The sequence below is a fragment of the Harpia harpyja genome, chromosome 18 (assembly GCF_026419915.1).
Source record: "Harpia harpyja isolate bHarHar1 chromosome 18, bHarHar1 primary haplotype, whole genome shotgun sequence".
NCBI classification, from domain to species: Eukaryota; Metazoa; Chordata; class Aves; order Accipitriformes; family Accipitridae; genus Harpia; species Harpia harpyja.
Genome location: NC_068957.1, coordinates 12813763 through 12882934, shown reverse-complemented (window position 1 = coordinate 12882934; position 69172 = coordinate 12813763). Strand labels below are relative to the sequence as shown.

General features: G+C 52.3%; 3 protein-coding genes across 5 annotated transcripts; all 3 read right to left on the bottom strand.

The window, feature by feature from the left end:
• Positions 1–1868: 1868 nt before the first annotated feature.
• LOC128153946 (thymosin beta-15A homolog) lies at positions 1869–3471 on the bottom strand. Its single transcript, XM_052813928.1, has 3 exons — positions 3392–3471; positions 2852–2956; positions 1869–2362 (listed from the first exon to the last, which is right to left on the bottom strand). Exons 2-3 carry the CDS (start codon positions 2949–2951, stop codon positions 2325–2327), a joined length of 138 nt encoding a protein of 45 aa, XP_052669888.1. The 5' UTR covers positions 2952–2956; positions 3392–3471; the 3' UTR covers positions 1869–2324.
• Positions 3472–9194: 5723 nt separating this feature from the next.
• PRPS1 (phosphoribosyl pyrophosphate synthetase 1) lies at positions 9195–22635 on the bottom strand. Of its 2 annotated transcripts, none has more exons than XM_052813912.1 (8): positions 22458–22631; positions 21593–21793; positions 18518–18701; positions 18079–18177; positions 16130–16254; positions 14203–14376; positions 13365–13524; positions 9195–11266 (listed from the first exon to the last, which is right to left on the bottom strand). In XM_052813912.1, exons 1-8 carry the CDS (start codon positions 22463–22465, stop codon positions 11174–11176), a joined length of 1044 nt encoding a protein of 347 aa, XP_052669872.1. In that variant the 5' UTR covers positions 22466–22631; the 3' UTR covers positions 9195–11173. The 2 variants fall into 2 exon arrangements, with proteins under 2 accessions (XP_052669872.1, XP_052669873.1); XM_052813913.1 differs by lacking the exon at positions 9195–11266 and adding an exon at positions 11273–11898 and having other exon boundaries at positions 22458–22635.
• Positions 22636–33549: 10914 nt separating this feature from the next.
• On the bottom strand, positions 33550–68262 carry FRMPD3 (FERM and PDZ domain containing 3). Of its 2 annotated transcripts, XM_052813895.1 has the most exons (14): positions 68102–68262; positions 67752–67854; positions 67324–67369; positions 65933–66037; positions 64775–64882; positions 64094–64225; positions 63419–63538; positions 63138–63274; positions 62180–62303; positions 61383–61472; positions 59674–59853; positions 48326–48470; positions 40651–41472; positions 33550–39835 (listed from the first exon to the last, which is right to left on the bottom strand). In XM_052813895.1, the coding sequence occupies exons 1-14, from the start codon at positions 68250–68252 to the stop codon at positions 36963–36965; spliced, it is 5136 nt and encodes a 1711-aa protein (XP_052669855.1). In that variant the 5' UTR covers positions 68253–68262; the 3' UTR covers positions 33550–36962. The 2 variants fall into 2 exon arrangements, with proteins under 2 accessions (XP_052669855.1, XP_052669856.1); XM_052813896.1 differs by lacking the exons at positions 63138–63274; positions 63419–63538; positions 64094–64225; ... (3 more) ...; positions 67752–67854; positions 68102–68262 and adding an exon at positions 60736–60844 and having other exon boundaries at positions 62180–62295.
• Between the last annotated feature and the right edge of the window lie 910 nt (positions 68263–69172).

Here is a 69172-nt window from a genome sequence, read left to right as displayed (position 1 = left end):
ATAACCTTGCAGAGATCTGAGTGACTCAGGGCGAGATAAGTCGACTGGTGGTTTTCCATGCCTGCAGAATGGCCCATTGAAGCACGACTAAAAGCACACAGGAGGGAGTGGCACTGGGTGCAGCCAGGGTGCTATGGGCAGCCACCAAGACCTCTCCGTCCCTAAAAGCCTGGCTGAAGAGAGGGGATCAGCTCTGCCACTTTGTGTTTCTATCGCAAAAGCTTCGTTTGATTCAGCTCACACTCTGGCTTTCAGGGTTGGGGAAAGGGCTCAGGCTGGCTTTACGTCTGGGTTTGACCCGACTCCCAGCCTGGGCACATGAAGTGGCCAAGGGATTGCAAAGCCTCTCTGCAGGAGGGAGAAATGCTGAAGCAGCGAGAAGGTGCTTAACCTTTAGTGGTCTGCAAGCCCTGCCTGCTGCTCCCGAGCCCAGCTCTTGTTGGCGTGACCTCTTCTACCTTCCGCTTTCACAGAAGGGTCCGAAGAGGCCCCCTGCCCCCTCCCCAGCACAGGGCTGAGCCTGCCTCTGCCCAGTGAGAGAAACCACCCCCAAGAAGGGATAAGCCCTGCCAGAGCAATGAGCGGCTGCTGCCACCCTGGCACCCCGGCAGCCCGCCCTGGCAGTTGGCACTGGGAAAAGGATTCCCATGTTCAGGATACGGTGCTGTCCTGGGGACATCAGGGTGCTGAGGGGCCACAGCCATGCTGGCATGTGCTGAGCTTCCCAGTGCTCAGCCTGGTGCAAGCAGCAGCCCTAGCTGGGCCTCAGCATTTCTCCCCACGGAAAACCCCACACGCTGCTCTGACAGCACACAAACACCAACCTCTTAACCTTCAGCTCTTTCAATTCTGCTTTTTAAGGGGCAAAGGCAGTCGCAGCCACACAAGCAGTGTTATTTGCAGTGTGGGTGGAGGTACTAGGCAGATAGGCACCACGTCCAGACAGGTGCAACAGCCCCATGTTTGTCTCCAGCTGACCAGGCTCACTAGGGACACTGGCCAAAACTGTTAGGTGGCAAGTCTGCCTCCACCTCCTCCATAAGCAGCCCATTCAGTGACCCTGCAGGCCAGGTGGAGGTGAGGAAATCCTAGCAGCATCCAGGAAGCCTCAGCATAGACCTGGAAGCACTATCAGACCCCAGCTCCCTCTCGCCCACGCTGTGCTGGAGGCTGACAGCAAGACACACATATCTCCACTCCTGCAAGGCAGGGCTGGGACCAGCCTAGAGGGTACCCAAGGGGTCTACTGCATTAATTCATCCTCACAAGGCTGCAAAAACCTCCTTCAACCAAGGGCAGGGGTGGAGGTTGGCTCAAGGTGAAGAGAAGGGCTCTGCCAGGCAAGGGGCAAGCTCCACTCTTGAGAACCGGGTGGACAGAGCCAGCCTGACCACAGCACCAGCGGGACCCAGGCCAGCATCCACATTGCCAGCACAGGCACCTCCAGCCATGCAGGTGAAGAGCCAGCCCAGCTCCACAAGTGATGTTTTAGGCAGGGGACACTAACCTCTTTGAAGCAGGAGGCTCAGCCTTCAGGTGGGCAGGAAGGCTCAGGTCAGCCTCTGCTTGAAGATGCACCAAGAAACTGCTATGGCGGTGGGACTGCTGGTGGAACACAGTGGCCTCAGCCAGCTGAGCCCGCAGCACCACAGCAGCAATGCTCCCAGCTCTGGTCTCCCCCAGGCCACCAGGAACTGAGCCCTACACAAACACCAAGCTGGACTTGCCCTGCAAGGAACCATCCCATATAGCCCTCTGAGCAACACCAAACCACCAGCGCTGCTGCACCAGGCAGAGACCTTCCCATCCCCTGGGCAAGCCAGGCTGCAGCCTGAACCTTTGCCAAGGAAGAAGCCGCAAGCCATAGGTAGGTCATTACATTTTTTATTTTATAATAAACTTCTCATTTTTCCCCCAAGGAAGACAAAAAACTGTGAGGCTACAGAACACTGTCAGTGAAGAGTATGCGAGACAGACCCAGGCCACAGGCCAGGCCAGAAAGGATCCCCACTCCCCCAGGCAGAAGGGGTCTGTCCCCAGGAGCCTCCATAGCCCTTGCTCACCTCCCCACTGCATTAGAGCAACATCAGAGCTGTCAACAGGAGTTGGCTGAGCAGCAGAGATGGGGCTGGGTCAGGCTATTGATGGACTGAGAGGGCCACACTTTTTCCCCCCACCTGCCAAAGCTGCCAGCAAGGTGGGACAGTGGGTTAGGTGATGCAGCTGTTTTCTATACATGTACATGATGTAAATTTAAAAAAAACACATGATTTAATTCAAAGCAAAAAAATCGAGTGGTCGCTCTTCCTGCAGGCCATCTCACTCTAGGAGGACTTCACACATTCCTTCTCCTGCTCAATAGCTGCAAGAGAAGAGAGGTCCATTAGTCTCTGGCACTTTTTTGTGGAAACACCCACTGGAGAAGGTTGTGGAGCAATCACTCGGGCCCTGGCACCCAGTTTTACAGTCTGACCCCAAGTGAGGTAGGCAAGCACTTCAAGTCAGAGGGTGATGAGACACACACAGGGGTGACAGCAAGTTGGGCACCTGCCTTCAGCTCTCCTCAGGGAAGTCATGCGCCGAGGCAACAGCTTGGAGCAACAGCCCTCTGCGCAGGATCGTGCCCGTTGCCCCAGAGGGCCGTACCCTGACCCCTCACCTCGCATTCGGTGGTCTTCTCTGGGTCAGAGCCTAACTGCCCCAAAGCCTCTCTCCACCGGACACCCCGGTGGTGAGACCAGCACCCGAGGGCACCCACTCCACCGGCTGTGGCCAACGCGTGCCTCCTGCGCAGCCCAACGCTGGGGCTCCACCCTGGTCCCAGCCAGCCCCCCCGCCCCGCTGCACTCACTCTCCTTGGAGGGCAGCGTGTTCTTCTCCTCCGTGTTGGTTTTCTTCAGCTTCTTCTTGTCGAATTTCTCCACCTCCGAGAGGTCTGGCTTGTCGCACATTTTGCCTGCGAGACCGCCCCGCGGTCAGCCGAGGTTCCCGGAGACGGGGAGCCGCAGAACAAAGGCGGCCCGGCCCGCCCCGGCCCCCCCGCCCGGCCCCCGCCGCGGACAATAGCGCAGGGCGGGGCGCGCCGCCGCCCCGGGCACAGCGCCGCTCCCCGGCTCCGGGCAGCCGCGGACCGGCTGGGCGGCCACCTGGGGCGGCCCCCAACCCCCGCCCACCCCCCCCCCCCCCGGTGCTCGCGTCCGCTGGGGGAGACCTCCCCGCCCGCCCTCGCCCGCCGCGCTCCCCGCAGCACGCAGCCCGTCCCGCCCGGGACCCCCCCCCCCCCAGGCGTGCCCGCAGCCCCCCGCCCGGGGGCGCCCCCCCCCTTGCGCGCAGCCCCCGCCCCGCCCCCGCCGGCGCAGGCAGCCCCTCGGCGAGAGAGCTGCCGCCGTACCGGTGCCGCGCTGCGCCGCCCGTCCCGTCCCGCCCCGCTCCGCTTCCAGGTGAGGCTGGCGCGCGCGGCGTGGGGCGGCGCCTTATATAGGCCGGCCGCCGCCCAGCCCGCGCGCCCATTGGCCGCCCGCCGCCCGCTGAGCCTGCCGGGAAGCGTAGTCCGCGCGCCGGCCGCCGCGGCCGCGCCGCCCCCCGCCGGGAGAACTGCCGCTCCCGAGGCGCCCCGCGGCGGGGGGGGGGGGAGGGAGGGGGGAGCGGGGGGCGGGGCGGGGCGCGCTGGGGGCCGCGCCCCCGTGGGAGCGGCGGCGGGGGAGCGCGTCACCCGCCCTCGGCAGTCGCGGACGCGGCTGGCGCTGCCGCCCGCCCCCGCCCCCGCCCGGGGCAGCCCCGCGCGCTCACGGGTGCGCGCCCCGTGCCTGCAGGCTCAGCACGGGCTCGGCACGCCGGCCGCGGCGTGTGTGCGCACGTGCACGCGCCCCCGGCCGGATCCCACCCAGCCCTGCCGCCACCCCCCGCTCCCCGCACCTGGGTGCCACCCCACGGGAGCGGGTGTCCCCAGGGCCACCGTCCCAGCCCCAAACCCTCTCCCCCGAAGCGGGTGCCCCGCAGCCGCGGGGGCAGCTGCGCCCTGCGCGCGTGGCCGGGGATGCACCCGCCGCTGGCCACCCCCCACCCTGCCGAAGCAGAACTTGTTTAAGCAAGCAGGCCCCGGGGATAAAAACAGCACCGTGTTTTCGCAGCTGTGGGAGATGCCTCACCGGCTCGCTCGACCCGCGGCTGCGCTGGCTCCAGCCACGGCGCTTCCCGGGGAGAGCCGGTCACTAGAGCAGCAGCAGCAGCGCGGGCCGGCAAGGAGCAGACCGCGCTCGCGGGCAGAGGCTCTCGCTGGGCCGTAGCAAGGCAATAGGGTGCTGGAAGCCCGGGGGGAAGCCAGCGCAGGCCAGGTGGGCTGGGGCGCATGTGGAAAAAACACCTCTGGGGGGGGAAAAAGCTGAGCGTAAGTGCAGGCAGCCTATCTGTTGCTGGCTGGAGTGGGGAGCAGGAAGGATAGTGGCGGTCTGGGGGGCACCTGCGCTTGGGCCACCAGGATGGGGAGCGGTTGAAGGGCCAGGATGCCTGGAAGGCCTTCCAGTAGGGTCCTGTAGGTGCTGAAGGGAATGAGGAGAAAAAGCAGCATCCTGACCCCCACGGCAGGCTTGCCAAAAGCCTTCTGCAGAGATCCGGGTGTTCACGGTGAGCGGGAACCCGCCGTAGAGCACCAGGGGTAGCAGCCGTGCTGCAGCAACTCTCACAACCACCTCCACCTCCTCCCAGCCTGCTGGCCTCTGGGTTTCTCTCTAGGCTTATCGGAGATTTTGCAGAGAAAATCCCCAGCAAGCATAAGGAAACACTTGCTTTGTGTTTTTTAGCTAGAAGGCTGCCATCTTGGGAGGGGGGCTTGGTGCTCTCCAGTGACAGCAGGTCTTGGCCGGAGGTGGCCCTTTGCAGCAAGCCCCGAGAACACAGGCACCTTGCCCCTCCAGCCAGCAAGTGTGCTCCAAATTAAAGAAATGCCAATGGTTGGTGTACGCAGAAAAGGCAAAGGCTGAGATCTAAGGCTGGTTGCTACTCTGAGAGAAGTCTGGATGGCAAACAGCCTCCGGTCCCTGTCCCCCAGCGGGGTGGGGGAAGAGGCTGCAGGCAAAGCCCCAGGCCAGGCTGCTCCGGGAGCAGCTTTGATTTGGCGTTGTGGCCGCTCCCCTCCCCCGGCAGGGCCAGGTTTGGAGGGTGTCACATAGCCAGGAGCAGCAAGTCCAAGCAGGGCTGCCTTCACAAGCATCCTTCAAAACCACCCTGCAGAGCCTGCATCACAAAGCCCACCCTGAGCTGAGAAAGGGCTCATTTTTCCTGCACAGCCAAAAGGAAACAGAAAACCCACCCAGTTTCAAAATGAAAGCAGGAAATCCTTTTTGCTTTTATGCAAATAGTCAGACAAGTGTTTTACCGCGCGTTTACTCTCCAGCTGTGTCTGCCTTCGCCCCAGCTTCCCCCTCTTTCCCTGCCTGTTCTCCACACGCTTCTCTTTTGTGGACGCTGCATGGTCCGCTGTAGCTTCTGTCCCCGTCAGGCAGCGAGTGCGAAAGGACCTGGTCCCCGTCCTCCCCGTGCACAGCCCCTCACCAGCATCAACTGCACCCACCCCAGCCAAGGCGCAGCCCCTGTGTGACATGTTGCATCTCCTTGATGCCGCAGCGTTTTGCAAACCCGGGGTCTTTGTCTGGGCACAAAGCCGCCACGGCAGACACGCAGGCAGGGGAAGGGGAGCTCCCGCTTCCCCGAGCCAGCCACAGCCACGCAGGCACCGCCACGCTCCTACAAACCACAGCTGGCCCAGCTTTAAAGCCAACCCTCTGCATTTCCAGCAGGCAAGGTGTGGGGCTGCTGCTGGGGAGCTTTTAAAATCCATCTGGCACAAAGAGCAAGAAAGGAGCTTATATTCCAGCAAGAGCTTTTTCCCCTGACAAATTTGCAAAGCCTCCCGTAACCACACAACCCGCTTCTTTCTCCAGCGTTTTGGTATTTCTGCTTTCAATAATTTATAACAAAAGAACCAAGACATCAACAGATAGGGGGAAAGCAAAAAGAGCCCCGGCCTGAAATGGGAAAGAGCAACTGCCAGCCATTTTAGATGAATTTTAAATCTCCCACAGAACAAGGCTGTCAGGGCTGAGATACAGCCTTGCTGATGGCCATTTCCAGGAATGCTTTACATTCTCTTGTACAGGAAGGAGACAGCAGGAGGTTTTCTCTATCTGATCAGAGAGGTTTTTTTCAGCCTACTGCCCCTCTTGCCCGCAGGGACAGGCAGGGCACCACCACAGCCAGCCGGGACCTGAGCTCCCTTCAGCCACCGCTGCCCGGCTGTGAGCCAGTCCCCTTACCCCGCAGGGCCACAGTTTACCGTATTTTCCTGCTCCTTGTGAACCCCAGCCTCCTGCCACGACCCTTTCCTTCCACCAGGGCAGGAGCAGAGAGCCCCAGGAAGGCAGCCAGCCTTCACCAACACTCGGGCTGTTGTGTCTTACACCAGTGCTCATTCCTCCAGTGGATTTTGCTGCCCCTTGCAGTTTAAAGAAGGGCTTTCCGTTAACCCTTACTACTTGTCCACCACCGAACAGCAGCAAGGCAAGCTGCTGCTTTCTCTAGATCACAGAAACACCCACGCCAAGAGATGAGAAATCATCTGTACACTAGTAAGGCTCGGGGAAAAGCAGCACGAAAGAGCTGCTGGTGAGAGCAGAGCAATTTGAGATGTGTCTCATCTTGCTCCAAGCAGCAGACGAGTCCTGCTGCCTGCAAGGCACAAAGGGTAAGTCCAGCTTTCACAGTGGCTTAAGGCATCCCCACCCTGCATATTAGCTTCAGCTACCCAGGCAGGTGAGCTGGGCTAACGTACAGGACTTCTGACTGATGTGTTCCATTCCGCTCCTGCTTTTACCGGGGGCAGCGGACAGACAGACATTAGACAGCTACTGGCACCAGTACCAGCATCTGCACACCTGCAGCCATGCTCCAGCAGTGTCTGTGGCACAGCAAGCTGCTGTAGCTCGGTCCTGCTCTTCCAGCTCTCCAACTACTAAAAAAGCACAGCAAATTACTCACTTGGTATTTTCTCCTGGGGAAGTAACGACTTGCTTTCTATAGTATTTCTTCAGCAGCTGAGAAGAAAGCCTGAGAAGACACCACACAATTCATCTCCAGAGCACCCTGCATGCTCTGTACTCACTCCAGCAGCTCTCCAGGACAGGCTGGAGAATCACCTCCACTACAGCAGGTAGCTCAAGATAGCACAAGCACTTCACATCATGGCTGATGCTGCTGGAGCTGAACTTCCCTGGGCTAAGGGATGAGCATCCCTGCATCACTCCCAGACTCGGACATTGGAGGAACTTGGCTCTCTGCCATTCACACCTCCGGGGCTAGTTTCCTCCCAGCCCACACTGCAGTGAAGGGACGCCCTTCCCACAGCTGCCTGGTACTACATCCATGAGTGTCCTGGATAAGAAGAGTGCATTCTACTACATGCATGTGTTAAAAGGCAGCCATACATGCTCTAAGAGCACAACAGTTACTTCTAGTCAGTCAGTCACAACCTGCCTACAAATAGGTTCAGTAATTAGAAATTTTGGGGTTTTTTTTTCAGTTTAGGGAAGGAACTTTGGTAAAGTGTCCAGCCCTCCTGATCTGAAGATTTCCAGAGCACAAGCGCTTTATCTCCTTGGGGCAGTTCTCATACCCCGTGTATCACCCATCCTTTTCAGAGCTACAGTGCTGTCATACAGCGTTTTAAGTCTGTGCCCTCCCTCACTCCAACCCCCAGATTTTATTAAAGTAACTAAGAAAGCAGTATATACACACACCAATAGCAATGGTCACCTTTGTACAAATTTTTGGCTGTAAAGCTCATGTTCTGTTTCTTCTCTAAGGAAGGTGAAGCCTGTGTCCTGGTTTCAGCTGGGACAGAGTTAACTGTCTTCCTAGTAGCTGGTACAGTGCTATGTTTTGAGTTCAGTATGAGAAGAATGTTGGTAACACACTGATGTTTTCAGTTGTTGCCAAGTAATGTTTAGTCTCCAGTCAAGGATTTTTCAGCTTCTCATGCCCAGCCAGCGAGAAAGCTGGAGGGGCACAAGAAGTTGGCACAGGACACAGCCAGGGCACCTGACCCAAACTGGCCAACGGGGTATTCCATACCATGTGACATCACATCTAGTATAGGAACTGGGGGGAGTGGGGGTGGGGGATCACTGCTCAGGGACTAACTGGGTGTCAATCTGCAGGTGGTGAGCAATTGCACTGTGCATCATTTGTACATTCCAATCCTTTTATTATTACTGTTGTAATTTTATTAGTGTTATCATTATTAGTTTCTTCTTTTCTGTTCTATTAAACCATTCTTATCTCAACCCACAAGTTTTACTTCTTTTCCTGATTTTCCTCCCCCATCCCACTGCAGGGCAGGGGGAGTGAGTGAGCAGCTGTGTGGTGCTTAGTTGCCGGCTGGGGTTAAACCATGACAGCCTGCTACATCACCCTGACAAGACCCACATCACACCCCTGCTATTTGAGGAAAAAAAAATACACAGTTCACTTATTCATTGACCAGTACTGAAATATGTTTTAACAGATGAATGACAGTAGTGATCCTCAAGAGTCTACCTGAGGCCATGGTCTGTTTTCTGAGGCAATGTTCCATCTAGGCCTGGAAGTCTGTAGTAAGGCCAAAGACCTTTCTCTAGACCATGTCATCCTTCTGACTTCATTTATACTTTCCCAGTCTACAATATACAATGAGAAAGGATGATGGTTTAGTTAGAACAAGCACTTCTCAGGACATAACCCTGCTGCCTCTGATCATTAGCTTTGTGCAAGATACTTAGCAATTCTTCACTCGTACTTGCTAAACTATTCAGGTCTTCCCCTACCTGAACATTATGTGAACAGATCTGCTCAGATACATAATTGAACAGTACAAGAGAAACTGCACTACCAGCTCTAACAATTAAGTCTAAGAAATCAGAAACAGACAAAAGCCACTACTTGCTAAGAGAAGCAGCTTGGTCCCAAGCTTTTTCTTCCATGCCATGTGAGTACAGCCAAGCTGAACCTCAGAGTCAGCCCTGCTGCAAGAGGGCTAAACCAGATGACCTTCCAAGGTCCCCTTCCAAATAACATTACTCCATGATCTACCTTGCAATTGATCCAACTCAGAAGATGCACATCACCTTTGTAAGGTTTTTAAAAGCATTTATAGGCAGAGGCCATGGTTTTTAAATAAAAGTTTAATTCCTTCATCAGGTCTTAAATTTAAACACAAATGCTGCTGAAAATCCTCACACCGCTGCTCCGATGTCCTGGCTCTTGGGTCTTAGGGCATTTGCAGTGCGGCAGCAGGGGCTCCAATACAGGAGGCAGGAATCAGACTCTCAGTAGAGCTCAGTGCAGGATGCAAAGCAAACAAGCAAGACACACACATTTTCCAGACAAACACCAATTCTTATACAAAAAGAAAAACGCTACACTGTAATAGAAGTGTTAACATTGCCACAGGACAGGAGTTCTAGGAAGGGAGAGAACTCTTCAGTAAAAGGCACAACTAAAGAAGTACTCCCCTAGATCGTGACCAAGTCTTTCAGTTAGTTCCACTTATACCCCAGCCCCTAGCCTCTCAAAGCCATGCTGGTTACTCTAGCAAGTAGTTTCAAGTTCCTTCTTTTCCCTTTTTCCCTTCCTCCAGCTCAAAAACAAATAAAAGAGGAGTGCTTATAAAAACCAGAGCATAAAACAGCTTCATCTATAACCCCACAAGAGTCCAGGAGAGACTTAACAGTTTACCTTACGATTGTCTGGTACAGTTACTAAGTATTCAAGTTTCAGATGATACTTATTACATCTGGGAGCCTCAGTCAGCTCTAGTTTTGGTATTTTTCTTCCAGGCACTTTGCTGCCTGTCAGGTTGGTGTTAGATCTACAGTTTTCCCAGTACTATGTATCACCAGCCTCTTCAACCCATTGCTGTAAGAACTCATTAGCAGCATCAGACCCACTCCAAGGGCTTCTTCAGGTTTTGTAGTCCTGCAACCTCCTATGCTCCTTGGTTTAAGATCTTTTGCAAGGAGCAACAATTTCAAGGCAAGGCAGACAGTGACCAGGACAAGCAACCAGAATGTGTCAGTAACTTACAGGACAATAGGACTGCAGGCAATGAGAGGCTAAGACAGCTGGACACAAAGCTGTTGTGCATTAGGTCACCCCAGCGTCTGAGCAGGCACTTGCTAGATGCAACAACCAAGCTACTATGGGATAAAGAGGCTCAGTTTACTAGTGTACTGGTAAAAAAAAAAAGGATCAAGGATTTGCACAGCAAGTCAAGGTGCAGCTATAGTACATGACAGCAGTCCTCTAGTCACTAGCAAGGCTAACAGTAAGCTGTGAAATTGAGGAACTGGTCTTAGCCTACACTAGAAACTAAAGCACACAACCACCATGAGTCCTCTACATAAGAGGGAGAGGAAGGCTTGTCCAGGATGCACCTTCACCACTAAGTTAACACAGTGAGGCAGTACTGCACAGACTATGCTCTCACCTTCACTTTGCTGTGTAGCATGCTATAGGACATTTAATTTCATCAGTAATTAAGATGAATTCAAGTTTGCAAGCTAAACTGATCTCCTTTCACGGGAGGAAGCTGTAGCGGAACCACCTCCCAAGTGTCCCCCAGGGCTTCACCTAGGGTCAAGCTTGGCCAAGATACAAGCCTTCCCCATCGCTCTTCCCCATATACTGTCAGGCATAGAGTGGTAAGACAGCCAGCAGTCACTCAGGCTCTTGCTGTAGAATCCAGATCACCACGTCCTAGGGAGCTCTACTTCCCAAACAATTTAGGGTGCGCATGCCAGATCATCTAACACTGCCCACAGACAAACCCTCTCCCTCCCCCACCCCAAAGTAACTGTGGCAATTAGCCATGTGTCAGTCCCGCTCTCCACAGATCTGCAGAATAGAGTCAATACTACTGATGAGCCCCAATGCACAGGGTTGCTGGTGGAGTTGGAGTGTTACAGAGATGAGCTTCTCCCCCCAGCCTCCCAGCGTTGGGATCAGAGCCAGTAAGCCTGACTTAAGCAGGAGGAGCTGTGGAGAACTGCACTGGAACAAGCAGAGTCTTCTACTGAACTTTACAACAAGCTGAACAACTTTTGGTTTTAAAAAAAGCCATACAAGCAGCAGCTGGCATCTGTTGTTATAAAGGGACATGGCTGAATAGGTAGGAGACAGATTCCCCATTATGAGTCCTCCTGATGGCCTCTGCAAGGATCATTGAGATGTCAATCACCTGGAGGGGAAGAAAGATGCATCAGTGTCACTGAGAAAAGACATCAAGCCTGGAAGAACGGCTGGTAAGTTAGGAAGAACTTAAGGAGTAAACTCATCACCCAAATCTATAACATGCCAGACAAATGACTTCTACACAGGATTGGGATTTACTTACATATCATTCTGAAGATATCCTACATATAGCACTACAAGAATTATTTCACTGTTGATCTTTGTCAGGATGACAGTCTACTGTCACCTTTCTTTGCTGAGACTCCCTAAGCTCAGTCTGTTTACCCTAGGACTATCTTATTCACTTTGTGTAGGTTGCAGAGAAGTTAAGGGAGTCTAAATCAAGATCAGATCGCTTCCCTTGAGTCACGAGGCTTTACCATCACTGCCAGCAGCCTAAGAAAGATGAAGCGACTGTGCTGCAGCTCAGCTCCCATCACTGTGCTGGCTCCACCTGGCGGGGTAATCCAGTTAAAAGGAGGGAAAAATCAAGTCTCAGTAAAACTCTAGCTCTGAACCCCAGCAGCTAAAGTACTTCAATATATGTAGTCTCAGTAAGAAGCACCGTGTTCACGGTGCATTAAGGAAACTAAGCGGAATCCGTATTTTACATTTTCTTTCTTCCAGATAGTTTGCCTCCTAAGGAAGGAAAGAAAAAAAAAAAAAACCCAAACTTAAGAGCTGCAGAGCAGACAGAGCATGAGACTTATGACAAATCCTTTAGTTCTATATTTCTCAGCACTGAACATCAGATGTTAGTTTAAAAGAGTGAGGTGTTAAGTGAGAGTCTGAAAAAATACTCCACTGCAATCTTTGGCTACAGCTATTTACATACTGATTACCAGTTTAACATTTTGCCTACATTAACTATAGTGTGGAGCTTGGAAAGATGTTGAAGCATCAGACATCTTTTAGATGTGCTCAGCTGCAGGAATATCATCCAGAAGTTAGTGTTGAAAACAATGCAACCCAACAGCAGTTTGGAATCAGCTTACAACTTACTTCCAAAAGCAGCTTAAGCTTCAATGCAGCTTCAACCAGCTGAGCTTGCTTTTCACCAGAATCCCAGTACGGGGGCATCTGCTACACTTACAACACAGTACTAGCTGAGTCTTGGCAGTGCCATTGACTTTCCAGAACTTCTCCAAATGCCTGTGTCCTATATATCTGTGCTGTGAAGCTAGCATTTAGGATGTCCTTGGCTGTGTATGCACTATAGCAGTACCTGAAGCTTCTGATGGACCTATTATGCCTGAATGCTCAGGTAAAGCTGCAACTTCCAGCTGTCCATTAACACAGGAAATCCTCAAGTTCTGCCTAGCTCAAGTTGTGCAGCCAATTTTTTTTTCCAGGAAAGTCAGCCTCAGCTTGGGAAACAAAATGCCACAGTACTCTTCCTAAATGGAAAACCCAAGACACAGAGAGAACATCAAGAGACCAGCTTTTAGCTTTCACGTGGATGGCAAAGTGTTTTTGTTTATCTTTGGCAAGTATCTGAACATTGTACTGTGGAGCTGTGTCAACTGCTCTTAGTCAAACCAGCAAGACATGTCCATGGGACAAGACTACACTCCCTCTCCAGCTCACCTGCACTGCTGTTATGACCAGACATGAAGCATCCACCTTCCCCAGACCAGGCCTACTTTGCTTTACAAAAGGAAGGGACACTCTGCTTAAAGGGCTGGGCATTACATGATAGATAGACAACTGAAGCTGGCATTACCAACTTTAGAAGTTCCTGTCAACTTCTGCTTCAGTATTACATGTCATCAGCATATTACTCCTCCAAAGTGTACAGATACAACTGCTTGCTTACATCATGGCCCCATTAGATCACTGATCAGATCTAGGTAAAACAAGCCCTGAAAAAAATTTACTTAAATGCACTGTTTAAGATGAGCTGGATTAGAAGTGCATTTTATCAATGTAACAGGTCTGTTATCCTACAGCAATAGGAACATGAGAACTAGCCAACTCTGCCACTGATTCCAGTACCAATGAAACTGCTGTAAACACTAAACAGTATTATGGGTTTTCGCACCAACAGGAGGACAGACAAGTGCTACCACCCCCCAGGAGTGACAGAAGAGAAAGTAGATGCTCACCTGGATTTTAGGGCACTGCTTCATCTTGTCCTCCTGCGGTATTGTGTTTGTGACTACAACTGCCTCAAAACAGGCGTTGTTGATCCGAGAAATTGCTGGCCCAGAAAAGATCCCATGAGTTAAGATGGCATAAACTTTGGTGGCTCCAGCTGACACAAGCCTACAAGGGGGGAAAAGGAGAAGGATGAGAAATTCTTAGCAAGTATTAAACTGACATTAGTGCAGGGCACATGGTAAGCATGAAAGGAGACAGTCCAATATGCTTAGGGGACAGGCTATCTTTGATTCCCCCCTCCAGCCCACTATTGATTTGGGGGAAGAAAACAGTTTAACAATTACCATAAAATACACCACAGGCAAAGTATACATTGAAAAAATATTGTTCTTAGCCCTGAGACATTTGGACTAGATCATACAAATCCCCTTCTGGTGATTTTTGCCAACACAAGGTAGCAGATACTTAATACTGAGTGTTGCATATGCTAGCATTTCTAGTGTAGAAGGCTTGAAAGATATCAAAGCTTGAAAAGCTTACTTCTAATAGAAATACAGATGTATGATCTTAAGTTGACAGACCTGACAGCACTTAGCTCCGCCTAGCATAGTCAGTGACTATAGTGGAAGACATACTTTCACCACAAGCATTTTTCAAATAAAAAAAGACACTACGGTCTTCTGTGAGAACTTTAGGCTTTTTACTTATTTTGTATGACATGAGATAATCAAGAAACCATATATTACTTTGTGAAACTTGATATGCAAATAATCCGATTAACTCATTACATAGCATTCACTAATAGGTTTCTGATTTAGGAAAGAATCAGTCAGCCCTACTCACTTGTCCGCAGCATGACAGATGGTACCACACGTGTCTGCCATATCATCTACCAGAATGGCCACTCTGTCTTTCACATCACCCACCAGCACCATGCGATCCACTTCATTGGCCTTCTTGCGCTCCTTGTGAATGAGGGCAAAGTCTACATTCAATCGATCTGCAATGGAGGTCACTCTGAAGAGAGAACAGTTTCCAAACAACACTTAACTCCACACACCAGCTTCAATCAAATCTCTTTTAAAACTATTAAGCACAGACTGCCACTGCAGTAAGAGAAGCTGTCACCACATCTGTTACTGCTCCCAAGCAATTAATAGAAGACACTCTGCCACCTTAGTTTTCCTTCAAGCAGTTGAACTGCAATGTCTGATCCAATCTCTCCCAATGAAAGCAACTAGGTTAAGATAAAACAGTCTTTCATCCTGACCACTGTAAATTAATATGCACTTAAACCTCAAAACAATCCTTAACCAGCAAGTTTGGCAAACTTGAAGCGATCAGAATGCTTGGGAAGTTATCATCTTTAATGCTACATTGGAAAGGCTTACGTTTTGCTACAAGAGGGGTTTACTTACACTCATATAAGCATTCAACTGTCATGCATACAAGTGCTGGCACAAGGACAGTGGCAGGAGTACACATCCAAGAACTGCAAGTCCACCACCTCACATTTACTTTAGTTAAAGTGACCACAGAACAACCTTAATAGAGGGACCTAAACTTTATATATTGATATTGATGAATAGTAAAGAACTTAAAAGTATTAAGAGTGAGAAGGAACAAAATACACATGCCCCTAAGAAATTCTACACTTGAGATGAGTAGAATCCTAGCCTCTGTAGATCAGACTCATCAGCCTGGGAGTCCTACTCAAGATGGTTAAACTAAACTGTTTTACTGAAGTATTTAGTTCTCCAGTACCGCCATAAAATACTGCACCAGCTAAGATCAACACATTTCAGTTTAAGTGGCTTTTGAAGAGTTTTTTTTCAGGAGTCAGATTATAGCTGGCTGACTTGGCATTTCATATACTGCATTATGCAACAAGCTACAGAAGTAGCTGAATATACAAAAGGTCTTGTCCAATACACGGGCCATAACAAAGCTACAGGAAGACATACAATGACCTACAGCAGTAGTATCTCTTGGCTGTTTACAATAGATAGCTTAAAACACTCTAAAGTATGTGAATCAGGTCAGCATGCACCAACATTTTGGTGTTACAGTCCTGGATTAAAGAATACATCTGCATGCCTTTGATGTTCACATGTAGCCCTTATACAGAAGCATCAAGAACAGCCTAGTTTCTCCTAATAAGCACCTGAGAACATTCTGAACTGCCCACAAACTGGCATGTTTATCTGCAGAAAGATGGGAGATTGTCAAACTATCAAAGTAGAAATGTGCTGTAACATATGCTGCTGCTTTTTGGAAAGAAACCATCTATCTTCCTTGCTCTCAGGGAAGAGGAAGAGTAGCAGCAGGCTTAAGTCCTAGCTAGATATTCAAATCAAGAGTAATAAAGTAAGAAAACATCTCAAGAGACTAAGCTGAATACTGCAAAGAAAACAGCCTGGATGAAAATGTATCATTAAGCAGCAGCAGTAACCTTGTCTTGATTCCTTCCTTCAACCTGCATAAATTACCCTTCCACAAAAAACTGTTTTAGTCCAAGGGATGTAGTAATTGCGCAATTCCTACCTATGCAGCTGTGATTCTAGAAGCTATTTAATTCTCCATGTAGCCTAATAAACCTTCCAAACATTCCCTAGGAAGAACATCTGACCACTCTTCACTAGCTGCCACAGACTGTCTTAAAGAAGATAGGCTGGCAGCGGGAACATGTGTCTTAAGAATAAGGTCACAAGCACTCCCAGGAATTCAAGTAGATACAGAAGCACCTCAAGCTAGCTGTCTGACAGCTTACCTCTTGGCTCCACCTGCATCTGGTGAAACAATGGTGCAGTTCTTCCACTCTGCAATATTCTCTTTGATCCACTTCAGTACAGCAGGCTCAGCATATAAGTTATCAACAGGGATATCAAAAAAACCCTGCAAGGAAGACAACAGGAACAGATGTAGCTGAAGGTCACATTCCAAAAACAGTTGGAAGAAGCCTTCTATATCATCAGGCATGCAGCCACCACCTCTCCACAGCTTTCAGCTTTCCTTTCTACTTCCCTTAATGCAAGGACAGTAGCCTTTGGGATACACAGAATAGTAATGCAAGAAGTCTTCAGAGCCAGAAATACTTTAGCAGCATAAATAACACTTCACATTTGACACCCTCACAACATGGAACTAGTTCTATCCCTAAGGGGGTGCAGAAAACGAGCATCAAACACACTCATTTTCAGAGCAGCTAGCTGCCTGTTTACAAAGTCAATCTTTAAAGCTCATTACCTACACTGTTTGCACCTACAGGAAACCTATGAAAAAGGCTTGAGTAAATTTGTTTTTAAACTAATACAGCTGGTTCCACAACTTTACACTGACCCAGCAGACTCCTCCAGGTAAACCTCAAAGGTCACTAAAAGCCAGAAGTTAATCCTGGACAGGGAGTAATAGGCAGGAGTGGGGGCAGCTACTCTAAAGGAATGCTTCAAGGAACAGGGGTAACAGATCCTTCCTACCATCATTCTTTCTGCACTCAGCAACACAGCAACTACAAGAACCAGGCTGAAACCAGCCAGATGCTGGAAGCTTATATACACAAACCCAATTATTCAATCAAATCTCACCACTGCTGCTGGTGAGTCAACCCTATGGCACACATCACAACTCCAAGCCTCTTAGGGAAGAGGCATACCCCCTTGGGCTCTGTTCTTTTATTCCATGATCTTTCAGGAAGTCTTCTCAGCTGTGCCCCCACAGATTTTTCCCATCTGAGCCAAAGTATTTCTGGGCAAATTATACTGGAAGAAATTACACTGAAGTGTGAATGGCTGCATTTTCAACTGTTAAAAAAACAGCCAGCCCACCTACTTCACCAGGCAGGAGATATTTTAGCCTTCTGGATTCAAAGTGTTTGCAGCAATAGAATAGATATCATCCCCTCTGCCACACCCCTTTCAGTTGCACTGAGGTGGTTTCTTGGTCTCAGAGCACTTGCTCAAGGTAGAAAGAAACAAGACTGATAATTTAACAGCTTGCTCTCCCTCCTCTCCCTGGTATACACTCTTGCCACTTCTCTTACACAGCTCTGGTCAAGATTTCACTTGCTCTGTGAGACTATTCTGTTCACTAAGCCAGCAAAACCCATGAATAATTTTCAGTTCACCAACAGCTTGGGAGAGAACCAAAGCCAACTGATGTGGAAGGATGGCACTGAATGGATACAAGTGGGATTGCCCACCTTGTCAGCAGCAAGCTGTCAGATCGCTGTCCTGGTCAACTGAACCCTCAGAAGCAGCTGTGCCAGTACATCTGGAGGCAGAGCTAACCTCAGGGCAGCAGTATTATCAGCCACTGTGTCAAACAGAGGACTGCTCACTTCTCCCTGACAACTCGGTAAATATCAGAAAGCTCTACTCAATATTTAAAAACACTCTTGATAAAGCCTTTCTCCATCTCAAATTCCTCAAAGGACCAGTTAAGAATACACAGTGTCACTATGTGGCAATAAAGTTGCACGGATCATTTACTAGCCCAACATTCATTTACAGAGGACTCAATATGCTTAGTCTGATCAAGAACATCCATAATGTTACCCATCCCCCATCCTCTTCTAACTGATTCTACAAGTCCCTTCCAGTCTCATGTTCCCAAGTCCTGATCACTGCTGTGTCTAAAAAGAGCAGACTACTGGGAAGCCTGCAAGGCAGTAAAGAGGCTCAGATTGGAGCAGATAAGTACTTCCCCGATTTTAGCTCCTACCTGAATCTGAGATGCATGCAGGTCCATGGTGATTATATGATCTGCACCTGCCACAGACAGCATGTTTGCAACCAGCTTGGCAGATATTGGAGCTCGGCTCTGGTACAGGAAAAAACAGTATTTAAGACAAATTCAATTCCTTCATCAAGACGTCAGTCTTCCACTTCTAGGCAATGATTCACAAGCAGTTACTAAAAGGAGTACTCATTAACATTGCATCTTTTCATCAACAGGTGATTACAGCTTCATGTACTTTCAAGAAGAACTAGATCTTTATGAAAAGATGCATTTGCAGTCCAATGCCCTGAGGTTTAAAGAAATTAAAATAAGTTTTATCTCCTTCTCTACATATTCAGCTTCATCTAATCCCTATCCAGCAGTCAGGACTTTCAAGGTGTGCATTCATCTTCCCAGCAGAAACCTTTACCCCATCCCTTACCTTGTCCTTTTTGTCCTGCCGAGCGTAAGGGAAGCAGGGTATGACAGCTGTGACTCTGCTGGCTGAGGCAATCTTACAAGCATTTATCATGATAAGGAGCTCCATCAGATTGTCATTGATTTCACCACAGCCACTCTGCACAATGTAGACATCCTCCCCGCGTACACTCTCGCCTATTTCCACACTGGGAACAGATGAGGAAAGGAGAGTTGTATCCAAGTAGAAATTAAAACACAGCCATTACGTATGCCTGCAGAGCAACCAAGTGATTGCATTCCCAAGGGTCTGTGGGTGACAGTATCATATAATCAAGGGTGTTGAGCAGGAACACTGTTGCTTATTTGCTCAGTAACTATTTTACATCGCTCACTGATCAAATTTAATGGTTCAGTCAGTAAGGCTAAAAGCACTCAGCGTGTAGTCTCAATCTCAACACAAGCTGAGCATGTAAACACCCCAGCACAGGCCTCGTTCTCCCTGAATCAGAAAGAAGTACAACCACCTCAGCTAAAAGCAGCAGTGTACAAAGGAAGCAAGGATGATAGCCAGTCAGCAGAGAAAGCAAAGCCAAACTTCTACCAGAAGCTACACTGCAGCCTCTTATTAGATTTAGAGTCATAACAGCTATTCACTGGCTTGAACAGAGAAGACCTCCAGCACTTTGGAAAGGCTTTTGGGGTTAATTTCCTCCTGGATGTAATGTACACTAATCCCTGCTGATGAAGGGACTGAATACAAGCCAAAGGTCCTGTTTGCCAGCAGCAAACTGCCAGCTTCAGCACGTGTATCAAGACACCTGCACCAGAGGCTGAGTTGGAAAGCAAGCAGTAGTCTTAGTTTTGAGGTTTCATACATGGCAATCCTGCATAAGGCCTTTCATAGGAACAGATTAACTACTAAGTACTTCCAGTACTTCAGATTAAAGAAGCCTGCCACACATCTGGAAGTAACCAGAAGTCAGTCTACTGAGGACAGAGCTTTTCCACAGTTCGCTGCTTATTGTGCTAGAGATGCTCACCCACTCTGCAGACTGCTGCCACATCAAACTCTAGAAACAAGTAGACAATGACCCAACCCACTCCTAATGGCTTCATTTATAGAGGACCTTAGGGTAGATTTCTAATTTCAATATTTCATTCTCTGATCTTCCTCCCCTCTTCTTCAAAATGTTCTTGATAACTGCTAGGTATTTATAGTCTTACTGCTCAATATCCATCAGCAAACTGCTGTCATCTTTATTGCATCTTACAACATACACCAAGATGCTGCTTCTTGTGAAAAATTTCAGCCAGCATGAGAACTTTCTGCTAGATAAGTGTGTAAATGAACAGTAGCTAGCATACAAGTGTCATCTCCAACTGTGCTTATTAACAGCCTAATATTAAGCTGATTCAGGACATTTATTGTACAAAAGTATCAATCAACTACTCTGTTAAAACAATATTACTTTATCTGGGAAGCATCTGCTATCAGTTTATTGGGGTAAATAAGATGTATATTAGATCTTAAAGTCACATTACCTGCTGACATAAGAACCTGCTGGCTAGCTAACTGGATGGATAAAAGCAATTGATAAAGGGCAATGAGAACAGTGAAGTCACAATGGCTGTAAATCAAACAGACTCTTTTTTACAACTCTCCTCAAACTCTTTGTACTACCTCTGAAGTTTTCAGTTACAATCAATACCCATGCAATAGAAATGTAATATTCTATGTCATGTGTACATCCTGGATTCTCCTGGAAAAAATTACTGTCTCCAGAAGAAAGGAGTGGGTTGGACCAGTCATTCAAGGTTCTTTGTATTACACTGTGTGGTGTATACGTGATTAGTGTACCTCTCTAAACCAAGGTTTAAGGGCTCCAAATAATTTTATCCTCTCCTTTCCTCTAGCTTCTTCAGGCAGGATGGCGGCAAGACTTATAAAGCATAGAGACAGAAAACTAGACGAATCTTAGGTTTCAGAGCTTGGGGGGCAACACAGACTGCATGACTGCAACTGCATCACGGGCTGCAAGGTGGTGTCAGCCGCTTGTCTTCCCTGAATAATTTTATGAATACCTTTAACATTCTGATGCTCTTCAGAGTAGTTTAAAGGCACCAGCTACACACTAAGCGCAAAGCTGTCACGCCTCAAGTCGTCAGTGTCTAGCCTCAGCACGCAAGAGGCTCTTCAGCGCGGCTGGAACCCCGGGCGGTGCGCTCCCACCAGCTCCTAGCTTTTGGGGTGGAGGGGGCAAGGTCCGGCTGCTGAATTCTGCCGCTCCGACCCCCGCCGTAGCGGCCGGGTGACACAGACCCTCTCCTCCGCGCGCAGCACCGCCGCGGCCCCCAGTGCAGCCAGACCACCAAACCCGCGGGCGGCAGCCCAGCACCCGGCGGCACGGCCCGCCGGGCAGGCCGGCGCTTTTCCGCGGAGGCCGCTAGAGGCACGGCCGGGCCGGGCCGGGGCCCTGCAGCCGCCTGGCACATGGCTCGCCGCTGCCGGGAGCTCTCCCGGAGCGCCGCGGCCCCGGCCTCTCCCCCCGCCCCCACGAGAGCCCGCCTGCCCGGGGCTCCGCCGCTGCCCGGGGTGTCACGCGTTACCGCGCCGGTTGCTCCCGCTCGCTCTCACTCAGCGCTCCGCGAGCCCCGGCCCGGCGGCACGATCACCGTGCCGCCCCAGCGCTGCCGCCCAGGACGGGGCTCCGGGCGGGGAGCGGGCTCGAGCGGAGCCAGCGGCGCTGCACGGCGGCCCCTTGGCTGGAGGGCGCCCAAGGGAGACCCGGCCCCGGCCCCGGCCGCGGCCCTGCCCGCGCGGGCTGCGCAGCTGCTGCGCGCAGGAGAAGGGCGGGATGCGCTGCGGGCCCTCCGCCCCAGCGGGGCCCAGGCAGGAGTGCTCCGCGCTCAGCGGACGTCTCCGAACGCGGCCCCCGTCGAGCCGCCGCTCCCCCGGGGCCGGGCCCCGGCCGCAGGGCCCACCCCGCGTCCCGCACTACAAATCCCAGCACCCCCAGCGCGGCGGCTGCGCGGACCCCAGCGCGGCAGCGCCCCGCGGCCCGCCGGGAGCTGTAGTGCGGCCCCGCCCCCGCCTCACCACGTCTCCTGGTTGCTGAACTTCTTGGTGACCACCTTGCCCAGCTCCAGGCCGAGGCGGTCGGCGATCTTCTGGGACAGGTCCTGGTGCGAGCTCCCGCTGAAGATCTTGATGTTGGGCATGGTGGCGGCCCTCTCCTTCTCCTCCTCCCCGCTCCGCCTCGCACCGCAACCGGCTGCCGCACGGGGACCCACCCGCCTCCTGCGCGGGGACGCGGCACGGTGAGCGCAGGCCACGCCGACGCGCGCCTACTCCGCCATCTTACCCCTTCCCGCCAGCCGCGCGGGCTCTGCAGCGGCTCCTCGCCCCCACGGACACGCCCCGGCGCGCTTCCCATTGGCTCCGTGGCGGCCGGGGGCGGGGCCCTGCCCGCCCCCGCACTGGCGCGGACGGGCGCTGGGCGTGGCTCGCAGGTCTCCCTGCGGTCCCGCCCACCGCCTCGACCACGGCCCCTGGCGGGGGGTGGGGGCGGGAGGCGTGCGCGGCTGCTCGGCCGCGCCTCCGGGGGGTGGGGCGGAGGGCAGGAGGAGGCCTGCGATTGGCCGTCGCTTGACCGCCTGGCCTACGATTGGTCAGGGCGGCCGCGGCCGGAGCTGGCCGGCGGCCCTGCCCCACGTGGCTCGGGGCGGGGGAGGTGGTGGTGGAGGGTGGGGGGACGACGGGGATGGAGTTCGTTGGTCGCATGATTGACAGTCGACCCCCACCCCCACCCCGGCGGCCATGATGGCTCCCCTCCCTCAGGGGCGGCCCCGGGGAGCGGCAGAGAAAATGGCCCCGCTCCTGTCGCAGGGCGCCGTGCCCGCGTCCCCCGCCGGCCTGCGACCGCGGCGGGTGAGGGGCCCCGCGGCGGCGGGGCGGGGGTTACCTCAGCATGCCGGTGTGCCTGCGCCCGCTGCCTCCTGCCTCCGCTGCCGCGGGCTGCCGGGGCCTGCCCTGCGCTAAGCAGGCGTCACCTCGCCGGGCTGCAGTACCGCGGCGTAATGCAGCACCCCAGTGGCATGCTGTACGGGCGTCACCTTGCCCGGCTGCTCTACAGCCGTGTCACACTGTACCGCCGTCACCTCGCCAGGCACCGTACGCCCCCCCCCCCCCCCCCCCGACACAGGCTGTGCAGGCGCCGCCTCGCCGGGCTGCCGCACCCTCCCCAGCGCTGCGCGGGGGGTCAGTCACCCCGCTGCGTCTCGGGCAGCGCCGCAGGGCCGCCCCCCCCCCCCCCCGGCCGCCGCACCGCCGCGAGCGACTCGGGGTGCTGCGGCACGGCAGCCACGCGCCGCGCGGGTCCCCTCGCTCGCCCTGCGCTGTAGCTGCCCCCAAGCAAAGCCCCCCCCCCCCCCCCCCCCCCCCCCGAGCCGTGAGGCGACGGCCTGCGGAGCCCCAGGCACAGCAATGCCCGCTGGGCCGCACCATGTCGTGTTCCTCCGTGGTTTTCACAGGGAACAGGTTCTCGTTAAGAGAAAAGGTGGCTTTTCCAGCACAAAGGGAAGGCCGGGTGCCTCAGCCGCAGGCCGCGCAGAGCCGAGCACAGCAGGGAAACGGAGCTCTGCTGCCCGACCAGCTGTGCCCAGACCGGCCGCGCTCAGCCCAGCGGTTGGGACCGGTCCCCAGCTGTTGGCTTCAGAGGTTGGGTGGGACTATGTGTCCCCGTTCTCAAGCTGGAGCAAGTTCTTAATTTTGGAAGGACAGTGCTTACCTTCTTCGCCAGAAGATAAACCTCTCGCTCTTTTGTCTTGCAAACTTCTACTCTACAAAAATACTAATAATTGATTTTCTTTGCCCTTTCTTTCAAGTATGATGTCCTCAGTCTCTTTTCCTTTGGCTGAATCGTGAGTTGATCCCATTTCAAAAGTGAAATGATGGTAGCAGGCTTTATGTGCGAAGAAGCATTGACTTCTCGCACGTACAGCCAGTCCGACCGGTCTCACTGCAAACTCAGAAAAAAATATCATGATAGCCATAATCAACATTTTCTGCACTTGTCCTCAGAATTTGCAGCAATACTTTCTGCTCTTTATTTGTCTGTTGGAAATAGCCTTTGGCCATGTTTTGAGATTAAAAAAAATCATAATTGTGGTGGATACTCTGAATTGCAAATACAGAGGTGCTTTTTTCTGTCTTCTGAATCACTGTTAAAACCCATATGGGTACTATTTTAACAGACTGTTTAATTTAATTTCTGAGGGTTTTTTTACATTTATAATCAGGGGTTTGTACCTAATTCTGTAATTAGTCTCCTGTGAACTTTCAGCCTGTACATGATTACATTATGCAGATTAATTTAGCTTTTGCAAAAATAAACATTGTGTTTAAAGGTCTTTAAATAATAAGCCACAAACAGCTTATTCAAAATTTGCATGCAGTTGTGCAATTCCTACTCATTTTACTTGACCGTCTCATAGACAACAAACTTCTGCAATGAATTTGGCATTGATAAGTTACTGCTTTGAGTCCTTAAGAATTCAACCAGAAGAAATAGTCCGCAATTTGGAGGCTGGCCTCATTCTCTTTATTTCGTCTTGCAACTATCCTGGACCAAAATGCTGCTGTCACTATCCCCAAGGGCCAGTAAACTAATGATTACAAAATCATACTTTGAGGAGGTTTTCTATAACCCTTTGGAGGGTGTCATTAAACTGGGAATTCATCTGGATTAAAATATATTAATTCCCATACTTAGCATTGATGGGAACTGGAATATCGATATATGGTAATTCCGATTTTTTTGGTGTAACTATAGCAGCTTGTGAAATGCTGTGACATACAGCGAATCCAAGCAATGGGAAAGGAAGAATACAGCCCTTTGCTTCTAATTTGTTGCTAAACATCGCTCATCTTAATAACACAGAAGAAAACTTCACCGTCAGATGGCTACCTGGTGGTTCAAGTGACGGGTTTTGTGGATACCTCCCAAATTTCTAGCAGCCATATTCTTGCACAAAATCCACATCACTGTAACCACTCCCTACTAATGACTCCTGTATTTTTGTCTGGAAGACACCTAAAAAAATCCAGCAATTTTGTTGGCATTCTTACATGGGCCTTTCACAGTTCACAACTTTTTTTTCAAATGATAGTTTGGGATAATTGGAAGTTTGCAATGGCTGTTCTGTGCATACTTTCCAGTGATAAAGCTTCGTAGCCTAAAAATAACTTCAAGGCCTCTCCTTCCCGCAAACCAGACTACAGAAGGTTTATTGCTGCTATTGCAGCTTGAAGAATTTGGAAGATGGATAACTTCTTTCCAGTCCCCAAAATACTTGTTTCTGGTTTTGAACCATTTGCTTCAGTCTTGGTTTAAATTCCATTTTTCCCTCCCCTGCTCTTGCATGCAGAATGAGTGTCTTCTGTGCCTCAACATCCCTGTCCCCTCCCTGTTTATTCATGAAACAGGCACTGGGAACCTGAGGCTGAAGGGAGCAGAAGGCATATTAAAACATGCAAGTTATGCCTCTCATTGATGAACTCTGTCTGAGTTTCCCCTACACAGGACTTCTGAAGTAGCATGTCTGTCAGTTTCCTCCTGGGATCACGGAGATGGGATTTGCAGGAGTGAAAAATCTGACAAAAGATGAAATTAGATCCTTAATCCTGTAAACCAGGGACTGGCAACCTTTCATGTGTAAAATCAAAGACTTCTTTTTTTTGCCTTTCTGAGCTAGAGGCCAAGCATGCTCTCAGGAACTCCAGTGAGCTGGTGGAAGCTGCCCCCCCAGGAGGGGAGATTTTGCGGAACTGCTGGTGGGTGACACCTTCTTTTTTTCCCCAAAGGCTGACAGCCAGGGGCTGGGTGCTGTGGCCGCTTATAGTCTCTCCAGCTCTGCATCGTCTTGCTGCATTGCACTGCTCACAGCAGCGTTAAATGGCCACGAGTGCCATCTAAGAAAAGTCCCTGCTACCCTTCAGTGTTTCAGCTACCACAATGTCTTTGTAGGTTAGACAGCACTTTGGTTATGAGGACAAAAGTCCATCGGCCTTAACGATTTATCACTATCGCTAGCAAAGCTCTTGGAACAGGATAATCTCAGAGATTTGACTGAGAAGAAGCTCTTAATCCACCAAAGTCTTAGTCAAACAAAGCCAAAAAGCTTGCTCCTGAGGTTCCTCAGCCATAGCTTGTCTATTAGCAACTTGCATTGCCATTAACTGAAGAAGGGACAAGGAGAACCAGCTTTGAAGAGGGAGATGTTTATCTGGTTCTTGGCCTAAATGGGATGAAGGGAGGGACTATGTAGTTGAAAACCACTGACCTGTAAGTCAGGTTGTCTGTCAAAGGATGCTCAGGAAAATGACCACAGCCTAAGTGAAGTTTGGGTGTTAAACTGGATTGGAGTATCTCAACTCTTGTGTGGGCACCCCCTCTCAAAATTAAAGCACCTAATTCCAGTTGGCTCGCTTTGTTCTGAAAGCAAAATATAATAAATTGAATTATCTACTTCCAATCTAAAGTATTTAATTTTCCTGTGGTGGTTTACAATGCGGACACGTACCAGTTGGTTTTGGTAGCAGAAAGAACAAGCTCATAGCCTGAGCTGCTGTGTTCCTTCATGTTTTGAAAATTGTGAAGTAAATCACTGTCCAACTAAGGAGAACCTGAAAGCCCACAAACGGCAAAACCCCCTTTTTATTTACCTGATTCTATAGAGATGCATTTAATCAGAAATACATTTGTGTTTCATGCCCTGAGAATACATTTTCCAGGAAGTTTTAAGCAGCGCATTAATGCCATCAACTTTCATGGTGACGTCAGTCAAGACAAGTAGCTCTTATCCCTCTGTTAGCACATTCCTGCATACAATTGCCACTTAATTACCACCCGCCACTTAATCAAGGACACATTTTCATATAGAAAACCTGTGGCTGAGGGTTATTTTTTTTTCTATTGCTTTATGACTGCACTGCCTCACAGCCGGTTCTGTTAGGAATAACACAAGGCTCTGCCTCTTGCCTTGGTGGCTGAAAGAAAAGTAGAAGCTGGAAAAAAAAAGTGAATGCCAAAAAGGGGTGGGAGGCAGAAAGAAAAGCAGAGGCAGAGAACAGGTGGGAGGATGAATAGGAAAGCAGAGGCTGAGAAAAAGTTAAGGCTGAAAAGGGCTGGGAAGCTGAAAAGGGGAGGGAGGCCAAAAGAAAAGTGGATGCCAAAAAGGGCTGGGAAGTCTCAAAGTTGTGTGAGAACAAAAGGGAGTGGAAGGCCAAAAAGAGGTGGGAGGCTGAAAAGGAAGTAGTGGCCAAAAAGTGGTGGGAGGCCAAAAAGGGATGTAGAGGTTGAGAAAAATTTAGGACTGAAAAGGGGTGGGAGGCCACACTGGGACTCTGAGTGCATGATGTACACCAGCCTCACAAACGTCTCGATGAGGCTGCTTAGCACCTGGAAGCTGCTCGTGATGGCAGAGAGCATGTGGGTAGGACTCTTGTCGACGGCTGCCACGCGGCGGCAGGATGCCCGAAACTCCTTGAACTTGAGGGCGAGCTCTTGCTTGTACTCAGCCAGCTGGGATATGTAGGGTTTGCAGTCCCGGACGTCAGGGCTCACCACACATTGCCTCAGGATAGTCAGGAGCTCATTGGTATCCAGCTGCACTTGCAGAAACCCATTGGGAAAGCTGTAGGCATGGCCTCGAAGGGTGTTGATCTTTGCCAAGCTCCCCTCAAAACTGGAGGTCCTTAAATCTATTTCCTGGGTCTGACTGTCACTGGGACTGCTGCAGGCTGTTGCGCAGGAGCTGCAGTGCGGCCCCGCCCCCGCCTCACCACGTCTCCTGGTTGCTGAACTTCTTGGTGACCACCTTGCCCAGCTCCAGGCCGAGGCGGTCGGCGATCTTCTGGGACAGGTCCTGGTGCGAGCTCCCGCTGAAGATCTTGATGTTGGGCATGGTGGCGGCCTTCTCCTTCTCCTCCTCCCCGCTCCGCCTCGCACCGCAACCGGCTGCCGCACGGGGACCCACCCGCCTCCTGCGCGGGGACGCGGCACGGTGAGCGCAGGCCACGCCGACGCGCGCCTACTCCGCCATCTTACCCCTTCCCGCCAGCCGCGCGGGCTCTGCAGCGGCTCCTCGCCCCCACGGACACGCCCCGGCGCGCTTCCCATTGGCTCCGTGGCGGCCGGGGGCGGGGCCCTGCCCGCCCCCGCACTGGCGCGGACGGGCGCTGGGCGTGGCTCGCAGGTCTCCCTGCGGTCCCGCCCACCGCCTCGACCACGGCCCCTGGCGGGGGGTGGGGGCGGGAGGCGTGCGCGGCTGCTCGGCCGCGCCTCCGGGGGGTGGGGCGGAGGGCAGGAGGAGGCCTGCGATTGGCCGTCGCTTGACCGCCTGGCCTGCGATTGGTCAGGGCGGCCGCGGAAGCCAGAGGAAAAGTAGAGGCCAAAATGGGGCGGGCGGCTGAGAGAAAGGTAGAGGCTGAGAAAAATAGGAGGTGTAAGAGGGGTGGGAGGCCGAGCAAGGAGTGGGAGGCCGAGAAGGGCTGCACCTCCAGCAGCCCCCCTTGGAACATCTGCGTTCCACTCCCCTCTGTGTGGGAGCAGAAAACCCAACCTCTGCGTCTGGGAGCAGTTCTATTGGCTGTTTGCCTTCTGCCTGCTTCTCTGCCTGTATCATTTGTTTCACAGGGATTATTTTTAGATAAATCCTCTCTCTGCTACTCAAAGCCACTCGGTTGCAGGAAGAACCATCTGGGTTCAGATTTCTACTGACTCTACAAGACCCCCCCCATTCTTTCCTTTGTAGAGATGATCACTTCATCGCAGGTATGGGTCTGAAGAGTTGTATTTCAGAATGAAGCTCACCTGCAGTACTGTAAACGCTACCAGAGTTACACAGCACGTAGCTGAACCAGAGCACATCCACTAGGAAAAAGCACACCATTTGTCAGGAAAAGGAGAATACTTTGGGAAATAAATGGTATTTTCAAGTCTCCAGTAGAAACAATAAAGACTTAGGGATGAAAAGCTCTTTAAAGTATTCTGTCCAGTCCGTTTGTGTTCCTGATCCTTTTACTCAGCTTTTTTACTGTGCCTTTCTAAGGAGCCCAGTTAAAAGTATGAGGATGGAGTCCTGTTGCTCTAGCAAGAGGTGAATATTCATTAGATGCAGGAGTATTTCCAAGGTGCTTTTCAAAAGTGGGATTTAGTAGAGTGTTATAAAGTGTCCTGGACCGTGTGTGTAGACCTGGTGCGTGTCCCCAGCCCTTTCATCTCTTTTTCCAGTCCTTGGCATGTGCAATAAACCTCACAGAGGCAGCACTGGGATTTCTGCCAGTTTGAACACAGCATGTTTGCTTTTTAATGACTTTATAGTCCAGCTGCAGAAAACACCCTTCCCTGTTCACTCTGTGTCTGGGGGGCAGGTGACAGCAAGGGGCACCATCTCAGCTGGGTTGGAAGGTTGTGCAGTGGCTGCAGTGGGATGAGGCACGGGCAGGTTTCTTTTCTGCTCATGCCCCGACATAGAATTACATAGCCTGACACAAAAACCTTTGGAAAAGTTTCCTATCATGTGTATGGACTGTTTTCATATGTACTAAATAAGGTTGGGTGATATAAATAAGCTGAGGTACCTGTCTTCCCTGGCAGTCTTCTCCCATGTCCAATTAAAGCCATGGGTGTCCTAGCCAGCTCCACCGTGTCTGCCTATGTGAGGAATTTGTTAGGATCTTCTACACAGGAATCCAGACACTGTGCTTTAAATGAGGATAAAATTTAGACATTACGCATTTCTATTTGACTGTCAGCTCCCCTGGGTGTGATGAAAGCAGCAGTGGGTCCCAGCTATTCAGCTCGCCCTGCTGTTGTATCTGGGGCTGCTGTGATTCCTGTGTAGTGTTGCCAGGACCTCGGAGAGGATGGAAATCCTGACAGGAGAATGCAGCCACTACGCCGCGGGGATTAGAGTTCAAAGTGCTTTAAACCATGGTGCCCAGTTGTTGTCTCCAGCTGACAATGACCAGCAAAGTCCACAGAGACACAAGCAGTTTTATCCGAACCTATCTTGGGACTACTGCTTGAGGTCTGCTAATTTTCCAGCTCCTGCTTTTGACATGTTAACCCCTGAAAGCCAGGTCTTCTGTTTTTCTCATGTGTATTAGAGGGACCAGTGACGGCCCAGTTTTTGTTCCTTTTCTGTCCATTGTCACTGATAGAGCCCTGGTGAGGACTCCTTGGGAGTGGACATAATTTAGAGAAGATTAACGGAGGGAGCAGACTATGGGAGTGCAATGACATCAGATGGTCACGAATACATGTTGTGGCTGAGCAATGCTCGTGGGAGGTGTGAAGGCCCTGGAGGAAATCTGCGCCAGCTGTCACGCTACAGCAAAAAACTCAGAGCGAAGGCAGTATGAGAAGGGCAGTTACCACTGACACTGCTCTGAGAAGGTGCTAAAGGGCAGGTGAACACAACCTGCCATGTCCAGGCAGATTGCTCTGGTGGGAGGGGATGGAGAAAAATTGATTTATCTCCTGATTTAGCTTCTATAGGTATGTCGGTGATAAAAGGAAGACTAGGAAAAATGTGAGCCTTCTCCAGAAGGAGACGGGAGACCTGGTTACCTGGGACATGGAGAAGGCTGAAGTACTCAACGACTTTTTTGCCTCAGTCTTCACTGGCCACTACTCCAGCCACACTGCCCAAATCACAGAAAACAAAGGCAGGGACTGGGAGAATGAAGAACCGCCCACTGTAGGAGAAGATCAGGTTTGAGACCATCTAAGGAAACTGAAGGTGCAGAAGTTCCATGGGACCTGATGAGATGTATCTGTGGGTCCTGAGGGGACTGGTGGATGAAGTGGCTAAGTCACTATCCATCATATTTGAGAAGTTGTGGCAGTCCGGGGAAGTTCCAGTGACTGGAAAAGGGGAAACATAACCCCCATTTTTAAAAAGGGAAAAAAAAGGAAGACCCAGGGAATTACAGGCCAGTCAGTCTCACCCCTATGCTCAGCAAGATCATGGAGTAGATCCTCCTGGAAACTATGCTAGGGCACACAGAAAATAAGGAGGTGATTGGTGACAGCCAACATGGCTTCACTAAGGGCAAATCGTGCCTGACAAATTGGGTGTCCTTCTACGATGGGATTACAGCATTGGTGGATAAGGGAAGAGCAACAGACATCATCTACCTGGACTTGTGCAAAGCATTTGACACTGTCCCACACAACATTCTTGTCTCTAAATTGGAGAGATGTGGATTTGATGGATGGACCACTCAGTGGATAAAGAATTGGCTGGATGGTCACACTCAAAGAGTTGCGGCCAACAGCTCGATGTCCAGGTGGAGAGCAGTGACAAGTGGCATTCCTCAAGGGTCGGTATTGGGACTGGCACTGTTTAACATCTTTGCCGGTGACATGGACGGTGGGATTGAGCACACCCTCAGCAACTTTGCCAATGACACCAAGTTACGTGGTGCGGTCGACATGCTGGAGGGAAGGGATGCCATCCAGAGGGACCTTGACAGGCTTGAGAGGTGGGTCTGTGCAAACCTCATGAAGTTCAACAAGGCCAAGTGCAAGGTCCTGCACATGGGTCAGGTCAATCCCAAACACAAATACAGGCTTGGCAGTGAGTGGTTTGAGAGCAGCCCTGTGGAGAAGGACTTGGAGGTATTAGTGGATGAAAAACTGAATATGAGCCAGCAATGTGTGCTCACAGTCCAGAAAGCCAATCGCATTCTGGGCTGCATCAAAAGAAGCGTGGCCAGCAGGTCAAGGGAGGCGATTCTGCCCCTCTACTCCACTCTGGTGAGACCCCACCTGGAGTACTGTGTTCAGCTCTGGGGCCCCCAACATAAGAAGGACATGGACTTGCTTGAGTGGGTCCAGAGGAGAGCCATGAAGATGATCAGGGGGCTGGAGCACCTCCCCTATGGAGACAGGCTGAGAGAGTTGGGGTTGTTCAGCCTGGAGAAGAGAAGGCTCTGGGAAGACCTTATAGTGGCCTTCCAGTACCTAAAGGGGGCCTACAGGAAGGATGGGGAGGGACTCTTAACAGGGAGTGTAGTGATAGGATGATGGGTAATGGTTTTAAACTGAAAGAGGGTAGGTTTAGATTAGGTATAAGGAAGAAGTTGTTTACTATCAGGGTGGTGAGGCACTGGAACAGGTTGCCCAGAGAAGTTGTGGATGCCCCATCCCTGGAAGTGTTCAAGGCCAGGTTGGATGGGGCTTTGAGCAACCTGGTCTGGTGGAAGGTGTCCGTCCCCATGGCAGGGGGGTTGGAACTAGATGATCTTTAAGGTGTTTTCCAACCCAAACCATTCTATGATTCTATGATTATGCACACACACCTGCAAAACAATATTGTCCTTTTCCGAGAACCGTGTACTTTGCTTTAACTTGCTGGGGTACAGTGGCTTTGATCTGAAGAGATGCTGATGCTAAATGAGAACAAGGCAGTCTGCAGGTAGATAAACTAGATGGACAGTGAAATGGGAACGAGATTTGGAAAAATATTTACTTTTAATTCTCTGTACTTTGTAACTGAGATGCAGTTTTTTGAAAAATCTGTGATTCAAAAAACATTAAGAAGAATATTTTACCTGGATCATTTCCTTTAAGAGTATTTACAAGTGCCCAACCGAGTGAAGCCGCAGGGACAGCACCTAAAAGATGAATACAGCAATAATAAAGGCACGGCTTCATGATCCTTCTCGGGTACGTATCGATATAGCTCCTCCCTTCACACAGGGACATTTGACTGATCCTGGAGCACCTATCACCACTGCTGTACAAATAATAACAGTGTGCTGTGAAGAAATAATTCCTTTCTGATGGGGTGCCGATATGCCCACTAGATGGTACTAAGCATCGACTCTGAAATTGCCGATCAAACTTCCTGCTGTCAATAATATTTTCAGGCTCTGGGGGTTGTTAGAAAACCTCTTGGCTTTTCCATTTTTTTGATCCATAGCCAGCCTTATAAATAGGTGGGGTTTGTCCCATTCAGTGTCATCGTTAGTTAGTTCAGCATGGGAAATGGAGTGATGCAGATTAAAATAACGAGCCTGGAGGCACAGAGAACGTGTGTGAGTCTCAACTGCTGCTGCCTTTGCTTTAGACAACACATTCAACCCTCATACAGAGAATGACCCAGTTCCTAAGGTTTTTTTTTGTGTTGGATCTTTATCAGACTTGGCTTTTATAGTTCCTGGAGGCTTTGGGGCACATAGAGGGCACACATCAATGACTTCTTCCCTGATAAATAGAGAGCAGTTCATTGTGCGAGGCAAAACATGTCCTCAGAGGGAACGGGATGTTGGAAACATCATCAGTAGCTAGCAAACTGTGTGCCTTGCTCAGATTTCTCCCCAGGCCTGGCATTATACTTGTGCTGGGCTTTCCCCTGCAGACACACCAGAGCAGTCCCACAGGGCAGCAGAACCATCAGGCCACTGATGGCAGGTCGCACGCTGTCGCCTCTTCCCAGGCAGAAGAGCAGATGCCAGGCAGAGGCTGCGACTTGGCTGAAAACACGCACTGGAGCTGGTCAGTGGGTGCTCAGCTTGGCTCATCTGAAAGGGATCAGGCAGGAGTTTGCTAACAGAGGGGGGTTAAAGCATGTCCCGGCTCTCCCCTGCTTTAGGGCAGGAGGTTGTCCTGCAGGCACCAGGAGGACCACACGTTCCCCAGCATGGCTGCAGTGCCCAGGACCAGCGGTGAAGGGGTGAGTGCCACTGGAGGCGTTCCCCTCCCGGAGGGGAATTAAGCCAAAACGTTCATTAATGACACAAAACCATGCCAAGTCAAACAGTTCATTTCAAACCTGCATTTTTGCTGCTTCATGGCTTCCTTCATAGCCTGGTACTTAACTGCTGTGGAGTCCAGTGACGTTGTGGAGTCCTTAAGCTGTGCCCTTCCACTATGGCGATACGTGCATTTCTATAGCAACAAAAATAGGGGGTTTTGCTTATGAACAGTGTTTTGTACAGCTAAGAATTTCCACAAAGTTCTTAAAAAAAGACACAAATGCTAGTTTGGATATTAAGATTAATATATTTAATCTTTCTTGTTTGTAAAACAAGACATAAATTTGTGTATATATATAATTTATATATTTTTTATTTATATATACTATATACAGACAATAAAAAAATTTTCCTCTGTATTAGACTGAGAGACTTATGGAGGAATGATATAGACATAACGGGGAGCTCAAAGAAACTCAGAGTTTCACAATAGATAGTTCACGGGTAAAAGAAAAACACGGCTCCCTGTCGGCCTTCAGCATTATAACAGGCTTTGCCCACCATGGACTGAAATCTGAATTGGCTCTTCCACTGTATATTTGCTACATGGTTCTTGAAAGCAGGAGGCTGTCCCTACAGCAGGATCCTCTCTGCCTTGCTGACAGCAATGGCCAAAGTCCGGGACAGCCATGGGCCAGGGGACGTTATTGCACTCGGTAGAGGATGCGCATGTTAAAAGCACATTGTGCATTTCCATAACTTCTATGGAAGAACGAGAGATTTTGAATGTGCATATTTATAAAAAATAATAGAGATGGGAAGCGATTGATCATACGGAGATCCCTGATCATCCCCAAGCGCTGGGGCAAGCTGGCTGGGTTTGACAACCGATCTCACTCCTGGTGCCATGAGGCTGATGCTACGATCTCCCTTTCCAGCCAGAGGTGGGTGCAACGGGGAGAGGCGCAGGGATCCCGGCAGGACCCGCTCTCCCTGTGCATGCGTGAAGTGCAGTGGGTGGCAGGGTAAGGGCAATGCAATGTGTAACCTTGCATTTTTCTCCTTGCTCTGTTTTGGAGGGTGGGTGACTGCAGTGAAGCACCAATTAAGGTGGTCTGATTGATTAGGTCTAGAAGCTAGACTGGGAGGCGGAGGGGAACCTCGGGGTGAGAAGGGAAGCAATTAGGAATCATTTTACCATTCACATGGAAGTGAAAAAAACCAATCCAAAAACCCCAACTCCAAATAAATAACCATTACACAGTACTAAATAATGCTTCTTATGGCAGTCAGTTTGGTGGAAGCAGGAAAAGGACCCCAATGCTCTGGCAAGGAGGGCAACTCCTTTGGCTGATGGCAGTAGCACTGCCTGGCTCAGGGGCAAGCCATGGCTCACAGACAAAGCTGATCTGAGGTTCCTCTCTAATGGGCATGGTGAAAGGAAATAGGTGAGGGTTTGGGCTGAGCCTTGGAGGCATGGACCTGACCTCTGGAGAATGGTGTGAAAGAGGTTTCCTCTCAGCTGCTAGCCCAGCTTCTGGCTTGCAATGGTCAAAGATCAGTCTGGGTTCCTTGCAGGCTCTCTAGCATGGACACAGCCATCCAGCAGAGGAAGGGGAACACAGAATCATAGAATCAAAGAATCACTTAGGTTGGAAAAGACCTTTAAGATCATTGAGTCAACTGTTAACCTCGCACTGCCAAGTCCACCACTAAACCATGTCCCAAAGTGCCACATCTACATGTCTTTTACATACCTCCAGGAATGGTGACTCAACCACTTCCCTGGGCAGCCTGTTCCAATGCTTGATAACCCTTCTGGTGAAGAAATTTTTCTTAATATCCAATATAAACCTCCCCTGGTGCAACTTGAGGCCATTTCCTCTCGTCCTATCACTTGTTACTTAGGGGAAGAGACTGACACCCACCTTGCTACAACCTCCTTTCAGGTAGTTGTAGAGAGTGATAAGGTTTCCCCTGAGCCTCCTTTTCTTCAGGCTAAAGAACCCCAGTTCCCTCAGCCGCTCCTCATAAGACTTGTGCTCTAGACCCTTCACCAGCTTCGTTGCTCTTCTTTGGACATGCTCCAGTACCTCAATGTCTTGTAGTGAGGGGCCCAAAACTGAACAGAGCATCGAGGTGCAGCCTCAACCAGTGCTGAGTACAGGGGTACGATTGCTTCCCTAGTTCTGCTGGCCACACTATTTCTGGTACAAGCCAGGATGCTATTGGCCTTCTTGGCCACCTGGGCACACTGCCAGCTCATATTCAGCCAACTGTTGACCAACACTTCCAGGTCCTTTTCCTCCAGGCAGTTTCCAGCCACTCTTCCCCAAGCCTGTATTGTTGCATGGGGTTGTTGTGACCCAAGTGCAGGACCCGGCACTTGGCCTTGTTGAACCTTATACAACTGGCCTTGGCCCATTGATCCAGCCTGTCCAGATCCCTCTGTAGAGCCTTCCTACCCTCAAGCCGATCAACACTCCTGCCCAGCTTGGCACCATCTGCAAACTTGCTGAGGGAGCACTTGATCCCCTCACCTAGATCATTGGTAAGGATACTAACCAGAACTGGCCCCAATACTGAGTCCTGGGGAACACCACTTGTGACTGGTCACCAACTGGATTTAACTCCATTCACCACAACTCTTTGGGCCTGGCCATCCAGCCAGTTTTTTACCCAGTGAAGAGTACACCCATCCAAGCCGTGAGCAGCCAATTTCTCCAGCAGAATGCTGTGGGAAATGGTGTCAAAGGCTTTGTTAAAGTGTAGGTAGACAACATCCACAGCCTTTTTCCTGATCCACTAAGTGGGTCACCTTGTAGAAGGAGATCAGGTTAGTCAAGCAGGACCTGCCTTTCATAAACCCATGTTGACTGGGCCTGATCACCTGGTTGTCCTGCATGTGCCATGTCATGGAACTCAAAACGACCTGCTCCATGACCTTCCCTGGCACTGAGGCCAGACTGACAGGCCTGTAGTTCCCTGGATCCTCCCTACTTGCAGGCATTAAGCCCTTGCCTTTTGCACAGGCAGTACCTGTGCTCAGGACTAGGGCACTGCTGCCTAAGCTGTGAGAGTAGAGCCTGCTAGGGTGACCTAGCTCTGCCCCAGGGTTATGGCATCCTGCCCGTGCTAGGACTACTTCTGAGGCTCTAGCATAGCAGCAGGGACTTGCACCCCAGAGATCCATTCTGCTGCTAATTACGTTGCATTTGTGGGCCAGGAACACCCTGGAGGCAGAAGAGCTGTTTACATGGCAAGACACTGGTTTGGGTCCAGACTGCCTAAGTGAAGCCAGATCTTGGCTCAGTTACTGCTAACTCACTGGCCTACCACATACTGTGACAAAGGTCTTTGCACAAGTGAGGCCCAGAACCACATGAAACCAAACTAGCGGGGAGATGGGGTGACTGTGCCCCGCAAGTACCGTCACCAACAAGCCAGCATGGGAAAGCAAGCAGAGGAGCTGCTTGAGACCCCTGACAAGCTGGTTGCACAGCTTGCGACAGGGCATGAATTCACCCTTCAAAAATACCACCAACACAACCATCCATTCTGCAGAGATAAAACAGCATCTTGGCTACTGCAAACCACAGTAGATGTGGGCCTGTAGACACGCATCCTCACCAGACCTATGTGATTTGAGAATCACTAGCACATGGCCCAACACACTGGCTTGTTGGTTTTCATAGCTGGCTTACTTATTGATCAACGTCTTTAGGGAGCGTGTGAGCGTGCTCATGACAGTCGCAACTGTGGCTGACTGGCGGGCGAGCTGCTCCACGGTCTGCTGGTGGCTCAGCGTTCTGGCCGTGGACTCCTCCGCAGCCTTCAGGAGGAAGGTGTAGTTTCTCACCACTTCCTCCACCTTCGTCAGCAGCTCTTGGCGCTGGGACTCCGAGCGCACGATGTACACCAGCCTCACAAACGTCTCGATGAGGCTGCTTAGCACCTGGAAGCTGCTCGTGATGGCAGAGAGCATGTGGGTAGGACTCTTGTCGACGGCTGCCACGCGGCGGCAGGATGCCCGAAACTCCTTGAACTTGAGGGCGAGCTCTTGCTTGTACTCAGCCAGCTGGGATATGTAGGGTTTGCAGTCCCGGACGTCAGGGCTCACCACACATTGCCTCAGGATAGTCAGGAGCTCATTGGTATCCAGCTGCACTTGCAGAAACCCATTGGGAAAGCTGTAGGCATGGCCTCGAAGGGTGTTGATCTTTGCCAAGCTCCCCTCAAAACTGGAGGTCCTTAAATCTATTTCCTGGGTCTGACTGTCACTGGGACTGCTGCAGGCTGTTGCATCTAGGACCTGAAGAGTCCTGCTCATGACTGGGACCATCTGGTTGTCCAGCTTCATTCCTGGGAGTATCTGCATGGGGATGGAATAGGACAGCTCATCCTTCTCACTCCCATCATCTGCAACATCGCATTTCCTGTAGTAGAAGCAGTACCGGATGGAGCAGCACTTCTCATCCTCCATGTCTTCATCCCGCAGCTCAGCAGGACTTGGATACATTTCCTCCTGGACAGAGAACACTGCTGAACTCTTCTGGTTCTTCTTCTCCTGTGCTATCTGGACATAGGAGGGGTCAGCCACTCCAGAGGCTTCCTGGATTTTGCTCTTCAGAACAGGACAAAGGATGCTGGGCTCAGGCTCTTTCTGGGGGCCTTTCTGCTTGGTCGTATAGATGTTCTGGTAGATGTCAGAGGACAGGGATGTCCTATCAGTCTTATCTATTTCACTGACACTGTAGCGACGCAAGAGCTTCCTGTAGTGGGGAGCACCCATGCACTCCGCCTGGGAAGTGCACGTTGTCAAACAGGACACACTGTTTTCTGGATCTGACCGGTAGTCTCTGGACTCTAAACTTGTGGATCGTATCCGCTTGCCTTTGGAAGGGCTGCTCACACTTGTCAACATAATGGCTTCTGCCTGCTTCTGGTCATCAGTAACTTTATCCCTTCCTCGCCTCTCCAGTTCTGGCATCACCAGCTGGTTAGGGGGTGGCCTCACCCCCCTGCAAATCCGCTTGCAGTCGCAGCTGCGCCTTTGCTCCCTGGACATCCCTGGGACTTTTTGCACGGGACTGCTCCTTAGCTGGCAGCTGCAGCGCCCAGGGGCAGGAGGGTGCAGATACTCCTGTGGTGGGAGGTCACCTTTGTTCTTTGGCTTGAGCAGCTCTTCAAGGAATTCTAGCTCATACTGCTTCACCTTCTGCAGCTGGGCCTGCCGCTCATCTGTCTCCTTCTTCAGCCGAGTTGGAAATGTTGCAGAGAACAGGTTCCTCAACCTGAAGGGAGCTTTTGGAGCTTTGGGTTTAGCTGGGACATCAGCATCTTGTTGGGTTACCTCCAGGACTTTTTCTTCTTTTTTGGAAGGCACAGTGCTGATCTGCAGGCTCTCAGATCTGGGCACCAGCTGGACTGGCCCTTTGGGTTCCTCACTGGTGCTCCTGAAAGTGCTACCAGGTGATGGAGAGTGCAGATTGCTACTCTCAGCTTTTAAGCTTTTGGCTGAACTTTCCTGTTGCATTTTCTGTCCTTGGTTTGAAGGAGCTGTGTGTTTCTGAAAGACGAGGCTTGTGGCTTCCCCACCTGCCTTCTGACCTGGCTCTCCGCTTGTGGCTTTTCCTGAAGCATCTCTACTCACTTTTTGCTGGTAGCTTTTAGAGGCAAAAGTCTTACCAGGCATCATTTCCTCACCTGCTGAGGTGAGGTGGAAGGCTTCAGCCTTACTGCCATGAGTTTCTTTAGCACTTGGAGAAACTTCACAGTGCTGCTGTGGAGAGAGTTGCTGCTGCTGCTGCTGCTGCTGACAGTTGCATAATATCTCTGCAGTTTGTGGACCCCCTTTAAGTTTCAAAGGCTTGCTGCTGGCTGATGCACAGCTGCTGGTACCATTCATGTTCTTGTCTTCTTTTGAGGCTGCTACCACCTGGGGAGCTGAGCCTTTTGCATTTGCCACTTGCTGCAGAGCAGCTGAAATGATGGTTGGAGTTACACCACTTTTTTGATCCAGGAGGAGCTTGGAGCTCGGCTGGACCTCTTTGAGCATCTTCTCTTGTAGATCCTGTGCCTGCTCCCTGCTCGGGGCTGCTGTGGCATGCAGCGATATCTCAAAGGCAGCTTTTGTGTGGCCTGCACCCCTGCACTCAGAGCCTGGCACTGGAGCCCCCCTGTTCTGCTCATTAAGCTGGGGGGTCAGCATCGGCTGGACAGCCAAGGTGTAGCTCTGATCAGCATGCTGCTGCTCCTGTTTGCTCTTGGAATTGCTAAGGCTGGGGCTTTGGTGAGGGAAAGCTGGCTTCAATGAAGGGCTTGGCTCTTGGTGGCTGAGGGAGTAGGGTGAGGTGAGAACAGCCTGGGCAGCACAGCTCTGTATTCGGAAAGGCAGGTCTTTTCTGGCCAGGAGGTTTTCTTTGTTGATGTGTTGAGCGAGGAAGTAGGCTGCGTTCTGATGCTGTTTCATAGCAGAGACCATCTCTGAGACATCAGTTAGCTCTGAAGAGTTGGTTTCATGGCCAGAATCCAAGGATGACTCAGGAGTGATGGCAGCCAGGACAATAAGACCTGAGGAGGGACACAAAGAAAACTCCACGACAACATCCACACACACCGCTACGCAGAGAAGAGGGGAACTCCAAGCGGCAGGAGGGTCCCCGGAATGCAAGACACAGCATCCCATCGGAGAAACTTTAGTGACTTCCCGCAACCAAGAGTTAATGCTTTTAGGAGAGATCACTTGTCAGCACTGAGCTGGCTTGCTAGCTCAATTCAGCAAGAGCTCTTGGCCCAGAAAAAGGTCCTGGGAAGCCTTCCAGTGTTAGCAATAGCAGAGCTACCGGGACTTGTCTGGAGTGAGAAGGAAAATCGGGCAACAGCTACTCTGCCATAGTGAGTAGGGCAACCAAGATGGGGAGAGGGACAAAGGACTGTGCTGCCAGAAGGCTGGTTCCAGGGACACCCATCTGACAGCAGGTTTGCCCTGTGAAGGTCTTACACACTTCAAAACCTGGGTGGGAACCTGCGAAGACAGAGGACCAAAGGTACCAGCTGAGTGGAGTCACAGCAGGGAGGAACTCATGCTCACAGTACTGGTTTGTTAGCGCCTCACCCCAGCATCGTGGCACGTGGACCATGGCAGATACGGGATAACCAAGAGACTCCTTCAGCCACTGTCAGGGAGAGGAGTCCCACCTCAGCTTCTTAGAAATCGTCTGAGCAGCAGCTTGGCTGCTCCTGCTAGAGCCTGTTGCTACAACTTAGTTTTTACTAGAAGCTGCTCCACAATCACATATAGGATGGGAGAAGGAGACTAAAGGGAAGGATGTACCATAGGAAAGAAAGGCTATAGGGAAAAAAGAAAGTCACAGCCACCGAAATACCTGCTGTCTGCTGTGGTGGGGGATGCGGACAATCCTCTGAAGCAGCCAGGGCTTCCAGTGCCTGCAGGGTGGACACCAGGGCATCGTCCAGCTCTTGGGCATGGTCTCGGACCGTCCGTGGTTGCACGTTGTCTATCAGCGTGACAGGGATCTCGTCGTAGAGAATGCCACAGAGGTGCCGGCCCTGCTCCTGGCTCTGGGCAGCTGCCCGGCGCTTGGGGTCGTCCTCATCTGAGCTGTTGTCTCGGAAGCCGGGAGGGGGGGCAGCGATGGCGGGGAGCAGGGACGTTGTCTCGTCTTCTTCCTCATCGCTCCCGGGAGGGGGAAGTGACATCAAGTCCACCATATTGTCCCGGGTGCTGCCAGGCTTGCCCCCCTTGCATGAGGCCAGCCGGCTCTTGATTTTGGCTTGGCAGGACTCACAGTAGAAGTGTGAGGCATCACTCCGCAGGTGGGTGTCTATGGTATGTGCCCTGGCCCTGCTTGCGTGCCTGTCTTGGTCAAGGCCATCTGGGTCATACTGGTTAGCTGCCCCATTGTAGCCTTGGCCAGAGCTTTTGGAAGTGGGGTCGGATTTGGTCCTGGGACGAGTTTCCTCAAAAAAAATCAGGTTTTCATTGATATCTGTCCTGCTCTCTCTTTCCTTCCTCTGCTCTCGCATGTGCAGGTAGCAAAAGCTGATGAGCTCCGAGTCCGAAGCCCTGGCAGCTGGAACCCCAGCTGCTCCGGTGCCGGCGGCAGAGCCACCCACCAACCCGCTCTCTTTCTTTCCTGTGTGCCCCGCCGCAGCAGGCCGGTGGAGGTTGTGTGTGTTGATGTAATCTAAACAAAAACCACAACAGGCACATTAGCAGCAGCATCTGGGAGAAAGGAAAACAGCACAGGGAAGCTCTTGCTTACCCTGGAGAAGCATCCACGTGTTGTCTGCCCTCCAGCCCTTGGCATGCCAGACTGCAGTGGAACATGTGTGTTCCCTGTGGCACAGCCAGGCCACCTGGCTTGTCTTTTGAAAAACCATCTTCTGCAACCTGCTGGGCCTACCTGCCAGTAATGAGTGCAGGAAGAAATGTCCTGCACATGCAGATCATAGAATCATAGGATGGTTTGGGTTGGAAGGCATCTAGTCCAACCCTCCTGCAATAAGCAGAGACATCTTCAACTAGATCAGGTTGCTCAGAGCCCCGTCCAACCAGACCTTGCATGTTTCCAGGGATGGGGCATCTACAACTTCTCTGGGCAACCTGTTCTGATGTTTCACCACCCTCATCATAAAAAATGTCTTCCTTATATCTAGTCTGAATCTACCCTCTTCTAGTTTAAAGCCATTACCCCTTGTCCTATCGCTATAGGCCCTATTAAAAAGTCCATCCCCATCTTTCTTATAAGTATTGAAAGGCCACAATAAGGTCTCCCCGGAGCCTTCTCTTCTCCAGGCTGAACAACCCCAACTCTCTCAGCCTGTCTTCATAGGGGAGGTGCTCCAGCCCCCTGATCATCTTCATGGGCCTCCTCTGGACCCACTCAAGCAAGTCCATGTCTTTCTTATGTTGGGGGCCCCAGAGCTGAACACAGTACTCCAGGTGGGGTCTCACCAGAGTGGAGTAGAGGGGCAGAATCGCCTCCCTTGACCTGCTGGCCACGCTTCTTTTGATGCAGCCCAGGATATGGTTGGCTTTCTCAGCTGTGAGCGCACATTGCCAGTTCATGTCCAGCTTTTAATCCAGCAGCACCCCCAAGTCCCTCTCCGCAGGGCTTCTCTCAATCCCTTCATCCCCCAGCCTGTATCGATACTGGGGGTTGCCCTGACCCACGTGCAGGACCTTGCACTTGGCCTTGTTGAACCTCATGAGGTTCACGTGGACTCACTTCTCAAGCTTGTCCAGGTCCCTCTGGATGGCATCCCGTCCCTCAGGCGTGTCAACTGCACCACTCAGCTTGATGTCATCTGCAAATTTGCTGAGGGTGCACTCGATCCCACTGTCTATATCATTGATGAAGTTATTAAACAGTACTGGTCCCAATACGGACCCCTGAGGGACACCACTCATCACTGATCTCCATCCAGACATTGAGCCATTGACCACTACTCTGTGGATATAACCATCCAACCAATTCCTTATCCACTGAACAGTCCACCCATCAAATCCATCTCTCTCCAATTTAGGGAGAAGGATGTTGTGGGGGACTGTGTCGAAGGCCTTACAGAAGTCCAGATAGATGACATCCATAGATCTTCCCTTATCCACTGATGTAGTCACTCCATCATAGAAGGCCACTAGGCTGGTCAGGCAAGACTTGCCCTTGGTGAAGCCATGCTAGTTGTGTCGAATCAACTCCCTGTCCTCCACGTGCCTTAACATAGCTTCTAGGAGGATCTGTTCCATGATCTTCCCAGACACAGAGGTGTGGCTGGCAGGTTGGTAGTTCTCAGGGCCCTCCTTTCTACCCTTTTTAAAAATGGGGGCAATATTTCCTTTTTTCCAGTCACCGAGGACTTCACCTGACTGCCATGACTTTTCACATATCATGAAGAGTGGCTTGGCAACTACATCAGCCAATTCCCTCAGGACTCTGGGATGCACCTTGTCAGGTCCCATAGACTTATGTATATTCAGATTCCTCAGGTAGTCACAAACCTGATATTCTCTTACAGTGAGAGGGACTTTGCTCCCCCAGTCCCTGTCATGCATCCATCCACTGAAGAGGTGTGGGAAGAGAGGTTGCCAGTGAAGGCAAAAAAGTTGTTGAGTACCTCAGCCTTCTCCTCATCCATTGTTACCAGTTTGCCAGTTGTGTTCATCAGGGCGGTACACTTTCTTTGACCTTTTTCTGGCTGACATACCTGTAGAAGCCCTTCTTATTATTCTTTGCATCCCTTGCCAAGTTCAGCTCGAGCTGCGCCTTGGCCTTCCTGACGCCATCCCTACACGACCAGGCAGTGTCCCTATACTCCTCCCAGGATACCTGTCCCTGCTTCCACTGCCTGTACATTTCCTTCTTGCCCTTTAGTTTGACCAGCAGGTCTCGACTCATCCATGCCAGTCTCTTGCCTTCTTTTCCTGATTTCTTACACCTGGGGATTGAGAGCTCTTGCACTCTATGGAAAGCATCCTTAAAGATCTGCCAGCTCTGTTCTGCTCCCTTGTCCCTGAGGGCAGTTTCCCAGGGGGTCCTATTGGCTAATTCCTTGAACAGATCATGAGGTGGAAGGGATTTTGGGTGATCAGCTTGTCTGTACCCCACCTCTGAGGCAGGAAAACCGTAACTAAAGCAACCTTCATAAATGTGTGTGTGATGGAGGAGAGCACATTCCCATGGGCTGCTCTGTATGCGCCACACTTGCCTCGGCCTCCCTAACTGAGTACGTGGGTCTCTCTAGAGGAAAGGGTTCAGCCCTGAGGGATACCACGCATGTTGCCACCAAGAGCAGGAGGGCACTGCTGACACTGAACTCAAGGGACCTTCTGGCTCTGAGACATCAACCCCTCCCTGCAATAAGGAGAGAAGGGAAGACCTGGAGGAGGCAGAAGGAAGAGGGACATACAGAGATTTACATGGTGGACGTGGAAGATGGCCAGCTCAAAAAAAGCCCGCGAGGTATTGAAGAAGCTGACATGCCTTTTTTTCCTAAATCAATAAAAATCTGGATTCCCATTAACAAAGAACGGTTGAAAGTGTTTTAGTGAGGCCCTTAGGTGTGGCTGGGCTATAGCGATGACGGAGGCCAGAAGAGCCTAGAGGGTGGCTGGACAGGATTTAGAAGCAGTTGAGCTCCAGCCAGCAAAAGTCCTGTGACGCACTGACGGAGCAGGCCAGCTCCTTGTGTGGTTTGCTCCATTGTCTCCAAAATGATTACGTGCTATAGAGTTTAATCATATAAATTTTATAAAGTTAAATATTATGACATTTGTGATAAGAAAGTATTGACCCTAAAGCTGTTTTTTGTGAGGAATTAGATCAATGACACTGTGGACCAGCAGCACAACTGATCAGTGCCCTTTTACAAACGACCTTTAGACATCAGAAATATTGTCCTGTTCCTCCCTCTCCACCTCCCCACCTATCTCTTTTCTAGACTAACCACAGCAAATACCTTTAACCTTTCCCGACATGTCTGTTTCCTAAATGTCTCAGCTTTCTTACTGCTCTGGGCTGGACTCCATCCACATTGGCTACCTGGGAAAATGTCTTGTTTCTGTGCTGCCTGACAGCAGCAGGGAGAGGAAGCAAGATCCCAGTAGCCTGCTGGGAGGCAGAGCTGGGCAGAACCAGAGGAGGGCTGGCCAGCACAGCAGGCAGTGAGACACAGGGATGCAGATGCCGCATCATGGAGCCACCAGCCATCTTTGGAGGGCAATGGGAGCAGCCTGGCTGCATGCATGAATGAGGACCTTCAGCCTCAGTCTGCCAGTTCACACGTTACACGGCAAGAAGGAACTGTCGTCACCATTTTTGCATAATGGTGGCCAGACCAAGCAGTTTTCCTTAGGACACTGCTAAACGTGGTGCAATGTTGCCTTCCGGGGAGACATCCAACATAGCTTGGCTGACTTTAAGTGACAGATCCACCCCTAGTCTCTTGTCCCTCACTGCCCAAGATCCATGCATTGTTTCTGTCTAGCTGACAGCTATCGGATCAGGCTAGCTCCGAAAGACCCCTCTGCTCCTGCTATTAAACATTTCCCTGCAACAGCCTCCCCTTGCTCCCTTGTGCAAGGCAAGCGGCTGAAATATTGCTCGAACTTCTGGCCAGTGGTCCAGCCCTCAGGAGGGGCATCTGTCTGCATTACAGGTTGAATTGTGCAGCTGTGCTGAGAACGGCTGCCAAGGGGATGCAGGCTCTGTCTTACCAAGTATAAATTAAATCAAATAAATCCTAATTAAATTCATTAGCTCAACAAATTGGACAATTTGTCTCCCCAAACACATGTTTGTATTAGAGTGTTCATCACCTGCAATGCTAAAATCCCAATCAAAACAATCTCTCTCTCTCATTTATGGACATACTGGTACTCAGAAATGGCAGCTGTGTGAGTGAACACAAGGCTGCTGCAGCTGGGGATGTGCTTTCAGCACTGGGCTGCGGTGGGGTGGCATGGACCAAAGCAGAGGATTTCCCAAAGCCAGACATCTCTGATGTGTCATGCTAAGCAGCCTGCCCCGCTTGGACAGCCTCGCTGGCTGCCCATGCCAAGCCAGGGCCTGTTGCTGAATGGGGCCAAAATCCTAAAATCCATAATCCAGCTGCTGGCTGCTCTGGGGAAGAAGGTCCCGACGAAGAGCTGAGAGCAACCAAGGACATGGAGCTGCTTGGCTGATGATGGCTGCTGGTGGGAGCAGGGAGAGGAAGGGGCAGGGAAGCAAATCGCCTGCACAGCTCCAGCACGACACAACCCTTCCTGCGGAGGGCAAGGATCTGGCATATGGCTCCGCAGGGAAATGCAGAGAGATGGATCTAACTGACAGCATCCGGACAGAGCGTGCATTTCTAAAAATGTCTGCAGTTCAGCAGGAGGTTTTAATGGGCCTCAGGGAAGATGGATAAGCTCCTCTGCTAGGCAAAAAGCATGGGCCAGGGCTTGATTTTACATTTAAGATTCTGGCACAGCCTGCCTGCAGCCTGGAAAAGTCAAAGCCTGGGCTAACTTGATTCATCCCAGTGGGCCTTTCTTATCGTTCCTGCAGAGATGTGCTAATGATCAGCAGTCCCTGCTCCCTGTGATCTGCCTAGCTCCTGACAGCTCAGCCTGCAGCTGTAGCGAGACCAGAACTGTGAGCAGACTTTGTTTTCTCAATACACACTAAATTCACTCCTTCTGAAGAATGCCTGAGTGGCTGGGCCAAGTGTACTGAGTCTGCAGGGAAACTGTTCCACTCCACTGGTCAGAGAGGTTTTCATTGCACCCCTGAGGATAGACCAGGCCATCCAGAGAGGGGCTAGCTCTTCGGTATGAAGACCATATATCGATTGCTCCATTGCTTCCACACTGTCACTTTCCCTCACACTCACTCTAGCCCCCTGCAGAGTGACATTGGTTTCTTGAGAGTGTCAAGAAAAAGGCAAGACCTACTACCCCTTTTGGCATATGTTTGGACCATGCCCACAAAGCACAATCTCCCTGAGGAAAAATGTTGGCTATTATCACTGTTGCTAGAGTGTGGAAAAGCACCACTCGCACATGCTGAGACATCCCCTGAGTGACCAGTAACTGTGGGTGCCACCAGCCTCCCTCTGAGGCCTTGGGGATGTTCTGGGATGCTCTCCGCTTCCCACCGCATTCCTCTGACTCCCCACAGCCATGTGCCCCATGTGTCCCTGTACCCGATCTCAGGGTGACATGACCCAGGGAAGGACCACTCTCATGATAGCCAGTTAAGTTGGAAACACCCTCCACTCATAGCAAAATGTGACTAAATGTGTTTCTGTAGGGCACCCAGAGCAGAGAGCACAGTGACAGCTGTCAGTAAGAGGTGCAGCTGAAGAAACAAAAGGAAACCATGCGCATATACTTACACCAACATCACCTGCTAGGTCTTTCCCTGGATTCACTGAGGTTGCCGCAGATGCTTTCCTGATGCCTCTTGTGAGCGTTTCTCCCGCATGTGCCAAGCCTGTGTCTGGGTGCCTTCCTCAGACCTCAGAGGCACCGAGTCCTTTCCCAAGGACCCTGCTAGCTCTCAGCACTCCTCCCACCTCCCCCAGCTAGTCCCATCTTGAGGAGGCAGTTTTGACACTCTGCCAGCTAAACTGAAGACTTGTCACAGCTCTCTGGAGCTGCAGTGTCACTCGGGAGGTCTAGGGGCAACCTTCCAGAGTCAGATGGGTTGGTACTTTGCCCATCTCCAGCCACTGATCCTGTATTTTGTATTTCCCTATACAAAACACATTCAGTGTGAACACCTGCATGGAACAACAGCACGTCGCTGATGGTTGGCTTTTGTTTGAAATCACTCTTGAAAATCATCAATCATTTTGAGGGTGACTCGCACCTGCAATCCATCCTCAAGGAACAGAGCATCAGTGCCTGGTGGGACAGAATCTGTCTTTAGCTGTTCTGGTCTCCTGCTGTGCCCAAACCAGCCCTCTGCTCCCTGCATCAGGCTGGGCACCTGAAAAGCTGGGACACCAAAGTTTCCTTCCTGATTTAGGAAATCAGCAGAGCAGCTGTGCTTGCAGAGCTGCCTTTGGAGCCCAGACCCCCACTGCTGAAGGCAGCAGTGTCCAAAGGCAGCAGGAGCGCAGTTCCTGGCTGAGTGCATAAACTCATGTTGGTCTCCAGAGCCGGGATGCCGGCCAAGGAGCATGTGCTGCATCCCTGCGGCAATGCACAGGCTGTTCTGCGAGGACCCAGCATTTAGCTGGCAGCATTACAAGTCTTTTCAAACGGCACCTCCTGGATCTGCTCTAGGAGCTGCCAGAACAACACTTGCAGTGAGTGTTTAGGGCCCAAGCTGACACCACAAGTCAGAGCTTATCCAAAATGAGGACTTGTTTCCCTGCTCCTTGTTTTCTGGTTAAAAGGGGTCTGCTGGTTCTGCAGGGCGAATGGGAGCAGAGGGGAGATGCCAGAGAAACCCTTCTCCTTTCTAATGCTGCAGAGCCCTGGGCAGAGGGAGGAGGAGGAGCGGGAGGCTGGGGAAGGGGCTCGCACAGAAAGCAGAGGCTGAAACATACCTGCCTTGATAATCTGAGGTGGGGGCGGCTGGCTGGGGGCCCTGGAGAATATCATCTTCTTGGAGTCCACCAGGAGACGGCAGTAGCCTGCGATCAGGCAGGCGAAGTTGGTGGCTTCAGGCCACTCCATCAGCAATACCAGCGGCTGGAAGGCAAGAGAAGCAAAGCACATGAGGGCCACACGGCTCAGCCGACATGGGACCAGTGCTCCAAAGGGGTGTAACTGGTGAGCTGGCTGGCACTTTTAGCACCCACACAGGAAAAAACAGCCAGGTGCACATCTTTGCTCCAGATCACCCAACAAATCGCTGTGCACAAGAAAGCGCCTTGCTGCAGCTTTAATTCCTGCTTGCTGACTCTCCTAAGGATGATGAAAGAAGTGAAGCCCTGCAGGGCACAGGCTGTGCATGGCAGGGTCCCCATCCAACTGGCTCCTGATTGTTTGCATGTCAATGTTCTAAGCCTACCTGCAATCACCAGTTTAGCCATCAGGCCCTGGGGAGCTCAGGGAGTTTGTGGAGTCTCCAGCTGCCAGAACCCCTGTTTCATTGCAGGCACCATGTCGCCCTCCCATAAACTAAGACATCTGCTTCCAGCAAGATGCAGAAGGGGCAAAAACCCATTACAGGCTCCCCCAGCCACCACTCTGAGCCTGTGGATCTTATTTAAATCTAACCCTTTGGAAAATTAAATTTGTGCTTAGGAGCAGATGGTGTCTTCTCTTTTAGGAGAGCATTTATTCACACACTAAAAAAGGTCTTTGCTTTAAAGAGAAGAAAAAATCAGACACAATCTGTGTGCCACGTATAACCTCACTGCACAATCTAGTGGCAGGCACCGTGACTCCCCGACTCCCAGCTTGTCCCAAGGAGAAGGTTAGCTAGTCTGGGGAAGCTGTCGGGGTTGGATCCACTCTCTTACCTGCCTGGTGAGGTCCCATGCACTGCTGAGACCCACCCGGGCAGAGCAGCCTACGCCAGCATACCTCGGTCGAGCAGTCCACACTTGGTCTGAGCCCCCAGCACCGCACTAGGTGGACCGATGAGATGGAAAAAAAAATGACAGTGCCTTCAATAAAGTTACTGCATGGCAGCTCTAGTCCTCATCTACCCCTTGCACAAAGCACCCCTACCTAAAGGACATTTGTACCCAGGTACAGGGCTTATCTGAGGCAACTGGGGGATGTTTAGCTACTGCTGTAGCTTGGGCTGCCTGTCCTGCCATGCTCAGTCTTTTGCACACTGACAGCCCTCCAGGACTCAGAAGAGCTCGTTTACCACATCCAGGGCAAACCAAGCATGTTTTAAAAACCACTTAAGCCTATGCAGTGTGAAAACCATTAAAGCTATTTTGGTTTTCTTGTTTTACAGCCACAGGAGGTTCCTGGTACCCACTGGCCAGTTCTGTGCTCTGCTCAACACTTGTTTTTTTAAGCCAACTCTGGCAAAGGAAGACCCAGCTTTACAGCACATCAAGCTCTGGACCATACAACGCAATTAACCTGGGTGTGAAGTCATCAGCCCTGGGCAGAGCTGCGTGTGATACCAAAGCCATGCCAGGAGCTTGATTCCTCCTAGGGCCAGGGTAAAGAAGTTCCCTTCTTGGCTGCTATGCAGGAACCTGACAAGCGAACACACTCTGCTGAGAGGCTCTGCCCCTGCCCACTTGACGAGGCTCTTTCTGCATCATGGAAAATAAACCTGAGATGACACAGATCAAAGGGAAAGTATCAAGACAGAGAGAAAGGAGAGAAGAGATTCTCCACATAGCTCAAAGGAGGCAGGCATGCAGCGGTGAGGGGGGGGTGACACCTCTTAGCCCAGCTCCAGTCTTGACATAAGTGATGAAAGGAAACCATGTGTTCCAGTTCTGCCATATGAAGCATCCTTAAAACAAGTGCCTTTTACATAGGGCTAAGCCTTCTTGGGTTTTTCAAGCCATCTGTTGAATAAAGAGACATGTGTGCATTTTCCCACCTCTGTTATGCAGCAGTGAGGGTTTCAGTGCTAGCTAGCAACAAGAAAGGAAGCAAACGCCAAGGGGAGGGAGGCAATTGCTGATGAGTATCCACTACTGGGAGATTAAATGAAGAGGCCAAGGTGGGTTGAGAATTCCCTTTCAAAAGGAAAACTGTGGGGGGTAGTTTCCACCACATGTGAGTCACACGCTAGAGATTCACAGCTAGTGTGTCTCAGGGACACCAGGGCTGAGTGGCACAGAGTCATGGACCTTCATTGCCTCCCTGTCAGCACTCACCGTTGAGCCCACAGTGCAGTCCCGGTACCCCAGCTGGGTACCCGTAACTCTGAGATCCAGCCCTATTTCCATCTTTGTTCAGATACCTCTGCTTCAGGATGCACCCACCTATCCAGAAGTGGGACTGTAGGTTCTTGCTGGCAAGAAGCAGCCCCTGGATCAGTCCTCCTGAAGGGAGACAGGACTGAGACACCACCACCCTGACTGGTGTTTCTTGCCTACAAATAAAACACAGGCAACGCACCAAGATGCTGTGAGCTCCCTGCCAGGTCTCCGAGCAAGCCCAGCCTCCAGACCAGCTTCCAGCAATCAGTGTGTGGCATGCTGGCGTTAATTGTAGCACGCTGCTCTGAAAAAGAGGAATCTTAATACTGATTAGCATTACAGCTTAGCAAGGGTTCTTAGAAACAATTACTCTCACATCCTGGCAAGCAAGCGGTGTGAGAGTTCTTCTCTAACTGTCAAGCATTCAAATATTGTTGTTAGGGATTAAATCAGTTCGGGGCAGCTTGAAGCCATCCACCCGCGCTGCCGGCAGTGCTCCAGCAAGCTCCCCATGGTTCAGGATCCCATGCTGCAGGGGCTCTGTGTCCTGCTGATGGATTAATGGCTATTTAAAAAGATATTGAATGTGAGCAAAGCTGCTGCAGCTGGACTGTGCGTCTCTCCTGGCCTCAGTGGCTTCTCTGCTTCTCACCAACAGAGGTCTGGCTGTAACCCTTTCCCATGTGGGGTTGCAAGATTGAATCTCTCTTCCATGCACCTAGATAATTTTGCTGGGATTGCAGCAGCTCAGCTGCCTTTGAGACTTCCACCCTGCTGCCACATCTCCCTGGAAGTGGCCAACAGATCTGAAAGTGATTTGTGGGGTCAAGAGGCAAAGAAGCAACATGATCACAGCAGCCTTGTTTCCTTGGGAAATCAGGCTACAAAGAGGAGGTGTCAGAGATGGCAGCTAACGGAGATGTTATTTTTAGACAATCTGCAATCTTGGTCACCCTGTTCCACATAGGCAAGGCAAATGAGATCTCGCGGAGATAGCCAGGCACAGGCGAGCTAAGCAGACATTGACTTTCTGAACAGTTGCATGAAAAATTTCCAACTAATGTTGCTAAGGGTTTTAGATGGTAAATTCAGGGCAGCTTTGCAGGGACCTGCTCTAAATAACAACAATGCAGGACTGTAGCCTGTGCTTTGGGCTTCCTTGTGATACCCCTGTCTTGCAGCAAATGGGATTGACCTCCTTTCCTTTGGAAACATCCTGCAAGGAGCAGTAAGGGCTCATGCCTGTGGTCAGTACTGGCCTGGTCCCCAAGGGGCTGGGGCTCATGCAACATCCCTGCCTCCCCCTGCAATTTTTTTAACTCACTGCTCAATCTCAACCAGATCTGACAGAACGGCAGCAATCTGAAAGAGCATGAATCTTCATAAGTTTTCTAAACCCGGTGGTGTGGTAGAGCAGAGAGACTTCTGTAAGCAGCTGGAAGGCAGGGAAGGATGCAGCAGGAGCAAAACTGGTGTCATTCCTCTAAGACCTGCTCCCTGCCTCGTCGGCACTGATTTTTTTGGAGGTGGCCACAAAATGCAGTACCTCTTTCCCAGCTGTTAATCAGGAGATGGTGTTAATCACTGATGGGGAACAAGTTATTAACTAGGATAACCCTCCAGTTGTCCTCCTGCCACGCACTCATGGCGTGTCTCATGTGAAGCAGCCCATCCTCTTCCTCCTCCTCACTGGCAAGTTCTCGCTGTGACAGCAGCAGGGGCTCATACCTTGGTGGTCCCGAGGACTCTGCTTCCCTGGGCTGCCAGAGCAGAAATGCCTGTCTGATTTTTGTCAGGGCAGCAGCACCTTTAGGATGAAAGCTGTTTTTACATGGAAGCAAACTTACTGGGATAATCCTACTGCTCTAAAGATGCCAAACATCAGATTCCTAGCAGGACACACAGGTAAAGGTTCATCTCTGACCTGTAATATGCCAACGTGAAAAGAAAAGAATTTTAAAGAGAATGCTCTTTCTACATCTAAATGCATAATACCAGCCTGAAATTATTGATGTTTTGATCTTTCATTCATACTGGTTTTCTAGATTTTCTAGTCATAATGAGAAAAGGACATTTTTTTCACTTAAAGTTTCCTGCTTGGCAACCAGTCTCTCTGGAAAGTAAAACAAAATACATTTATACTGGATATGAGAGATGAGTTTTCCATTAGCTTATTAAGGATATAGTGCTTTTTCTATTATGCCCTGCCTTTAAATCAAACCTCGATGTCCTTCTGGAGGATATTCTCTTTTTCAGACAAAGGTGAAGGTTTCATAGAAGAACGTCTGAAGCAAATTTTATGGCCAGGGTTATGCTAGAGGATCTTAACAGTCCTCATATTTAAATTAATTTATGACCCAATCTGTGCACGCTATAACCCTTAAGCTTATGTGCATTTCCTTTTAATCTCCCACCTTTATCATGTACTTTGGGTCTTACCCTGCTTCCTTTAATGTAGTGCAGTAGAAAGGTGGGAGATGAATTTACATAATTTATGTTCCCTGGTTTACTTGAGATGCGCTGCCAAGTTTATACTTTATAATATAGGCATTGGGGCCTAATGAGACAGCAGTCAATTTTTCACTTGTACATTGACCTTTCCTTCCCTCCCTTTAAGCATTATTAACTCAGCTCTATCAATACCAGGCTGCTTGTGATTACGACCATTATTTCCCATTTGTTGATCAATAAACCTCCTGCCTTTGTTAGCAGCAGACCTTCAGGTTTCTGCAGCAGCGTCTCCTTCCTTAGGGTTTGAGCAGCCACCACCTCCACCGGGTGAATGCCCTCCTCGTTCCCTGCACGGTCCCACAAAATGTCACAGTGGAGGGAGAGGTACCACTATAGACTGTGAATTTGTAGGTGTCTCCTTCTCTCCACTCCAATGGTGATGCTGTGTCCCTTGTGGTGCTGCTGTCTCTGGGGGAAGGCACAGGTCCAGCCAACACCTTCCCATCATGCTGCAGCTGCCACCCTGGCTAGCTTTCATCTTCCCCCTGACTACTCAAAGGGCTCGTGCTCTTACCTGTGGGATTTCTAGTAACCAGAGCCTCCTGGAACTTTTGGCATCCTCCACGTTTCCTGTTTGTTGAAACAAGTTCTCAGGACTCCCAAGGTTGCAGCACCATTGGGCTGCGCTTACGCCCACAGCACTGGATGCCTGAGGTCTGCTTGTTTGTTGGGTTTTTTTTTCTTCTTTCTTTTTTTGAAATAAACAAATCAGCCTGGCTTTGCAGGCTCGGAAACTCATCCTCTCCACATGTTGTCTGACTCTTGTGTTTCCGGCTGGCTCCCGTCCCGGGTGCCCGCGGGCAGTGCTACGGGTGGTGCCAAGGCTGGCACCACATGCTGGTACGTGCTTTGCTTTGCATCCCACTAGAAAGGCTCTGCGAGGGGGGGACACTGCATCCGCCCCTCCCGCCCCAGGTACTGAGCCAAAGAAAACCTCAGTCCCTCCCTCTCTCCCACAAGATGACAGCATTTCAGAATGGCTTAATGCAAATAAAGATGAATTCAGCTTAGGGAACCAGAGCCTTTAGGTCCATCATCACTCCAAAACATCGCTCTTTGTGTACGAGAAATCCAATGGCCTTCAGTCATTGCTTGCATGAGTGGAAACAATGCTGGCCTCACCTGCCCTCATCAGTTGATGGGGCTCCCCACCGTTTTCAGACTACAATTTGGCAAACGCACGTACGGCACCGGCCTCGGCACCCACAGTGCATCCCTGCCACGCTCAGCTGGGGAAGCACCTCTGGGCCCAGGGCCAGCTGCGGCCCCACCAGCACCCGCTGCTGCGGGCTCCGGCAGGGAAGGCTTGGAGGCAGAGGGGTCACCATCCCATCGCTGATGAGAGGGAGGGGCGGCCGGCGGGCAGGACTTGGCTCCTTCCAGGGGAAGAGGAGAAGGCTACACCCCAGCCATGCACGGCTGCTTTTTATTTCCGTGGCAGGCTGGAAGCATGCCAGGGCCCCTGGGACACTGTCATCAATAGCCAGATTCCAGGCACAGCAGCAGCTGGGGACCTTTCTGAATTAATTTTTCCTTTGTTTTCCTCTGTCGAGTCTTGATCTCAGCTAAAGCACCGCCTGGCTGCAGGCCCTGCTGGGAGACATGAAGTCAATTACCCCACTGCCTTTGATTGAATTGAGCTTGGCGAGCAGCCAGCCACCGTGGGCTCCTGCCCCACAGCCCGGTGCAGGGACTAGGTGCAGCCTGGGACAGCTCCTCCGTTACATTGCAGACGCTTGTCCGGGCTCAGGCGATCCGGCTGCCCCCTGAGCATTCCTCTTTCATTCCCATTCAGGGGGCTTCAGCAGCTTTTTTGCCAGTGTCAAGACTGTTAATAATAAAAAGCCCAGTGGTGTGTAGCTGTGTAAATCAAAAAGGAGAAATGCTCCATTTGAAAAGGCATTTCAGTAAGAACAAAACCTTTGCTTCTGCAGGAGCTGCAGAGCCACGCAGCCAAAGGTGCGACCTGGTGGAGCCACCTGGCTGGATGTCAGGAGCTGGCTCTGGTGTGCCCATGGAGCTGAGCAGCTCTCCCCACGTCATCTGCACTGGGGAGCTTGGGTGAGCGTGGCGAGCAGCAGCCCCTCTGCCTGCTCTGCACCCCGTCAGTGCTGCTGGGCTTGCCCAGATGCCGGGCAGGAGATGCTGACACTGCCCTTCCCGGGATGTTGGGAGGTAGAAGAGGACTTTGCAGTCCTGCGCTGGGGAGGAGGGGAGATGCATGTCTGGAAGCCCAAATCTGAGCTGGCTCAGAAGCACTGGGTGCTTTCAAATGCTGGTCCCAGCAGTGCCAGGCAGCTGGAGGGGGAAGCCCCCAGGAGATGCAGTCCTGCGGGGCCCCCAGACCACTGAGACAAGCTGCATTTAATGCATAAAGAACACAGGAGACACCACGTGCCACCACCCTGTCCCCACTGAATCTATGAACTCCAGAATCAATGCTCAAACACCACCGAGTCCAGAGCACAGGAGGAAGAGCGGAGAAGTGACGGCCGCAGCAAAGAGGGGACTTGGCCAGGTGGGAATGACCACACGATCCTGCAAAACGCCTGCACCGCTGCAGCACAGCTGGGGAAGCACTGTCCTGCCTCCAGCCATGTGCTGTGAACTTTCTCAGCATTTCCAAGCAAACCTGCCCTGCTCCCTCTGTGGCTGTCAAGGCGAAACCTGCTCCTCTCCTCCCAGCAGCTCCCTTGGACATTGTGGGGAATAAAAATCCTTCTTGGACCCAGAAGCAGAGGCCTGGAGGCTTTTGTTCCTCTGTCCTCAGGTTGCACAGCTCCTCTACAAGGGGTCCTGCCAGCATTTGCCCCTGCCTTGCCACCCTTGCAGTGGCAAACAGCTAAAGAAAGCAAAGCAGAGACACCAGCCCTTCGGTTTGTATCCAAAATGGGCTGTTTTAAACAGAAACTGAAGCCCAGGATGGACAAGCTCCAAAGCAAACCAATTAACTACCCAGTGAATAATTTATAAGACAAACACCATTTCTCTTCCTCCTGAACTAAATGCAAATGGTTTACAATCTCCTCAAGCCTGTTTGTTACCTGAAAATCTTCCCCAGCTCCTTCTGGCAGGTACGTCTGAGCTGCAGTTGCAGGCAAGCAGCGGATAAGGATGTTTGGGCAGCGCTGGCTGGTGCGGTCGGGGTGTGCAGACCTCCCGGCTGATGGCTGCTCCATGACCTGACCCCTTTTTTTAACCCCTAGGACCAACTACACAGCATCAATAAACCTGGTGCTTAGAAATTCAAAATGGCCTTACTGCACAAATCCCTTAGCCGTCACTGACCATCTGCTGTTTCCACAGTAACTCAGCAAGCAGCTGCAATCGGCCGCCACCACCCCACCGATTCAGGCTGGCTCACCCGCATCCCTGCCGTAACCTGGGGAACGCTCCAGAGCTGCCCCAGCACCAGCATCCTGCAATGCAGCGCCACGCACCACAGTGCAACAGCCCCCGGGGACACCCCCACCTGCTCTGCAATCCAGGGGTGATATGGATTTCAGCGCAGGACCCCAGAGCTGTCGGGACACTACTTCAAGCACAACCCTTTAATGGTTTACGACTCACAGCAGAAACAGATTTATTTGCAGCCCAGGGCTTTAGCCAGCGACACATTCAGTGCCATAGAATAATTGCAGAAAGCAGATTAGCACTGCGAAGTAATGATCTTTTTGCCTGCTTTTCTTAGCCTTGCCTCATCTATCGCTGTCCCACGTAGGATTAGCATATGCCTCATTTTGGAGCAGACATTCTGGCTTTAAAACCCAGCCTTTTGGATAACGGTTAAATGAAGACAGATAACAGCAGCCTCTGCACTGGCAGGGTGCTGTTGAGCCTGCTGAGATTCACAAATGGGATGCTCGCTCCACTCCAGGCAGGCAGAAGGGCTTTTGGTGGCTGTAGGCAGCTGCCTGGAATTTCTCAGGGAAGTAAAGCTGCCATGCATGTGTACGTGCTTGTGGGAAGTTGTATGTGAGCTGCCTTTTATCCAGCAATTGGGAGGCTGGATAGAGGGGACACGGGAGAAAGACTACTCCTACAGCGGGAAAGGGCTGGTGGTGTTACAGAGTTAATTACTGCTGCAGAGCATGGCTGAGGGGAGCGGCACTGCAGGATCTGTGGAGAAGCTGTGTGGGAATTGCCACCTAATTTATAACGGATGGACGTCAGCATCACCTCAGCCTCCATCACACCTGCCACTCCTGTGGCCAGTCTCAGCTGCACACCGGACTGTGCCGGGGGGGACAACTGCCCTCTCCCATGCCAGAGAAGGGACGGCGGCACCAGAGAGGCTTGTGCATGCCACCGTGAGCTCGATGCACTCCCGGGGCTGAGCAGCACCGTGTGGAGCAGAGCTAACACCGCACATCTCCCGTGCAGTACTCGCAGCCAGCGAGATGGCCATGGAACTATCTGACAGTGGGAACACGCTGTGCTCCAAGCGCTCACAGTGAGCCACGAGCAATCACAGGGTTGTGACCAGCCTATTATTAATGTATGAATATCGTGATTTATACACACCTATCCAAGGGGTTCGGGCACCAGGAGGAACCAGAAGGGCTACTCATGGTGCAGACTATATCCCTTGGTTATACCTGCTCCATAAGCAGTAAGGAGGAGATCCAGTGGGCTCCTGCACAGCCCAGGCAGCCAGAGGGCAAGGAGGGCTCCCACCCGCACAGGCTGCAGGGTGGGAGGTTTGAGGGTTTTGAAGGGTAGGGACAGGCACAGCAGGACACCAGGACTTCACCTGGGCAATGACTGACCTCAGTGGGATGCAGAAGAGCGAATATTACAGATACTACAGTTGACCAAATACCCACTGAATTACAAATGCAAAAAAAGGGCTTCACCAATGAGGCTGTTGGAGGGGACAGCCGAAGCAGAGGGGATGAGGATGAGCATGGCTCTGGCAGAGGCTACCGGCGTGTTACTGCGGTTCAGCAGAGCTACTGGACCAGGCACAGTGACAGCAGGAAAACAGACTTGGGGGAATTAATGAGTCTGGTGGGAGGAAGTGCTAAAATCCACCAGGAGAGGAGGCAGCAGGAGAATCCTAAACAAATCCACCATGATTACATCTGCGAGGCTATGGCTGCAATAGAGAGCACAAGGAAAGGGCTGCAGAGAGGGCTGAGGCTTAGAGACCTTGCAGGAGATGAGGAAACATGGAGGCAGCCAGCAAAGCAGCTCAGCTTCATCAGCCTTGGAGGGAAAAGGGATGAATGCAGGGGCAGCAAAACTGACCTACAGCCAAAGGCTTGGAGAGCTTGTGCAGATACACCCTGTTTGCTGTGCAGCAGCATCTCCATGCCCCAAAGCAGTCACAACTGCACTGTGCCACATGTCAAGGCACATGACAGCACTGCTCCTGTCTAATTTGGCCCAAACTCAATCCTAACTCTGTCTTGTTGAATTCAAGGTGGGAGGAGAGGAGAGGATGAGGCTTGGCATTGATCTGCCAGATCGCTGCCTCTCAGCATTGTCCTTCCCTACAGGGCAGGGAAGAGCTGGGCAAGGGAAGGCAGTGAAACTGAGGATGCCCTGGAGCAGGGACACGGCTACCTGCCTGCAGGTCTGCCAGAGATGTGTCCTAGCTTATTAAAAACCTGAGCAAAGGCCAATGGAAGATGTCCTTAGGATCTTGTGGCTGCTGAACCAGACACCAAAGAAGTCAGTAAAGTTCTTACTGTACTGCTGGCAGTCCTTCTGAAGGGTTTGGGACCCAGGAGAGACCCAGGAGGGGTGGTGGGGCCTGAGCATGGGGATCGACTGCCAGAACCAGCACTGCACCGAGCAACAACTAGCAGGGCATGGCAGGATGATAACGCACAGGGCCCAAGAGGGCATGTATGCCGAGGAGCGGCAAGACTGCTCCATGGGCTGAAGGGGAGGATAACGGAGGCAGCTGGCAAGATACCCAGGGGGTGGCTTACTGGAGCCAGGGACACCCATGCCCAGGGATGCCCAGCGATCTCTTGCACTCTGAGCCTGACACCCCCTGTCCCAGCATTTCCAGTTCATTCAATGATCCTGCATGGCTTGACAAGTTCCACAAGTGCTGCTAACACACAAAACCCCACCAGTCCCCTCCAGTACCTGCATCCAGCCCAGGTATGGCCATGGACTGCTCCTCTGCAGCCCTGAGCAGAGGCGAGGCACTGTCCTGCCTCCAATGGGCCCTGCTACCTGCCTGGCCTGTGTCATCCCCATCTGCCCCAAGGACCCTGCTTGAACCATTGGGCAGGTGTTTGGATCATGGCCAGAACACCACCACGCCTGCACCGTGCACCCTTGGCATCAGTCCCTGCCTCTACAGCACAAGGAGCCAGTCAGGCAGGGGAGATGCCGCAGACCATGCGCCCTGTGACCACAACGTGAAAGCGGCTTTTGAGTCCCTAGAAATCTGCAAGCAGATGCTCCAACATGCCCTTGTGTCCTGAACCCCCTCAAAGGCGAGCATGGAACCCCCAGCTACAGCCTCCGCACTAGCCCCTCTTCCCAGAGCCTGCCTCTGGGGCACCCCTGCTTACCTTGGCATCCAGGATGCTTGTCTCCACCCGGGCCACCCCCTGGTTCTCCCTGAACAGCTGGATCTTGCTGACCTTGCTGAACTCCGACAGCACTGTGGTGAGGTTGGTCTTCAGGTCAATGACATGGCTGATGCCATGCCGGGGTCCCACCAGAAGTGTGGTGGCTGGCTGCTTCTCATCCTGGTAGTATGAGCATGTGTAGAAAGAGAGACAGACAGGAGTGAATAAATGCACCCTGGGGCTGCATGGGCTGTGCCTGGCTCTCTCCGTGGAGCCAAGCCTCGATGTCAGCAGCTCAGCCGGGTGCTGGGTGGCTTTTGCAGAGCAGCAGGTGAAGCTGGTGCCATGACCCCCCCCTCTCTGAGCCTTTCTGCAGAGCTGGGAACGGTGTGCAGGATGCCAAGGCTATTTAAAAATAAAGCACTGAACTGACTGTCCACATGAAATACTCAGGCCTGCTGATGTCACTACAGAAAAGTAAGAGCATATTACAAATCTGCCTGATCTGACATTGCCTCTGAGAAAAGGAAGCAGAGAAGTGAGTGAATGTATTTTTGAAAAGAAGAAAGACTAAAGCCTTGACTGAGAATAGAGATGTTTCTTGCTCTGGTCTGCCCAGGAAGGATGCTTCGAGCCAGACCTGGAGGTGAAGAGGAGCTGGGCAGACCAGTGCAGAAGAGAATAAGGGAATACTACTTACCATTTTCATGTGGTTCAACTCCTAGGCTGGCTCTGAGTCATTGCTTTGGTGTCAGAGATGAAAAAAAGGCAGGGCACCCACATCAGAGGTGAGCTGCCCAGCACTGCACACCCAGGCAGTGCTGGAGGCAGGCTCTGACCACTCAGCCATGGCACCAACCAGACACCATGTGGTTCTGCCTTTACCAATTTCCCACAGGCAGCCCTTTGAGCTGCAAGGTGAGGAGCTCTGAGGCATGGTGGAAGCAGAGCAGATCAAAGGCTGCAAGAGATGGAACCCAGGAGGCAAAGCAAGGGAAGCCAGGGAAGTGCTGAGATCTTGGGTGGGGGTAAAGGGGAGGATGGCAGAGAGGTGACACTTACATGGAGACCCCTGGATGGGAGGTAGAGCAAGAGGGATGGAGAGGTGAGCCAGGCAGTGTGGAGCCTTAGCAGGTCCACCATTCTCCTGTTTGGCTTGGTGGCTTTCCTCCTGCCATGGAGAAAATGAGGTGGCTTGGATGAGGGGTGGAGATGCCTCTGATGGGAATGAGGGAGGAGTGGGCTGTGGCGGTGGCAGCTTCCTGAGAGCTGCCAAGCAGCGGTCAGGCTGGACCACTGCTGACAGAGACAGTAAGGCCAGCCGGGCTATTCCCTGCACGGACAAGCAATGAACATGGTGGCCTTTGCCAAGGGTGGCCCTCCTCTGAGACAGATGGCAGGATGCTGCCAGGGCAGTACCAAGCTATAAGCATGTGTCTGAAACTACTCCAACTTCATTGAGCAGGTCATCTCATTGGCCAAAAGGCTGGCAAGAACAGAGCTGACCCTGACCCTGTGGAGCTGAAGATCTGATCTACTGTCAGCAGAGGCTCTGAAGGCTTTTCTGGATGGGCTTGGACCCCAGCAGGGCAGAGCAAGAGACTGAGGGAAGTAATTTCTGTGGGAGCCACATCTCCCCTGGCTCTCCCCTCCAGCACACACTCAGGATCAGTGCCAAGCACCTCCCAGCCCATCCTGAATTACCGTACCAGTCCCACTGTGTTGAAGAGGACCCCAGCAAAGGTGGGCAGCTCATTCAGGATCCTCAGGTACTGCAGCTTTGCCTGGGCCGTGGAGACCTGATAAAACACACCACACAGGTGATCACCACGAGCACAAGGGGGAAGAAATGCAAAAGGCTGGCGCAAACTTGGGAGCTCCCAAGCAGATGTGCGCAGTGTGTTGGCAGGCAGCTCAGGGCATGGGCTCTGCCGACAGTGAGCCTGGGGGCTTGGCTTGGGGTGGAGGGGGTCCCCTCTCCCCTGCTGTCCTGGGCAGATGCTGGGAGGTAACTCAGAGCAGAAGCACAGCCAGGGATGAGGCCAGACGCTTGATGTATAACCCTCCTGGGGGATGTATAATCCCCCCAGACATGTATAACCCTCCTGGGGGATATATAACCCCCCCGGGGAGCTCTGACGGCTGCAGGGACCAAGGCAGTGGCTCAGCAGCCTCCTCCAGATCTTTCCAAGCCCAGAAGCAGAGATAACAATAAACACAGGCTTAACTGATGTGTGCAGCTTTGGCCAAGCTGAGCGCTGGCTCTCGGCTGATCTCACCCCACTGATCCACACTGCAGTCCCCAAAATCCAGGTCAGCTCTTGGAAGTGGATTCAGGAGAGAGAGTGGCTGCCTGGCTGTCACCCCGCAATTTATCTCCCATGCAAGGGCATTTAAGCAGCAATAACAGGAGTCCCTGACCAGCCGGGGACAACAGGATGGCTGGGGCGGAGGGCATGCTGCAACCCCACCAGCCCTGAGCCACGGCCGCGCTGGTTGGGCTCACCTTGGTGCCGCCAGGCTGGTTCTGGTGGACTTTGAGCTGCTGCGAGAGGGATTTCCGAAGGCTCTTCTCTTTGACGAGCTGCAGGAGCGAGGGGGGCAGGAAGGGCTCCAGGCCCCACTCCTTCCTGCGGGGAGGGAATTCTGCCTGAGCAGCCAGGCCAGAGGCCCTTCGATGGGCAGAGAGGGCCAGAAACCAAGGATGCTGCCCGAGAGCATCCTCTAGCCATCAGAGGGAGCTGGAGCCACACCAGCACTTCCTTGGTGCCACAGCCGGAGCAGCAGCAGCCCCCAGCCTGGGCACCCAAGGGGATGGGACCCCCAGCTGGTGTCACAGCCACCAGCACTGGGCTGGGGAATGCAGCAGTGCCAGGCTCTGCAGCCAAGTCCAGCTCCCACTCATCTTCATGTAAGGTTAAGGGATGCAGGGCAAATCCCCAAACCTCTTTTGGGGTCCTCCCCAAAAGGTGCCATCTCCCCCCTTCCTCCCTGTGCACACTGGGCAAGGCCAGCCTGCACAGATCGACTCTGTATGGGTTTAAGACCACCGGGAGCCGCAGGAGGGCTGAGCCAGGGCTGCACGGCTTGGTGACGGGCTGAGATTACACAGCCACAGTGCCTTCTCCTTGCCTTGGATGCCATGTGGAGAATCAGCCCGGGTTCCCATGGAAATGATCTTGGGCTCACAGCAAATATCCCTGCCAGCCCTGGCAAGGCTGCCGTGTGTGGCTGGATGTCAGTGTGCGAGGGTCTTATGCGTGGTGGGACCAGGGGCTGCGTGTCACTGCTGCCAAGCCAGTGAGCCACCAGCAGCTCCAGGGGGGCTCCCAGGGCATCTCACGCTCAGCACCCCAAAACATTGCTGGGAGCACCCCAGTTACACAGGGGCTGTGAGCAGGAACACAGGCAGGGGACACAGAGGAGGGCTGTGCGGCAGTGTGGGGAGAAGGAGGAGGACTCACTCCACGTTCTTGAGGGAGACCTTCTGGCTGGGGCGGGTGGCTGAGACGGTGATGTAGATGTGGAGGGCAGCCAGCCCCAACAGCATCTCTGGCTTGGGGTCTGTGCCAAAGCGCTCCCTGATCACATCGTTGCGGCTCTGCAAGAGGGAGGAGAGGTGTCCTCAGACAGCCATGGGGACAGGGCACCCACCAGCTGAGGGATGCCTCCACAGGGCCCAGCCTGGGCAGACACGTGGGCCACAAGCACCATCAGCTTCCAGTTCCTAGGGCAAGTCCCCTACCTGGATGTACAGGTACTCGAATGCTGCAGGATCCTGGCGCAGCAGCTCCACCGGGTCCTTTGGGAAGAAGCTCACACGGAAGAGGCATCTCATGCCATGGTAGTGTGTCCTCTGCACAACCTGTGGCAGGAGCAGAGGGGAGCGGTGAGCCCAGGAGCTGCGTATATTTGCCGGCAGGGCAGGAGAGCCCCTCTCTTCTCCCCTGGAGGGGGGGGATTTGATTTCTTTTCTCCATGCACTGCCTGATCCTTTCATCCCGGGAACAGCCCAGCCTTCCTTGGTGTGAGAGCTTTGCCTAGTGCTGCAGGGGTTTATGCCACCAAGGCTAACGCTTCCTCCACAACCCCCATTTTATCCCTGGTCCCGTGCAGCGCCAGATTCCTGGCTCTGCTGGGCAAGCCAAGGTTGTTCATTAATGCTGTCTGCAGCTACCCAGGCTGGAGCACAGAGCAGCTCCATGGTGCTGTCAGGTAGGATGGGTAAAACCCTGACTGTCTCCTTCTTTGGCCATCCTTTGCACCCCTGAGCCTGCAGGACCATGCCAGAGGCCAGGAGAGGCTACGCCACCCCATAGCACAACCCTGGTGAAGCCCCACGCTGGTGGGAGAAGAGCGTCCCTGTGCCCCAGCCACCGGCCATGGCCATCCCAATGCCCTCCCGCACCCAGCAGCTTACGTGGGCCAGTGGCTGCTTGTCCTGGAGCAGCAAAAACCGGTGGCTCTGCTCCGGGCTGGAATACTCCAGGACCAGCGCAAAGTGCTCGATGTGCCTCAGGGACAGGCGGTCCTGCAATGTCACCATCACATCCTGCAAACACCACAGACAGGCTTGGCTGTGAGGCACTGGCTCCCTCCTAGGGTGGGAGCTAGCACCCCACTGAGACCCCCCTCCTCCCTGGCACCTGGGGTCACACCAGTGCAGGATGAGGCCCTGCAGTGCTGAGAGGGGCTGCGGGATAGTACCCAGCCACTGCTGGGCAAAGTGACCTCGCAGCAGGAGGTGACCAGCAGCCAGACCCCCAGGACCTAGGGTAACACTGTGGTGTTTTGGAGGGGGGCTGCAAGGAGCTGGCCCCTGGCAGGGGGACTCACAGGAGCTTCCCTCCTGGTTGGAGGGCAGGCTCACAGCAAGGAAAAAAGTTAGGAGTGGGAGAAAGACAGCAAAAACCCATTCCTGCTAGCTGCAAATCGTGTCACCCAGGGAGGCAGAGGGGCTATCTATCATGCAGTGGCAGTTCGCAGCCAGCCAAGCACCACTGCGGTGTTTGTGCAAGGAAGCAGGAGACAAGGAAAAATGGATTGGGCAGGCAGGAGGAGAGAAGCATCACGATGCCATGGTGGGAGCAGAGGGGCCCACCTTCACAGTGGTTCGGCCATCGAATGTGAAGGATTTGATCTGCCCGTTCTCCAGGAAAACCTTCAGCACATTGGGAATGAGGAGGAGAGCTTCTTTCTTCAACATGTCCTGGCACGTGGGGCCGGCAACAGAGGAGGCAAGGAGGATGGGGGGATGGAGAGACAGAGGGAGGGTGGAGAGAGAGAATGAGTGTCAGTGATGGAATGGTTACGGCATCCTCCGCTTCTCTGGGCTTATGCGCTAAGAGGCACATTTCCCTTGAAATCCAGCATCTCTGCTGAGCCATTGAGAAATGCAGAGCTGGAGCGATTCAGAGCTGACAGCTTCACCTCCCAGCTCCCAGTAGCTGCAGTGGGAATGGAGCATCCCAGTCCATCCGGCACATCCCAGAGCCATGCCTGTGCCTGGCAGCCTGTCCCACTCCCCAGCTGGTGTCCCAGAGGGGAGGCGATGGCCAGGGTGGCTCAGAGCTGATACCCCTTTGCTGACCCTTAACACAAGCCTAGCCCACCTCAACCTTGCACATGCCCTGTGCAGGAAGTTGGGTGAAGGCCGATTTTATTTGGCAAGAATCATTTAGATCAGATAATTACTTAATTGATTTTGCCTAAAAATAGAATTTGCTAGAAGCACTTTACAGTGTTTTTTTATGTTTTGTTTTGGGGTTTTTTTATATGCTGCTTAATAAAGCCTTTCTGCAATTAGGAGATAATGGCACTACTGCAGCATAACAGCTTCCATTGTCACACAGCAGCGCCCTGGTCACCCTGCCCCATGCACGGGTGCTCCTGCAAAGCCTTTGGCACCAGGTTGGAAGCCACAGACCTTCCTTAGGGCAGGTGCTGGCACTGGCCAGACGTCACCCTTGGCTGCCCAGGGGGACTGAGGTGGGACCAGGTTTCCAAGGACAGTTTCTGGGACTCTGTCCAGATGGAGGGACAGGGGAGGACCATGGCATGTCCCCCCAGCACTGACCAAATGCCTTGAGTGTGCCCAAGGGCATCTGCCCTGCGGGGCTCCCTGGGCCAGAGGGCTGCTCTCACCCGCAGAGCCCCAATCAGGGGAGAGGAGCCCCGCGGCCCCCGGCCACCTCACGCCCCGTGGCCCCGGGGATGCCTCAGGGGGTTGAATCACAGAGGAAGGCAGGGAAGGACTTACTGGGTCTGTCTCGCCGACTGTCACCTGCTCTGAAAATCGGACCTTCACCGGGTTGGACCTTAGCTTCGCCTTCTTGGCTGCGCTGATGAAAGCAGATTTGGGAGACTGGAAAGAGAGCACTGGGTAAATCACCTGCCTGCCCTCAGAGCCGTGGCACAGGGAAAGCCAGACAAGGGGACCAGAGAAATCCTCTCTGAAGCCATCATGACAATGGGGAGCAGGCAGCGAACCATGAAATGGGGGGTGGTGGAAAGCAAGTCCCCTTTGCTGTGGTTATACAGTGTTGCAAGGCAGGGCCAGAATGATGAGCAGCAGCCCCTGAAGTCACACCAGCACCCTCAGCATGACGGGAGAGGCTGCACCCCCAGTGGACACATCTGTCCGGCATCCCCTGTGCAGGCTGAGCTCCAGCAGACATGAGCCAGGGCTCACTTGGAGGCACCGGCACTGGTTCGGATGGGGGAGACGAGTCCCTTGAATGTCGGTCTGCAGCCCCAGGGAGGAGCTGGGTGGCTGGCAGATGGGAGATGACAGGACCCCAGGCAGCCCTGCGGGACGTTCTGGTGGCAGTGCCAGGTGCCGGGGAGCCTCTGCCTGCACATGCTCTGGCACGGAGGCAGTTGTGTCGCAGACCTGTGTGCGTCTGAGGGCGCCGGCATCAGCCGAGCAGCCTGTCCTGGCTGGCGGCCATCCAGGACCAGGAGAAAAAAAGCTTTTCTGGAGCCTGGTACATGCCCCACTCCTGACAGAGCAGCAGTGGGTGGTGGCATCTCCTTCCCAGAGAGGAGGGGAGCACAGGGGAGCTCTCACACTTATCTCCTTCACCGACATCAAAGGGCTCAGTAAAGCAGAAATGATGCCCTGCCACCACCGTCGCCGGCATGACGGTTCAATCTGCTCCAGTGCCACAGGTGCCGAGCCCCAGTGCACCATCACCACCCGGTGCCAGCACCACCGCCAGCCACACGGCTCGGGGCCCGCAGTCTTGCACTCCCATCTCCCCAGGGACTCCCTGGCCGAGCCTGCCGGGAATGGCAACGGCACATCCCTCCCTTCCACCTCTGGCATGATGGGTCACTTCATCAGACGTGTCTGATGCCCTTAGCAAACCATATGGGTCTGGGGATATTTTTCCTCCCTCCCTCCTACAAGGAGGTAGTTATGAGGAGAGGGAGATGGCTGCATGCCTACACTGACCCTGTGGGGCTGTGGCAGCTCCCAGACCCAACTGCTTGGAAGAGCCTTGGGGTGGTGGGACACCAGTCCAACACCTCAGTTGAGCTGCCTGAGTGGTCCCCCGGGGTCTCCAGGGACCCCACCTCAGTCTCCCAAAGGGCTCTTAACCCCTGTCCTGCCTCCCCTGGTGCTGGCCATGGCCCTGTCGTTCTCACCTGGTGGGTGTGCAGGACCGTGAGGATGATGAAGTCCTTGGCCTTCCTGTGACAGAAAGGAGATGTGAAGGTGGACGGGACCTCCACGGTGGTGGACCTCAACATGTCCATTTGGCTATCAAGAGAGCACATCCCACCCTCCCCAGCCCACTGGTGGCCAGGACCTTCGTAAGCTCCTTGGGGTGCTTCGTGATATGTCTGCGGGTGCTCTCCCAGAACTGCCGACCCCTTGGCCAGCTGGGAACAGGTATGGCACTTGCTCCAAGGCACTCCCAATGCTCAAGCTGAGGCTTCCCCATGCCAGCAGTGAGCACTGGTGACAGCAGAGCCTGGGGCTGTGCATTGACACCCCAAGGCTCTGGTCGGGGCACAGCAGCCCGGCATGAGCCCCCACCCCGGAGGCGATGAGGGACCAGTGTTGTCCTCACCTGACAAGCTCGATGAATCTCTCTCTGGGGGCTTCACTCACATCCTCATCGTTGATGGCCAAGATCTGGTCTCCTGGCAGGAGTTTATCCTCAGAGGGGCCGCCTGCCAGGAGAGAGGGTCAGGGCCAGCTCAGGCATCCTGGGGCTGTGGGGTAGGAGGGAAGCAGGAGGGTCCCAAGCACCCCCAAAGCATTTGCCCATGTATGGGGGTGTGAAGGGCACCCCACAGGTCCATGGGAGGCTAAAGGAGAGGACAGGAGCCCAGGGAGGGGTCCCACCAGGGGAAGGTGCCGCTGTGCTTCCTGGCACCCTGTGGCCGTGTCCAGGGATCCCCCCACCGCACACCTTACCTGCTGCCACTGAGCGCACCACCACCGGCCTCTCGCTGCCGGCCACGAAGCCGAATCCGTAGTGGGGGTGGCGCTGGACCGTCACCTGTCGGAGAGTGTCCGAAGGCAGCTGCCCACATTCCATATCATCGCCACCACGCTCCTCCGGCATCACATGGCTGCGCTGCAGAGTGGAGGGGCAGGCTGTCATGCACCCTACCACGGCAGCCCTCCCTGCTCACCCCAAGCCCTCTGCAACCTGGAGGGCAGCCCCGCTCCACCTGCCTCCTGCATCGCTGCCAGCACGGCCAGGTCCCAGCAGCTTGCCGGGACATCCGCAGCCCCCCATCCTCCTTTGCAGAGCGGTGCTGCTCAGTGCCTGTCTTTGCCACAGCACCAGCAGCTGAGGCAGGGGACATTCATGGAGATACCCACCAAGGGTAAATCATGTCATCCTCTCCCAGCATCTCATTGTCCCAACCCTGTCCCAGCATCTCCCTTCTTTAGGTGGAAGACATGTGTGGAATAAACTCCTGGTGGTGTGACTCTGGCCATTACCTGAGGGATGCCACCGCCACGAGGTTCAGAGACAGCAGCCCTGGCACAGCTGGAGTGCTGTGTCTCTGCCCATTCTGCGGAGGTTTAAGAGCAAACTCATGCTTGGCTTTTTCATGCTGTGTAACAGGGCTGCACAATATCAGAGATAAGTGGAAACAAGTTCAGCCAGTCTGAAAACTGGGATTAAGGCAGGCTCAGCCATGGTTGCTGGCCTTATGACCGAGTTTCCATGGCCAGCCCCAGGACTCCTCAAAGCACTGACAGCCAGAAGACAGGAAGACCCAGCCCAGGACAAGGTCATGCCAAACCTGCCCTTGGAATCCCAGAGCAATGCCAGCCGTGGCTCCAGGCTGCTTGGCAGGGCTGCGAGCCTGCTATTAGGGAGCAATCCCAGCACCATTGGGATGGCGGCAGAGCACAGCACAGACAGATGGCAACGTGCACGGCCGCAACCAGAAAAACAAGAAGTGATGAACGTGCCATTGTTTCTGTGCTGCTCATTGCTTGTTCCTGTCCAGACTATTTAGCCCGCTT

What these genes read in the sequence shown, in the direction of transcription:
- PRPS1 (XM_052813912.1), bottom strand. An exon ending in GATGCAGGTGGAGCCAAGAG is followed by an intron (nt 14,377 to 16,129) that starts GTAAGCTGTCAG and finishes TTCTCTCTTCAG; the next exon opens with AGTGACCTCCATTGCAGATC. An exon ending in AGCAGTGCCCTAAAATCCAG is followed by an intron (nt 11,267 to 13,364) that starts GTGAGCATCTAC and finishes CTTCCCCTCCAG; the next exon opens with GTGATTGACATCTCAATGAT.
- FRMPD3 (XM_052813895.1), bottom strand. Translation starts at nt 68,252, where the DNA reads ATGCCGGAGGAGCGTGGTGGCGATGATATGGAATGTGGGCAGCTGCCT. An exon ending in ACCAGCCTGGCGGCACCAAG is followed by an intron (nt 61,473 to 62,179) that starts GTGAGCCCAACC and finishes GTGTTTTATCAG; the next exon opens with GTCTCCACGGCCCAGGCAAA. An exon ending in ACCTCAGATTATCAAGGCAG is followed by an intron (nt 41,473 to 48,325) that starts GTATGTTTCAGC and finishes GTTTTTGTTTAG; the next exon opens with ATTACATCAACACACACAAC.
- LOC128153946 (XM_052813928.1), bottom strand. Translation starts at nt 2,951, where the DNA reads ATGTGCGACAAGCCAGACCTCTCGGAGGTGGAGAAATTCGACAAGAAG. An exon ending in CACGCTGCCCTCCAAGGAGA is followed by an intron (nt 2,363 to 2,851) that starts GTGAGTGCAGCG and finishes CTTCTCTTGCAG; the next exon opens with CTATTGAGCAGGAGAAGGAA.